This window comes from Dendrobates tinctorius, unplaced genomic scaffold (genome assembly GCF_039654945.1).
Source record: "Dendrobates tinctorius isolate UK_male_01 unplaced genomic scaffold, ASM3965494v1 ptg000056l, whole genome shotgun sequence".
NCBI lineage: Eukaryota > Metazoa > Chordata > Amphibia > Anura > Dendrobatidae > Dendrobates > Dendrobates tinctorius.
This window is the reverse complement of record NW_027361724.1, coordinates 3,448,644-3,520,732: the sequence shown is the minus strand read 5'-3', so window position 1 is coordinate 3,520,732 and position 72,089 is coordinate 3,448,644. Positions and strand designations below refer to the sequence as shown.

The 72,089-nt window shown below is 43.1% G+C and overlaps 2 protein-coding genes across 6 annotated transcripts in view; one reads left to right on the top strand and one right to left on the bottom strand.

The window, feature by feature from the left end:
- Positions 1-21,099, top strand: part of NFE2L2 (NFE2 like bZIP transcription factor 2) — a 24,742-nt gene extending 3,643 nt beyond the window's left edge. Inside the window, exons 2-5 of one of the 2 annotated variants that reach the window (XM_073577432.1) lie at positions 16,127-16,399; positions 16,487-16,561; positions 17,077-17,256; positions 18,935-21,099. In XM_073577432.1, the coding sequence (XP_073433533.1) occupies positions 16,127-16,399; positions 16,487-16,561; positions 17,077-17,256; positions 18,935-20,119 (1,713 nt within the window). In that variant the 3' untranslated portion in view covers positions 20,120-21,099. Of the gene's footprint in view, positions 1-16,126; positions 16,400-16,486; positions 16,562-17,076; positions 17,257-18,931 lie in introns of both variants that reach the window. The other variant, XM_073577431.1, reaches the window with a different exon arrangement.
- Positions 21,100-34,657: 13,558 nt separating this feature from the next.
- HNRNPA3 (heterogeneous nuclear ribonucleoprotein A3) lies at positions 34,658-62,201 on the bottom strand. Of its 4 annotated transcripts, XR_012232567.1 has the most exons (14): positions 62,046-62,201; positions 60,461-60,487; positions 58,968-59,090; positions 58,224-58,370; positions 57,906-58,116; positions 57,604-57,693; positions 57,403-57,525; positions 57,248-57,319; positions 54,913-55,068; positions 53,598-53,726; positions 53,428-53,515; positions 44,808-44,865; positions 38,071-38,142; positions 34,658-34,802 (listed from the first exon to the last, which is right to left on the bottom strand). XR_012232567.1 is itself a non-coding variant. In XM_073577428.1 (12 exons), the coding sequence occupies exons 1-11, from the start codon at positions 62,064-62,066 to the stop codon at positions 53,445-53,447; spliced, it is 1,170 nt and encodes a 389-aa protein (XP_073433529.1). In that variant the 5' UTR covers positions 62,067-62,201; the 3' UTR covers positions 52,889-53,336; positions 53,428-53,444. The 4 variants fall into 4 exon arrangements, 3 of the variants coding, with proteins under 3 accessions (XP_073433529.1, XP_073433531.1, XP_073433530.1); XM_073577428.1 differs by lacking the exons at positions 34,658-34,802; positions 38,071-38,142; positions 44,808-44,865 and adding an exon at positions 52,889-53,336; XM_073577430.1 differs by lacking the exons at positions 34,658-34,802; positions 38,071-38,142; positions 44,808-44,865; positions 54,913-55,068 and adding an exon at positions 52,889-53,336.
- Between the last annotated feature and the right edge of the window lie 9,888 nt (positions 62,202-72,089).

Sequence of the window (72,089 nt, the reverse complement as noted above, 5' to 3'; positions counted from 1 at the left end):
CTCGGCGCTCAATGAGGAACGCCCTCCGGGGAGTACACTCATGTGCAGATTGATAATCTGGAGACCTTGTTGGTAATGTTAAACGCAGCTGCAAAAATTACCTAGTGTGAACTTAGCCTTATGGGAAAATGATCAATTATTACCAGGGCAGAGGAAAAGTGCGGCATCTACGCTTTGCATCCCAACATACCCGTCTACGGCTTCATTTATAAGAACGTATTCAGTGAAAAAACGATAATTTTTATATTAGACTTGAATCAGTTTTGTGTGCTCTGTCCTTTTTCTTTGATTCATTGAATGGGCGCTGGGGAGACTCATCAGAGAATGGGACCATAGTAGTCGGTGCAGCAATGGTCTGCTTCTTATTGCTGACCATTTTCAATTCAGTGAGCAAAATTTTTGCAGTATGTGAACAGGTCTTGCAAAAAATGTAAAGAAAATAGACAAAAATGGAGGTGAAGCAAAAAATGTACAGAAGTAACTCATTTCCCAGATTGGCAATTCTTTTCTGCCTCCCCTCTCGGACTCTTGATATTAAAATCTGGGAGGTCACGTGAGCGCTGCTGCCAGTTAGCGGCCACAGCGTTCACATTCCATCCGAGTGGAAGATGCTGGCTTGGACAGGATGCTAATGCTTCAGCTGATTGCCTGCAGCGCTCACGTGACACCCCCACAGCATGTTAATGCTAGGAGTCCTATGGGGGGACGATATTGTGTGCGGAGCATCAGTGCCAGTCTTGGAGGTAAAAAAAAAAAATTTTTTTTTTTTTTTTTTTTACTTTTCTGGAACCATTCCGAAGATGATGTACAGCAATGAAATACCCCTTTTAAGCTGCAGGCTTTCTGTTTGATCTTGAACTTTCAAATGATCAATGGAGTAATCCTGTGTAGGAATAAGGTTCTCACTTATCCATAGGCTTTGATAACTGTTTGGTTGGGACCCACACTGATGGACAGAACGGGGTAATCTCATCCCCATAAGAATGGCTTGGCAAGTGGGCATGCCCAACCTGTTCTGCATTCATTCTCTAGGGAGCTTCGGATCTCTGCACTTGGCTTTTTCTGACATCTCCATAACGAATGAATGGTGCTGCTGTTGGGCCTCTGACCTACTGCCCCATTATATAAAAGGGATAACCCACCACCATTCTGCCGATCGCTGCCGGTCCCAGTCCTAGGACACACACTGATCAGCAAGTTATCACCTAATCCTGTGGCCAATGCCTTTAAATACAATAAATCGTTGGAATAGAGAGAATATCACTCATGGATCAGATTATTACAGCTGTATCACTGTCATGTTTGGGTTCTACGCCTCTAGGATCATATATTGTGAATTGATATCTGGGTGTCTATAAGACCTCTCTAGTTACCGGTGATCCCACTAATAATGTTCGGTAGTTTTCTATCTAGGAAAGCTGTGCCAATGCTCGTCGGCCGTCCGCAGTCCCCTTGAAGGATCCCCGTTCCTGTGCGTGTGAGCGCTGCACAGCAGGGAGTTGTTGGGACTGCTGAGGCTGTTGCGCAAGCAGCACTTCCCCTCCACTCCCTCTGCCAAGGGCGGCCTTTTATTACTTTTTTTTTTTCCAACTACATCTGGATTTAGCAGCCACATAATGTAACGTTACAGGCAGATTGCACAATACTGCACATGTTCGCAGATTGAGCAGAGACGCATTGTGACATCTGAGCTTTCCTAGAGGACGCACCAAAGTTATTGGTCTTCTATATAGAACATTTATTATAGGACTTCATCCATATTCTGCAAACTGCTGATCCTTTGTGTATTTACAGTGCTTCTCAGGATGACCATTCATCTCATTTCAGGATAGAAAAATTATTGACGTATCGTAAATAAGCAATCAGATTTCTCAGATCTGATCTGTGGCCATGATCAGATCTAGTAGATACAATCTAGGAAACTACTAATTGCTATGTGCACACAGCTTTTTGGTCAGAAACTGAAACTCTTCAAATGCTCCTCAAAAACTGAGATTGTGCTCAGTTTCCTCTCAAGACTCCTTGTGCTCATAGTCATAGGTTGCATTCACACATTGCAGTCGCGCTTTTTTATTATTATTTACACAGTAGTGGTAGAATCACGAAGTTTTGTAATTGCAACAAAAAACAGTCACAAAGTGTGAACAAGGCCATAAATATGTCATTGGAGCATATAGAGCAGAATTTTCAAATCTGCTGTCATCACGGCCCCCATCATGTCATGTCTTCAGGATTTCCTTAGTATGGCACACATGAGAGAACTTGTGGCAATTTACGATGCCTTACTACTTCTATTATCTGTGCAAGACTAAGGAAATCCTGAAAACCTGACATGTTGGGGGCTGTGAGGACAGGAGTTTGTGAAACTCTGTTATAGATCTTCCATATTTGCAAATGACCTCTTTCTCAGATGGCAGAGGTGTCTTGACTCTTGACTCTCAGGATTCAATACGCATGCACGCTCAGGAGACGTGAGCATACACTTGTTGGCCTCGTCCGCTATCTGATGTGTATTCCTTCCTTTTAGTGCCTTATCTTAAATCCAAGGAACCATACTTGCACCTCCTGGTTTTTACAAGCTTTGGACGTATCGTAGGAAATTCAAGCTTGGGCTACATGAACCTGCAATCGGCCAGCACAGATGTAAGGTGCAGAGTGATGAGACATGGGTAGGACAGGGTGGAGGTGAGATTCGTGCAACCAAGCCAGGTCTTATATGCACTTTGGTTATGTGACTTAAGCCTCCTTGACAAAATTTGGTTTTGAGATGATCACTAGGAAAACATTCATCTGGTTAGGGTGGAATTACATGTCCAAATTTGAGCCCAAACAAATAAGGTGTTCTTGGAAGATGGTGTTTAAAGGGAACCTGTTATCAGGTTGATGTTCCATGAATGAGACACTGACTACACCCAGGTATGTTTTACTCTGAGACGCTGCGGTGAAAGGCGCTCTCTGATGTCTTCTTCCCGCTCCCTATGACCGATGGGTCACTCCCTCTGTACACACTAACAGAGAAACCTGTGTCAACGGGGCAGAGGGAAGTCAGCCGGGAACTTGCCTTGTACTGGTCAGCCGCACCGTGCCTAGCTGACTTCTCAAAGTATATGTCTTGTGAAATGCCGCAGTGTCTCAGAGTATAAGATACCTACCTGAAGGGCCCCGTCACACATAGCGACTCGCCAGCGATCCCGACAATGATATCACTAGTGAATCGCTACATGATCGCTGGTGAGTTGTCAAACAGGCAGCTTCACCAGCGATCAGCACCAGCGACACCGAGCAAGCGGCATCGCTGTGTTCGTTAGTTACCAGCACGCTGATGCAGGGAGCTGGTAACTAACATACACATCGGGTATCTAAGGGACGCCCGTCCCTTGGATACCCAATGTGTATGAAGGGACGCCCGTCCCTTGGATACCCGATGTGTACGTTAGTTACCAGCAGATCGCTGGTCTCCCGCCTGTCACACGCAGCGATGCATGCTGGCCAGCGGGAGACCAGCGACCAAAGAAAAGTCCAGAGGTTTCCCAGAGCGATCAGCGATACCAGCAGGGGGGCTGATCGCTGTATCACACAGCGATCTCGCTGATGAGATTGCTGTTGTGTCACAAAACTTGTGACTCAGCAGCGATCTCGCTAGCGAGATCGCTATGTGTGACGGGGCCTGAAATCTCACAGCCGGTATCAGTCTGATGGAAGGTCCATTAGGCCTTCATTAGCTGTAGGCCAAAGACTTATTTAGCTGACAGCAGTTAGTCCCCTGCATGTATGTTTTGGCTGAGATTGAGTTTATTCCCAATAGGGGAGGGGAAGAAATCACAAGGAATTCATGGTCAATGACTAGAAATACATGACATCAGGCACTGGTCGGAGTTGGTACTTTGACATGCAAACTTATTGATTCGGGTGCTGTTTTCAGGCTCTGTGGAAGAGAAGTTCTGTTCAGTTTAGGTCCCAAGAATTAATACTATGAGGCACACGTGACAATTGGAGGACTTGCCATAGAAGGAGGGCCAGGGTATTTCTAAGGAACGGTACAATGGCTTGTGGTAATGCCTAGAGGCCCATGTGCAGTCTGTGGACATTTGCTCTTTGTTGTCCTCTGCTTTATCCCATCGTTTTACAGTAACATTGAGACCTCCTATTATCCGGAAGTTTTATTCATTTAATGTACTTATTTGTTTACAATTGTGAAATCCATAAGAAAAGGGAATAGAAAGGATTTTGCCCAATGGCGTCATGAAAATCCCCTTCTAACTGGGTAACCTTTGCAGTCATCGTCTCGGTTCCTTATTTTAAACCCACCATACTTATATGTTGTAAACGCCAAATAGGAACTTTTTTTTTCTGTCAATATTTTAGATGTTGTTCTTGGGCTCGGTGAATGGAAATGTAGACTTAAGGAGTTACATCATGTATGTAAAGTTTTGGTGACTTGTTGCCAGTAAAGTGGCAGCCAGGAGGGGCCAGTAAGGCCATAAATGGTCTGATCGGGTTTGGCATGGGACGCGTGGAACAAAATCTGATTCATATGGAGGTAGGGGTAGAGGACATTGAAAGTCTGTAGATGCCTATTCCAACCAGACAACTCTGAGGTTTCATGGAGGTGTCCATATCGGGCTTGTATAGTAACACTTTTAGGCTTTAGTAACCAGTAGATTTGAAGGTAGACTTGGGCTACATTCACGCTTCCATGTCCTTTTTTTTTTTTTTTTTTTTTTTTCTTTAACTGAAGCAGGTCGACTGTCTGGGCTTTTATTTATCCATTTACTTTTACCAATGGATCAAGAGAAAAATGGTTGGAACTCTGAAGTGCAAAGTCTGTCCTCAATGTTCTATCTGTTTTCTACAGGTCTCCATAGACTTTACTGGCCGAATAAGATCATTAATACCTAATAAGAATGGGATATAATCCTGGTCAAACAGACCAGACCCATGGATTTGTTTTTAAGATTTGAGTGTATTAATCAATGAAAGTCTATGGATCAGTATGTGTGGTCTGCATTAGGACGAGTGAGTCCTTAGACTGCAGATCCCACAAGTTTCACTGGCTGTAGCAACAATCTTTCTAGAATCTAGAGGCTTCTCGGCAGTCCATAGGATTTCCACTTGCGAGACATAAGGAGCCCACAAATTGGGCTACCTTTTCTATCTCTATAGGGGGTGGCAGTAGTGTCTGAGAGCTGCCTATCCTATACTATTAGATTATTACAATATGTTTTGAATACAGATCATATCTTTTTATAATGATGTATTTTGCATATTAAACTAATATGATTCCAGATCTGCCCAGATAATTTGTTTCCGCCACTCCATCCCTGCCCGGATAGAGCTTAGTATGTAATTTTATGAGCAGCAGGTATGCGCCGGAGCCAGGGCACACCAGCTTCCTGCCAGTTTGTTGTTCTACACGTGAGAACGCTTTCATTTAAATGTTCACGCTGTGCATTGCTAGGACTTGAACACAGTTCCCTGATTTAGGCTTGGGGGCTACATAGCAATATTGGCTGCAGCTCAAAAAAAAAAAAAAAAAAAATATGCAGGAAAAAATAGCTCTGTGTAGCTGCCACATAGTGTAGTGCTTGTCATGGGTGCAGTATCTTTCAGATCACTGTGCCATTGTACTTTTATAATGACTCCCATTTCTTTTTCCTTTTTTTTTTCTTATCCTACTGCCAATCTTGTCAATATTTTATAGGGACACAAGATTCTGACCCGTTAGTTTATCCATGTACTGGTACTTTATGATGCATCGCTGTACTATCACAAACTACTGCCACAGCTTAATATACTGAAAAGGTCTTAAATGGATATGGGCCTGTGAACTCTGGGACCATTGGATTAGTATGAACCCATCCCCTCCCTCATCAGGCATGTGAATCCGTGCGGGTGGAAAAACTTCAACTGACAGCGACACTGTCAGTTTGACTCTGTGTTCTGCACAGAACTATCTGCATGATCACAAATGACTGAGGGATAATTTTTGGACCGTTTTATTTTTGAATATGAAATATTGTAATGTGTTTATATTAAATGATCTTATATGGACCTCTGAGTGTTAAACATATTTTCAGGGCAATTGAACTACTTGTGACCCGTAGCTAATTTATTAACTGTAAATTTTGGAAAAATTTGCTTAACCTGGCAAGTTTGAATTTGAAAACTTTTTTGATTCATTAATTAATTGGTACCCATTACCCAGGGATGGTTGTGTAAACCAGGTCAATAACCAAATGTTAATCTGCAATAGCAAGTAGTGGGAATCAGAGCCGACAGGTGGATCCCAGTACGTTCCCCCAAATCTTATATGGCATCTTATACAGCAGTAATATCTTAATTTGTAGACGGTCATGCATTTTATCAGGTCACATCTTTCCATTAGAAGTCAAAAGAAATTATGTTCCTAGATTTTATTTTACACTGATGGTGAACTGTCTTTAAAGGACAGAACTACGTGTGAAATGTTCAGTATTTTCCCTTCACCTCTACTTGAATGCATGCATATGGCGACTATTTTGCTGCGCGTATGGCCCTAAGTGCTAATGTAGAGTGTTCCCCCTTTCCTCGCTGACACTGTATAGCGGAGGTTACTAGGCAGCTCTGTCCACACGGTTGGATCTGCTTACAATGCCAGACGTTCTGTTGAAGTACACGGAGATGTAAAACATCTGTTAAGTTATAGCTGATGCCTTTTGAAGTTGCTTACTTTTATTAATGGTAATATTCTTCAATGACGAAGTTTACTTCACATACCAGAGAAGTCATCAGCTGTTATCTGACATACATAGTCCATGGGCGTACAGAGCCTAACCTTGTTATAGGCTTAGTGTAGCTGCAGGCTCTTGGGAAGCTTATACCCTTGTGACTAATGCACTCTTTTTCATATACGACTTATGGTTTACTCTTGAAAACTTCATTAAAGTTAGTTGCACATATACTGTTAACTTGATGCTATAAGCAGCTGTCGGTCGCATACTGTCATGCATATGTCTCCAGATTTAGGAATGCAAACAGCATAAATAAAATGGATATTTTGAACCTTGTGAGGCTGGTGTACTTGCTTTGGAAATCCATGTTTAGGCCTTATTCACACATCAGAATTTTTGATCAGTATCTGTGTGCCAAAACCAAAAGTGTTTCCAAAACACAGAACAGGTGTCAATCTTATAATTATAGTTTTACTCTAAGTCCCGCTCCTCCTGGTTTTGGCATCCAAATACTGATGCAAAATACTGACCAAATATTGATGTGTGAATGAGGCCTAAGAATAATTATAAAAGTGAACACTGAATCTTGGCCTACTTGGCCACATTAACCGCTCCTCAGTGTCCCTCCTCCTCTGCTGCTGCTGCTGACTCTCCGCCTGTCTGGTCTGACTGACAAGCTCCTTCTGTATCTTACAAAACAAAGTTTTCCAGTAAATAGTTCTAGGAGTTCCAATACCAGAAGATGCAACTATTGTCATGGTGTGGTGGGGCCCTCCCGAATACAGAGAATGTGTCTTTCCTTGGCCTTGCTTTTAGTTGAGAGTGGTGGCTACATATGGTTGGTTGGACATTATTAGTGTATTGAACTATGTGAACCTTTATTTTAGCTGGTTTCTTCTAAAGACTTTATGGTCTGTAATTTTCATCACATACAGTGTCTAGTTTTTTTGGGCAACAATGTAGTACTTTTAAATTTTTTTTTTTTTTTTTTTTTTTTTTTTTTTTGTATAGAAATTAGCATTCTTCTAGAAAGAGTTTTCTTCATTCTAGAGGAGAGCTACTTTGCATACATTTCTTGGACAAATTCCCTACACCATCTGAATCTTTACAAGGTGAACCAAAACCTCACAAAAATGGTTTCTTTCTATAAATGTCTCACTGACTTTCATTTATTGCTTGATTTACTCTCTCATTGTGGTGATCTGTTAAAGGGAATGTGTTACTGCTTGTTTGTTCCTCCTTCTTTTGAGAGCAACCAGTGATGTATCACTTACTAAGCTGCTTGCTGTAGTTTTGATAATATCCCAGTTTTATTTGCTGCAGATCTACCAGTTCTCTGAATGCTGAGCTCCGTATAACCCCGACCACACCACTGATTGGCTGCTCTGTGTACATTGTGCATAGACAGCTGCCAATCAGTGGTAGGGGCGGGGTTATACAAAGCTCATAAATATGGAGGACTACATGGCATCAGGTTTACTAGTCCGCTACTGATAATCTCCTGCTGATAAAACAGTGATTTTTTTTTTTAATCAAATCTACAGCAAGCAGCTCAGTAAGTTATACATCCCTGGAATCGGGGGTGGAGGGGGGGGACCTAATGGAAATTATGTAGAATTAGATTCCCTTTAGAGGTGCAACTTTACACACTTGGGTGAAGGTGAGGCTGGTAGTTTTGTGCAGGATTTATCACGTCTTTCTGAGAGGATTGTTTCAACAAGCATTCCTGGCTTTGGCGTGATGATGTCTCTCTGCGCCTTAATAATGAGCAAGGCTTGTAAAAACATCAGCGTGCAAAGAGCTCGTTACTTAATTATTGGGTTGTCATAACATAACATGTCTCTGAAGGTTTACTTATGTATGTGACGATTTAAGCTTGTAGTTGGAACTTTATATCGGGTAGATTGTCAGTCGGGTCATTTTAGAGGCCGTTCTCATGTATTTTGTTCAGTTCTGGAAAGGGTTATGTAGCTAAATACAAGCGTTGCCCTACAAGTCCAGTCTCTTTTCCCTTTCATAAAACAACTTAAAATATCTTGATGCAGGACAGAGACCAACTAATGGCTAAAGCACATGACTGTAGCAGTGTTTTTATCCTTTAGGCCGGGATCACACATGCGAGAAACTCGGATGAGTCTCGCATGTTAATACCCGGCACTGCCACCAGCACTCGGAAGCGGAGCGTGCGGCTGTATAGAAATACATGCAGATGCACGCTCCGCTCCCGAGTGCCGGCGGCATTGCCGGGTATTAACATGCGAGACTCATCCGATTTTCTCGCAAGTGTGATCCCGGCCTTATACATAGTGGTAAGGATAGCGTCTGATCCTAAAGGCTTTCCTCGAAAATGGACTTTCCAGATTTTTGATGATTGCAGTACATCCAAACCCATCCTTAAAGGGAATCTGTCACCCTTTTTTCAACTGTGAGCTGCTGCCAATGACATCAGGGGCTTATCTACAGCATTCTGTAATGCTGTAGATAAGCCCCCGATGTAACCTAAAAGAGAAGAAAAACGAGTTATGTTATACTCACGCCGGCGTCCAGTCCGGCGCCTCCCATCTTCATACGATGCCGTCCTCTTCTTCCCGGCGTGGCTCCTGCGCAGGTGCACTGCTCTGCCCTTTGAGGGCATAGCAGAGTCCTGCAGTGCGCAGGTGCCGGGAGAGGTCCAGCACCTGTGCACTGCAGTATTCTGCTCTGCCCTCAACAGGGCAGTGCGCCTGCACCATGACAGGAAGGAAAAAGAGGACGTCACCGTTAGAAGATGGAAGGCGCCGGACCGCAAAACCCATCGGACCAAGACCGGACAGTTCCCCCCGATGAGTATAATCTAATTCTTTTTTTCTTATCTTTCAGGTTACATCGAGGACTTATCTACAGCATTACAGAATGCTGTAGATAAGCCCCTGATGTCAGTGGCGGCAGCTCATAGTCGAAAAAAAGGGTGACAGATTCCCTTAAAAGCAACCTTCCATCCTAAGTACCTAACTTTTTTGTTTAAAAAAAAAACAAAACAAAAACACAACACTGCAATTGCATAGAAAATGTGGTGGAAAGTCATAGCCATGGTGTACACTGCACATCCATTGCCATGAGGTTGGAGCTGCATCCATCGCTGTGGTCAGTCAGCTTGCATGGGCAGTTGTGGGAGGGAGACATTCACAGTTTTCGTAGTTTGCATTCTGATATGGCAGCGAGGAGAAGGAGAATATCAGGTATGGACTCTATGCATTAGCTGTGTTTAGGCTAATTTGTACCTTGACCGGAAGGTGACTTATAATTTTAAAGGAACTGTATAATCAGAAAATTACCTAATTTTAAATTCGGATTGTGTGGCTCTCGTTTTTTTTTTTGTTTTTTTTTTTTATAAATTTTGGCATTTTGTTGTTTGTTACAAATCATGATTGGTAAAAAAAAAAAACCCACAAAACACAGAAACCTTGCCATTTTCTTACTGGCCAATGGAGCTATTTTAGATTCAAATTTTCTATCCTTTCAGTGGGAGTTTTCAGCAGTTTCCTGTATCATACCAGGCAGGATTCTAATGATAGGTAATGCTTCTATAAACAGCTGATAATGCATTCAATCACAAATGGGCGGCACGTTGGCTCAGTGGTTAGCCCTGCAACATTGCAGCTCTGGGGTCCTGGGTTCAAATCCCACCAAGGACAACATCTGCAGGGAGTTTGTATGTTCTCCCCATGTTTGCGTCGGTTTCCTCCGGGTTCTCTGGTTTCCTCCCACATTCCAAAGACATACTGATTCTAGATTGTGAGCCCCAACGGGGACAGTGCCAATAAAGTCTGTAAAGTGCTGTGCAATTAATGGTGCTATGTAAATGAGTAAAATTAATAAATAAACAAGAAATTTCCCAGCTCACTCTCCTTTCACAGTGACCCTTGCACACGCTAATTAGAGGCTTCAATTCAAAAGATAGTCAGTTCATTGCTGCTAATATACGTGTAATTTTTTTTATTTTCCCCCAAAACAGTAAGTTAAAACTAAATTGGCTAGTGACCAGTGTGAACACTGCAAGATTTCTCCTTTTTAATGGGGTTGTATCCCATCAACTGGCAGGATGTGGAACTTAATTCGCTATGGGGCTTTCAGAAAAAGGCAAGTGCAGCACTCTGCAGCCCCGCATGGAATGGCGAGGCAGTCGAGCTGTTTCATTCTCATGGGGTAAAAGTGCCCCATTCTGTCAATGATCGATTAAAGGTCCCACCATTGGAACTCCCTTGATCATTAGAACAAGGCACTTGGTAATAACTTATCACTGGAGAACCCTGTTAAGGACTGTGCAGTAATATGGCCATGAGCCTTGAAAAAATTCTAAATACTTGCAGGAAAGGTTGCAGCCTTTACTGTGTCCAGGTTTATAAGGACGAGGTGGAGACTAATTTGGGTAAAGTCTGTGGAGGTGGCCATTTGAGGAAGCAGATGTCTGAACAGTAAAGTGAAGTAGTCGGCTACATTCCCTTTCTGTAAGAGACCTCACCACCATGGATATCTGGAATACACCCACATGTCTATGTTCTCAGTGCCAAAACTCAAGGATGCTACGTGGAAGTTGCATCTCACTTCATTCTCGAAAGGTGCTTAGATTGTATTTTGAAAGTAGATTTCTCATAATTCTGCCCATAAAGTCTGTGGGATCTTCTGGCATCTGTTTCTTCTAATTCCCCAAAATTCCATTTCCTCTTTTCTGTGAAAAAGTGCATAAGCGAGAGACAAGTCACTGCTCCAAGTAGTGGGGGATTTCTAAGAATTTTTCATTACTCCTCAATTCAGTATTTTGTGCATAAAGCAAAGGATCATGTATGGGGAGTTTGTGCTGAGGGAATTTTGACTTCAGACCAAGTTGTGTTTTTTTTTTTTTTTTTTTTTTTTAATTTGTAGGATAAACCTTTTGTAATGCTCTCTAGCTCAGTATCCTTTATGTTGACATCCAAGTTCACATGTTTGTTTATTTTCCCTATGGGATCCATTGGGCAGATTTGGCCAAAAATAACAGACAAAACGGCACGGCATGCACGACCGTAACGCAGTGGGCCCTTTTATAGGTCAATGGAAATTACTAGTAGAGATGTGATACAGGAAAGATATATATCTTTGTACTATGCTGGCCAGTAGAGAGAAGAATATTCAGAATTGAGAGTCCTCAGTGGTTGATACCTTTTAATGGCTAACTGAAAGGATGGTAACACATTGCAAGCTTTCCAGACTACTCAGGTCTCTTCATCAGGCTAGACTGATACAACATCTGAAGAGTCACATATTTATACACAAAACAGCACAGAAATAACGCAATGGATAAGACAAGTGACGTGAAGCAGAATTGTCATTATGGGGGAGGGAGGAACATAAATATTGGAGCAGTTCACATAGATAAGGAGTGTGAAGGTTTTATTGCCCTCTGATGGGGGTCTAGTTCTGTGTTGTGTGATGACCCCAGAAGGTCTGAAGAGCAAATTCCTTAATTGATGTAAAAAGACATAAATCCATGAGACACATTCATTCCTGCAATGAGAGTGTCAAAAGTTTTCATAAATTTGTACTCAGAGACTCATCTATAGTATCTAAAGACATACTGCTAGTGAATTTAGATTTTGAGCCCCATCGGGGACAGTGATGAAAATATGTGCAAAAAAACTGTAAAGCGCTGCGGAATATGTTAGCGCTATATAAAAATAAAGATTATTATTAAGATTATTATAGTAGAGATGTGAAGCAGAGTTAAAAAAAGGAAAAAAAAAGAAAAGAAAAAAAAAGCTACTATATGTACAGTATATACTATAGGTATGTTGTCACCGGTGATGAGATATGCACCTGTGGAATCTAGATGGGAATGTACACGGTCTTGTTCTACAGATTGGGGCCCAGCCCGTTCACACTGTGTGTGTTTTCCACAATGACTCTGAACACTGAAGAGCCTATCTCAATAATTGCTTGCTATCAGTCTAGGGAAATGGTGTCTTTTGACTTTTTATTAAAGTTAAAGACTTTAACACCTTTGCTCTGATTGTGGCTTTTTTTTTGTTTCTTATAAAGTGTTAATTTGCTTCCAAACTGCAACATTAAATAAATGTCTATAAAAAAAAAAAAATCCCTATAGTACTACATAGCTGGCCTAATGCTTTGAATATAGATATCCCCTTTTCTTTTCTCATTGTTGAGGGCCCTCGTACACAAGCCAGCCAAAATGTCCGATTTTCATGCATGGCAAACAATTGTTAGCTATTTTGGTGAAACAAACGACTGTTTTGACTGGTGTCTGAACAATCGGCCTTGTTGGATTTTTTTTTTTTGTGTTCAATCTAGGAACATGTTCATAAAAATCATATTTCTGAATTGGGTCTGACACCAGGGCCGTGCAGTGGGTAGGCGAAACGTCCGACTCCCAACTTCACAGTCCTGTCTCACACTGTATTCATTTATATCTAACAGCTAATTGCTGCATTCATCAAGAATAGTCCAGGACCCGGTCCTGCCCAAGAACTGATGCGGGATCAACTTCAGCGGATATATGTGATAAGAGAAAACAGCATGGAGGGAGGAAAGTATGCAAATGAAAGAATAGAGTGGAGAAAGCAGCCAGGTCTGCAGGGAGGGCAGACAACAAGGGTGGACAGGTTGTATCATATCAGAGTAAAGATGGAGGCAGACACCAGTCGGAATGAGTGAATCACACAGAATGTGTATCGGTGTACAGGGAGAGATGAGAAATGCCCATTGTGTGCTCCAATGGGATGGAAGTTAGGATGTTGGGTCTCTGTATTACTGCGAGGGACACATCCACATGAGAAAACCCTGAAACTGAATAAGTTTGTGTAAACTAATTCAGGGGTCTGAAAAATGGTTTAAGGACTGAAGATTGCAGCCTGAAACATAGTGTAACTTTTTTTTTTTTTTTTTGAGGTAACCGCTGGCCTATGAAAAAATGTATTTTCCTATGTCAAGTGTTCATGTTCTTAAGTAGAATCTGTCAGCAAGATTTCACACCGAAACTATTTGTCTGTGGATGTAGCTCCTTCAAAGACAAGTCTGTTCCTCCCGTTACTGAGAAATCAGTGTTTGAACTGATATGCAAATGAGGCTGAAGGTCTGAAGCCTCGGTCACTCCAGCTCTATTCCCCTCTCAGTGCCGACTCATCCTACTTGATGAATGGCCTCGATGCTACATGACTTCAGGCAAAGGAGTCATCAGTCATGTAGGAAGAGGTGGGGCTGAGTGGGGAATAGAGCTGGAGTGGCAGAGGCTCCAGATCTTCAGCCTCATTTGCAAAAGAGATCAAACGCTAATGTCTTTGTAAAGACTGGCCATGTATTGCATAACTTGTCTTTTGAAAGAGCTACATGCACGTACAACTAGTTTGGTGTGTGAAATCCTGCTGATAGATTCCCTTTTACCATAAAAGTAAAATTACACAATGTTTTCTAGGCTTAGATAAAATCCTTATCCAACAGAGTTAATATGTAACTGTAGGTAAAAATATCAAGAATTTTTTTTTCCACTGCTCGTTAGACTTGGAACTTGACGTGAGCTATTTGTTAATAGAAGGCTTGTTGTTTTGCGGGGTCAGGTTCGGCACATTGTGTGTGCCAGAGAATATTACATTGACAGGAAATGAAACGAGCAGCTCCTCTGATAGTTCCTTATTGTTGTCTGTTCCTCATGTGACAATGCATGTGATTGCAAAAGAAAGGCAAAATAAGACCCTTTTTATTAGCCGAAAGACAAAGGACTTGTGAATTAAATAATGGGGAAGCACAGAAAATCTGAGCCCTTTTACTTCTTGTTTTTCTTAGACGTTGACACCACTTCTTCATCTATTATTATATATGACCTTTTGGAAGTAAAATAATGCAGAGAAGGCTTCAAGGCATGACCACTCCAGCTGGCTAAAAAAATAAATATTATTTATTTTAGGCATGACAACTCAATTGTTGTCATTTTCAGGAGGCTAAAACAGCGGTAAAGGGGGAACAGGGGTTTTCCTGTCTGAGGAAGTGATTTGGATATGGAATAAAAAGTATCATCGTTGTTATTGGGTTAATCCAGTCCTCCAATCAATGGAGCCGTGCTTGCAGTACAAGGCCTGAGTTCACCAGCCTTGATGAAGGGGGGGGGGGGGAGCAGAAAGGAACCACAGGACACAATGTAAAAGATAGGTAATAAAGAGGACGTTCCTTTGAAACTAACATAAAAATGCAACGTTTCCACTTACATTGGAGTCTCTATCAAGCTTGAAAAAGGGTTGAATTTGAGTCATGGTTTTTTTTCCTATTTGTTCTAGGGAATAAAGAGGTTTGTAGGAACCTCTTATCTTTTGCATTGGGAGTCCTGCAGTTCGTTCATCTATCTATAAATTTAGATATACCACTAGGTCTGATCGGTGAATTGTAATGAATTCTGTATACATTACCTGGATGGGAGTGGGTCAGTGTGGACAAAATTCCAAAGAGATCCCTACAATCATTGCTCTACCAATCAGCAAGTGGGTGAGAATCCTAGCCGTAATCCATCACTTGTCAGGACTGGAAAACTCCCTTTCTTAGCTTTGGTTGTCTTTATTTTATTTGAAGAAGGAACACATACTAAATGTTCTTTGCATTGGAAGAAAAACTTTTATGGCTCATCGCACAGCCGCAGATGACTCAATGTGTTGGCGTAAACCCAAGGGTGCATAACTCTGCCCTTCGTACATGACTTTAGGTGGGCATTTACAAAGAATTCTTGGGAGACCTGTTGCATAATACCCTTATGGGCGTAATGTGACAGTAAAACTATTGTGCTTCTAGGACAAACTTATGTCCTCTCATTGTGTAAGCAGATGTAACCTAATCCAGCTTCTACCTTTTCAGGTTACCGTCCAGCCTAAACAATGGTGGGCAGCAGTGCATTTTTGTATCCTCTTACCCTTGAGTGTAATGGAGATGGGAATGCGCTGTGTGTGTGTGTGTGTGTGTGTGTGTGTGTGTGTGTGTGTTGGGGGGGGGGGGGGGGGGTTGTACAACATGTTAATTCTAGGTGTGGGCTAGGACTCCAGAGCCACCTATTGAGGAGGGTAGCATTTCTAAATGTCAATATCTACTCTTTAAAGAGCCGTGCCACATGACTTAGGATAAAAAATAAGTCTTGTGGCAAGGATCTTAAAGGGTAGATATTGACTTTTAGGATTGCTACATCCAATAGCTGGCACTAGAGTTCCTGTTCTCTTCGACACTCCATATTTAATTTCAAAGAGGAGCATTGCATGGCCTATATGTCTCCTTACGCTGGCTTGGCACGCTTCACAAGGATAAACATTCCCCCTTGCACCCTATGAGATCTACGTAATGGATAGAAAATGTATATAATGGAGCGTGTTTGGTTCTAGATCCAGATATTTAATAGACTATGTTCTTTTTAGGATATGGATCTCATTGACATCCTGTGGAAGCAAGACATTGATCTAGGTGTTGGTCGTGAAGTTTTTGACTACAACCAAAGACAGAAAGAATATGAACTGGAAAAGAAGAAGAAGCTCGAAAAGGAGCATCAAGAACAGCTACTCAAGGAACAAGAAAAAGCATATTACGCCCATCTGGCTCTAGATGAGGAGACTGGGGAGTTCATTCCCGTTCAGCAGCCGGCGCCCATGGAGTCTGTGGTAGATACACAAACAGTCACAGGTTCCTTGCAGGTAATTAGCCGGATTATTAAAGCAAGACGACGCAAGACTTGTCATAAGCGGCAACCTAACGATAATGAAATGGTTCTGTCTTTTCAGGGTAAAGCTAATCTGGAGCAAGAACTCTCTTTTGATGAGTGCTTGAAGATGTTAACTGATACATTCCAGTTTGAGGTAAATATTAAGATGGTGGATAACAAATCTTGTCGTTATTAAATTACACTTTTTTTTTTTTTTTTATTCTAAGCGTTAGAGAAATCCTATATATCGAAATATACCTGTCATGTTGAACATCCTGCCTAGGCTGTAGCCAATATAGTAAAAAGTATAAGAAGCCAATAGAAGATTAATATATAATTTTGTAGCAAATTATGGTCTTCGGAGTCGAGTGGACGTTTCAATTGAATGATTGTCAGCCTTCTCTGTATAACTGGGTCAGTGGGTAAGACCACCCACTGGACTCTTAAGAATAAAAAGAGCAGGGATGTAAATAAATAAATCAAGTTATAATAACTATTCCTACAATATATTCAATATGACCGGTTCCTTATAAATAAGAATAAATAAGATTATAAGCAACCTTTGCCGTCTCGGAGCTTTAATTCTCACTTATAAAATTGTTGGTAGATCATAATCTCTGGTCGTCCAACGGCTTTTAGTAAATTTATGATTTATTACTCATTTTCCAGGCACCAGAAATGACTTTCCAAACGACGATGGTTCCGAATTCTCAGATCAATAACAGCCAGATCTTTAACACACAGCAGCCCACTATACCGGACAGTTTGCAGAACACTACCTCCATTACAGAACTGGTGCAAGAAATTGACCAAGCGTGGGAAGAATTGCTGTCTATCCCCGAGCTGCAGGTTAGCTTTTCGTCATTGTGTCTGTGAAGTTCATTTATTGGGTGTATTTCATATTCACATAAAGATAGAACATTAATTGGTCTTTTACCGCATTTTTCGGACTATAAGACTCACCGGACCATAAGACACACCTCAATTTTCAGAAGGAAAAAAAATAATGTGTCAAATGGGGGTCCGTCTTACAGTCCGAATTCAACTTACCTGGGAAGGGATCCGGCACAGGTGGAGGAGTGGTCACAGGGGTCATTCAGTGGTGCAGGCTAGTGCGGTGGCGGCTCTGTGCTAGGGCAGGTGGGCCGTGCTGTGCTGGGGCAGCTGGGCTGTGCTAGGGCAGCTGGGTTCTGTGGGGTGAGGGTGGCGGCGGCTCCGCCGGCATTTCCTCGAAGCCCGGAGGCCCCCGCACATCCATTGCTGGCAGCTGCCACGTTGCGGTGGCCTCTGGGAAGATAGCCGCCGGTCCGGGGACGGCGCATGCGCAGGTTCAGATCTCGTCCCGAGATCTCAGGCGACTAGATTCTAATCTCTGCAACGAGATCTCGTCCCCGGAGATCTCGGGACGAGATCTGAACCTGCGCATGCACCGTCCCCTGACCGGTGGCCATCTTCCCGACGTCCCATGTTCCCGGAGGCCACCGCAACATGGCGCAGCCAGCAACGGATGTGCGGGGACCTCCAGGCTTCGAGGAAATGCTGGCGGAGCACAGAGAGCCGCTACCCCTGCACCGCAGCACAGCCTGCTGCCACCACAGAGCCCCGCGGCACTATCCATGGACGGATGTAAGTATATTGCGACCATAAGACGCACCCCCCACTCTCCCCCAAAATTTGGGGGGGAAAAAGTGCGTCTTATGGTCCGAAAAATGCGGTATATTTGTAATTGTTTTTGCTCTTTGAAGTTTGGTCCTGTGGATCTTGTAATGGGAATCCCTATATCTTTCTACATAATACATGTTCTTGTTCATGGACGCTGTGAGATGAAAGAACATAACTACTTTTCCATGTACTGAAACTTGTAGGATTTTCACACCAACACTTTTTGGTGCACTTGAAGGCTATACTTGACTCTAAGGGAGTTGGATCCCATTCATTCAGGGTTCTGACAAAGGCGCATATCCCTAATAATTTTCGTAGCAAAATCGGCCTCATAAATTTGCCTTCCTCTTGGACCACGCATGAGGCCACCAGTTGGCTAATCAAAACATCTATGCTGGAGCAGAAAGTTGCTTCCTATAACAATGCATTTGGCATCACAATGGATCCAACTCATCTAAACCGTTCCACCCACAAAGCATCACCAATACTCGCCTTGTTGGTCCCTTGGAGCTTTCGTTCTGATGATACAAGGGTCCCCCTCCAATTTTGTGCTTCTCTCTCTGGATAGACATCTGAATGCTGCAGCCAGTTTCTGGTCACAGCAGTGATATGTTGACCATATCTCTGGCCATTGATTGGCTGCAGCAGTGACATGTTCCCTGCCAGTCTTTAGAGCACCTGTCCATGACCAAGAATCGGCCTGGACTGTGGTTGTGCGGGGTGATCCGCTCATTTCTAATCGGGACATTTCAATGCTTATTACATTTAATAACAAAAAAAACCCCTGAATTGTAGGTACCCGTTAATGTTGGAAAGATTTAAATACATTGCCATGTGTAACACTCCCTCCTTCTTCTTTCAGCAGTGTCTGAACAATCACATCGACAGCTTTGTTGACTTGAGCTTGTATTCAAATTCAGACGCCATGACGGAACCCTCAAACGACTACATATTTCACAATCCATTGCTGAACCTAGAAAAACCAGCAGAGGATGTCGCTCCCGTTTTCCCTAATGACTTTGTAGGTTCTTTTGCCTCTAATGTACCCACAGTGAACACAAGTTCAACAATCAATATAGAATCATTTTGTGATGATCTTTTTAACCTTGTTGATCCCAAAGTGACCAACGTGCCTTTGACGGACAATTCGGGCCAATCGTTCACTAAACTTCTAAATGAACCCATAGATATCACAGACTTTTCATCGTGTAAAGCATTTAATATGAACAGTCCAACAGAATGCAACGATTCCGATTCGGGGATCTCCATTAACACAAGCCCTTGTGCTACGTCACCTGGCCAGTCCATGAGTTCCTCTGTATATGAAGACCCACATTACGGATACAGCGACTCCGAGGTGGAAGATATGGACAGCACAATTGAAACTGTGCAACAAAATCCAGCAGAGCAATTTTCTGTGTCCTTAGCAGATGACAACTTCTACGCGCTCTCGCCTCTTGTACCCCTGGACACATGCTTTGACATAGAAGCTCAGAATCCACCAGAAAACGAATTACCGGTTAAACCGGATCAAAGTAAAGCTCCATTTACAAAAGACAAGTCAATAAGTCGCCAGGAAGCTCGTCTCAGTAGAGACGAGCAAAGAGCGAAAGCTCTCAAAGTACCGTTCTCTGTGGATAAAATTGTTAATCTTCCTGTGGATGACTTCAATGCCTTAATGTCCAAGCATCAGTTCAATGAAGCTCAGCTTGCTCTCATTCGAGATATACGCCGGCGCGGCAAAAATAAAGTAGCGGCTCAGAACTGCCGGAAGAGGAAAATGGAGAACATTGTGGAGTTGGAAAGTGATCTAGACAAGCTGAAGTATGAGAAAGAGAAGTTACTTGCAGAAAAGGGGGAATATAACAGCAGCCTTCACCTTCTGAAAAAGCAGCTCGGAACCTTATACATGGATGTGTTCCGCAAACTACGTGACGAGGACGGCAATCCGTACTCTCCTCAGGAGTACTCCCTTCAGCAGACAAAAGATGGCAATGTCTTCCTCGTCCCAAAAGCGAAGAAGATTGAGATTAAGGAAGAGCAGATTTAGAATAGAGAGATATATATTTTTCTTGCTTCTATAGACTTGAGGGAAGGGGGTTGTAACAGAGTAGCACTATAGAAGTAACTTTGTTTTTTGGTCTGTAGCACTTACATGTAATAACAATATTGAAATATTGTAAATATGGAAAAAAAAACACTGCTATAAAATTGGTTGTTTCAAGATTGAGGAAATATAAACCAGTTACCAGTTGACTAAATGTGCTATTGGCAGAAGGATTAGGAGAGAAAACTTTTACGTTTTACCGTAAATCAAAGATGGGCATTTTAAGTACCATAAACTGTTTTTAACTGTTTCATCTATCCATTTGTTTGTGTGCACTGCACAGTGTGTAACTCTTCTTTAATCGAAAATACCTGATTTTTTACAAGATTTCTAGGTCCGCAGGCTTGCTTTACTATCTTGTATAATAAGTAGCATTTATAAAAATGCAGTGATAGGTGACAACATCTATCCATGTTCTAGTTGTAAGGTAGACAGTACGACTATGCTTACCGTAGAAAGGCGGGCCTTTCAACACTCATGAAGGCAACTAGATACAGTTTCAATAAAGGCTAGGGTGATGCAATGTTGCCTACAAATTTATGGTAACAACAAAGGATTAAAATGACTGCAAATTGTGGCTAATCTGCTAACACAGTGGAGCCCTAGCACAAATACTAGAAAACCTTTTATGTTCTAAGGTTTAATTCACTAGTATCAATGTTTACCTGAGTGAATGCACCCATCTTGTCTGTAAATATTACAATACATCCTATTTATATAAATATATAAAATTTTATTTGTTAACAGATATATACCAAAAATAAATGTACTGCACACAGCATCATTTGTTTCAAGCCACGTGTATTGCAGGGTCTTATTTTATAGACGGTGCTTAATTTCTTTAACTAGGGAAAAAAAATAATTTGCAAGTTGTGGTTTTTTTATTTTTTATTTCCTTCATGCAATAAAACATCACAACTCTTGAGTGTTGCCTGTGGTTAATGATATTTAATGTGTAAGGTTCATGAAGGATGGACCACGTTCGCTATTCCTTGCCTATATTTGCCCTTAAAATTGGGTAAAAGACATTTAGAGATTATTGCATATAGACATTTGGGGAGATAGTACTCCGAAAACTCGGTGTACAAATACTCTAAATCACATTTATTGCACAAAGTTCTCGGACAAAAAAGCCCAAAACAGTTCATCTATACTGGATTGTCCCTGCGCTCATCTGCAAGCTCTATTCAGATGACTGGGACAGTCAGATTTCTGCCACAAATCTGCTGTGCATATGTTCCCTTTTTATAATATGGAGTACATATATTAAACACCTATAGTGGAAAGCGTTTACCATCAGAACGTTCCTACCTGACTGCAATTTCCATCTTGAGTTTTATATTTCACTTGTTTCCCTGTATGTGATAGGAGAAATCATGAGTTCAATAATGTAACACTATCATGTGCCCAGCAAGAGCCAGTACAATCTTATCAATGCTGGAAAGATATGAATAAAACCAAGAAGGAAGAACCGTAGTGATGAGTGAATGTGCTCGGATAAGGTGTTGTCATGCCTGTGTACTACCCGGGTGTCTTAGATTTCGAGCACACCGATGTTTGAGACATGCAGCTGCGCGGACTTGAACATGTTTTTCGAGCACGCTGAAGATGCTCAGTTAGCACGCCTTATCAAAGCACAAATGTTCTCATCGCGAACTGTCATTTTTAGGCTACGGTCACACTATAAAGTTAGTTTCTGTAAGCCAAAACCAGGAGTGGGTGATAAATCCAGAAGTGGTGACGTGTCTCTATTATACTTTTCCTCTGATTTGTTCCTCACCTGGTTTTGGCTTATAAATACTGATGTAAAATACTGACAGTGTGACCACAGCCTTAGACAGATTCTCATCAGTTATAATCGGCCTCTGTGGAACAGTGCATACAGTTTCCTTAGGCCACAGGTTGTTACCTGTATAAGAGAACTGGTTAGGTAGAGACTCCAACACCGATGTGAGTTCCATCTGTAGCTTACATTGCAGATTCTGTCATTTCATTTCAAATGACACTCTATGATGGAAATCCTATTCACCTCATTAGGCTGTTAGGTAAGGACACCATATCTGGCCATATCTGTCTTATATTTTAGATTATTAACCCTGTTCATTTGGATGAGTAGCAATGCCAAACACAGTCCATGATAGTTTGTGTTCTGCCCACTGGCTGGTCTTGACAACCTGTGGAAGACTTTCCCAGAAAACGTAGAAGAGAAACTTTACGTCTTAATGAAATGTGAACGTGGCATGATTAGTGTTGAGCATTCCGATACCGCAAGTATCGGAATTCCGATACCGACTTCCGATATTTTTTCAATATCGGAATTCGGCATCGGAATCGGAAGTTCAAAGTTGATTGACAGCCTGACGTCATCATGATGCGCGGTGTGTGCGCATCATGATGCGCCGTCATTTCGGGCCTTCCGGGGGTCTCTGCCGGCCTGCCGGGGGGCTGTGTGGACTGCCCGGGGTCGGTACCGGCCTGCCGGGGGGGCTGTGCCGGCCTGCCGGTGGTCTGTGCACCCTGTGGGGGTCTGTACCGGCCTGCCGGGGGGGCTGTGCCGGCCTGCCGGTGGTCTGTGCACCCTGTGGGGGTCTGTACCGGCCTGCCGGGGGGCTGTGCCGGCCTGCCGGTGGTCTGTGCTGATGTCCGGGGGTCTGTGCAAGCATCGTCCGATGGGACTACAAGTCCCATCTGGCGATGCCTGCTACCATGACAGTGATTGACACATTAGCCAATGATGGGACAGTAGTAGTCCCATCATCCGGCTAATGTGTTAAATGTTAAAAAAAAAAAAAAAAATACTACATACATACTACATGCCACATACATACTACATATATACTACATGCATGCTACATACATACTACATGCTACATACATACTACATATATACTACATGCATGCTACATACATACTACATGCTACATACATACTACATATATACTACATACATACTACATACATACTACATGCTACATACATACTACATATATGCTACATGCATGCTACATGCATGCTACATGCATGCTACATGCATGCTACATGCATGCTACATGCATGCTACATGCATGCTACATGCATGCTACATACATACATACTACATGCATGCTACATACATACATACTACATGCATGCTACATACATACTACATGCATGCTACATACATACTACATGCCACATACCACATACATACCACATACATACCACATACATACCACATACATACTACATACATACTACATATATACTACATGCATGCTACATGCATGCTACATACATACTACATGCTACATACTACATACATGCTACATACATGCTACATACATGCTACATACATGCTACATACATGCTACATACATACTACATGCTACATGCATGCTACATGCTACATGCATGCTACATGCATGCTACCTACATGCCACATACATGCTACATACATACTACATACATGCTACCTACATGCCACATACATGCCACATACATGCTACATACATGCTACATACATGCTACATGCATGCTACATGCATGCTACATGCATGCTACATGCATGCTACATGCATGCTACATGCATGCTACATGCTACATACATACCACATACATACTACATATATACTACATGCATGCTACATACATACTGCATGCTACATGCATGCTACATACATACCACATATATACTACATACATACAATACATTCATACAATACATACATAGACATACAGTACATATAACATAGAGTAACATACTTACCAATACTTGTCACATTGTTCCCCGAAGCCATTGTCTTTTCCGGAATAAATATTAACATAACAAACCACAAAAATACTCACCCACGATCCGAAGCAGTCCACGAGTGTGTCCCACGACGATCTTGGGTAGAGAACTGCAGCATCAGATGATGCTGCCGTTCTCTACGGGCTGCAGGAATCCAATGACGGAAGGTAGGTATCCTTCCGCACTGTATTCCTCCGCCACTTAAAAAAAAAGTCCCTAGTCTCACTTTATGCCATTGCTGCGTGGGAAATTCCCACACAGCAATGGCATAAAGTGAGACTAGGGACTTTTTTTTTAAGTGGCGGAGGAATACAGTGCGGAAGGATACCTACCTCCCGTCATTGGATTCCTGCAGCCCGTAGAGAACGGCAGCATCATCTGATGCTGCAGTTCTCTACCCAAGATCGTCGTGGGACACACTCGTGGACTGCTTCGGATCGTGGGTGAGTATTTTTGTGGTTTATGTTAATATTTATTCCGGAAAAGACAATGGCTTCGGGGAACTATGTGGCATGTATGTGGCATGTATGTGGCATGTATGTGGCATGTATGTGGCATGTATGTGGCATTTTTTTTTTTTTTTTTTTTTTAACATTTAACACATTAGCCGGATGATGGGACTACTACTGTCCCATCATTGGCTAATGTGTCAATCACTGTCATGGTAGCAGGCATCGCCCGATGGGACTTGTAGTCCCATCCGACGATGCCTGCACAGCCCCCCGGCAGGCCGGCACAGACCACCGGCAGGCCGGCACAGCCCCCCGAAAGGCCCGTACAGACCCCAGAGAGGCTGTACAAGGCAAAAACAGGGTTTTTCTTATTCCGATACCGGAAGTCCCATAGACTTGAATGGGACTTCCGGTATCCGAATCGGCGATACCGATACTTTTTTTAAAGATCGGCCGATCCATTCCGATCCGATACTTTGAAGTATTGGACGGTATCGCTCAACTCTAGGCATGATGTCTCCGTCCGAGTACTGTATTGCACAGACTGTCCTTGGGTCTCCAGCCCCAAGCCTGCCAATCTTGCATATGAGACTGTCAAGTTTGGGTTGAGACCCATGGACAGTCTATGGGTCATCATGACCATGACAAGCAGACCATGGTCATCAGACCCTGACAAGCAGATGTGTGAATGTGTCATAAGGCCAGTGTTATGGTCTGAGATGTCTGGATTGGCTGTGCGTGGCCTGAGTTTCACGTATGAAGCTATCAAATTTGTGTCAGAACACTATTCCATCCAAGAAACCACAACTGTCAGACATGTGAATTAAGCCTTAAGTCATTATTATTTTAAGGTTGAAAGAAGACAAAGGTCCTACCTAATGTTTTGAGCCAGATTAAAGTACCCCCCCCCCCCCCCCTACAGAAGATGCTAATTGTTCCATGTTAGGGGAAAAAAAATCCTTCTTATTCAAATATGGCCATCAGACAAGCTTGCAGGGCTTCCCATCACAGAATCTAGTACCCATAAACTTGTTTTATATGTGTTATACACTGCTCAAAAAAAAATAAAGGGAACACTTAACCCCTTCATGACCCAGCCTATTTTGACCTTAATGACCTGGCCATTTTTTGCAATTCTGACCAGTGTCCCTTTATGAGGTAATAACTCAGGAACGCTTCAACGCATCTTAGCGATTCCGAGACTGTTTTTTCGTGACATATTGGGCTTCATGATAGTGGTAAATTTAGGTCGATAATTTTTGCGTTTATTTGTGAAAAAAATGGAAATTTGGCGAAAATTTAGCAATTTTCAAATTTTGAATTTTTATTCTGTTAAACCAGAGTTATGTGACACAAAATAGTTAATAAATAACATTTCTCACATGTCTACTTTACATGAGCACAATTTTGGAAACAACATTTTTTTTCGTTAGGAAGTTATAAGGGTTAAAAGTTGACCAGCAATTTCTCATTTTTACAACAAAATTTACAAAACCATTTTTTTTAGGGACCACCTCACATTTGAAGTCACTTTGAGGGGTCTATATGGCAGAAAATACCCAAAAGTGTCACCATTCTAAAAACTGCACCCCTCAAGCTACTCAAAACTACATTCAAGAAGATTATTAACCCTTCAGGTGCTTCACAGGAACTAAAGCAACATGGAACGAAAAAATGGACATTAATTTTTCCAACCAAAATTTTCTTTTAGCATCAGTTTTTTCATTTTCACATGGGTAACAGGATAAAATGTATCCTAAAATTTGTTGGGCAATTTCTCCTGAGTACACAGATACCTCATATGTGGTCATAAACCACTGTTTGGTCGCACGGCAGTGCTCAGAAGGCAAGGAGCGCCATTTTACTTTTTGAATGTAAAATATGCTTGAATATTTAGCGGTTGCCATGTCTTGTTTTAAGAGTACCTGTGTGCCTAAACATTGGAGCTCCCCCACAAGTGACCCCATTTTGGAAACTAGACCCTCCATGGAACTTATCTAGATGCATAGTATGCACTTTGAACCCCCAGGTGCTTCACAAATTGATCTGTAAAAAAAAAAAAAAAAGTACTTTTTTTTTTTTCACAAAAATTTTATTTAGCCTGTTTTTTTCATTTTCACATGGGCAACAGGATAAAATGGATCCTAAAATTTGTTGGGCAATTTCTCCTGAGTACATCAATATCTCATATGTGGTCATAAACCACTGTTTGGGCGCACCGCAGGGCCCGGAAGGGAAGGAGCGCCATGTGACTTTTTGATTGGAAAATTAGCTCCAATCGTTAGCAGACACCATGTCGCATTTGGAGAGCCCCTGTGTGCCTAAACATTGGAGCTCCCCCACAAGTGACCCCATTTTTGGAAACTAGACCCCCGAAGGAACTTATCTAGATGTGTGGTGAGCACTTTGAACCCCCAAGTGCTTCACAGAAGTTTATAACGCAGAGCAGTGAAAATAAAAAATAATTTTTTTTTACTCAATGATTTTTTAGCCCGCTATTTTTTATTTTCACAAGGCTAACAGGAGAAATTGAACCACAAAAGTTGTTGTGCAATTTGTCCTGAGTACACTGATACTCCATATGTGGAGGGAACCACTGTTTGGGAGCACGGGAGAGCTCAGAAGGGAAGGAGCGCCATTTTGGAATGCAGACTTTGATGGAATGTTCTGCGGACGTCATGTTGCGTTTGCAGAGCCTCTGTGTGTCTAAACAGTAGAAACCCCCACAAGTCACCCCATTTTGGAAACTAGAACCCCAAGGAGCTGATCTAGATGTGTAGTGAGCACTCTGAATCCCCATGTGCTTCACAGAAGTTTATAAATGTAGAGCCATGAAAATAAAAAATTTTTTTCCTCAAAAATGATTTTTTAGCCCGCTATTTTTTATTTTCCCAAGGGTAACAGGATAAATTGGACCCCAAAAGTTGTTGTCCTGTTTGTCCTGAGTACACTGGTACCCCACATGTGGGGGGAAACCACTGTTTGAGCGCACGGCCTGGCTCAGAAGGGAAGGAGCGTCATTTGACTTTTTGAATGGAAAATTAGCTCCAATCGTTAGCGGACACCGTCGTGTTTGCAGAGCCCCTGTGTGCGTAAGCTTTGGAGCTCCCCCACAAATGACCCCCATTTTGGAAACTAGACCCCCTAAGGAACTTATCTAGATGCATAGTGAGCACTTTGAACCCCCAGGTGCTACACAGAAGTTTATAACGCTGAGCCGTTAAAATAAAAATATTTTTTTTTCCTCAAAAAAATAAATTTTTAGCCTGCTATTTTTTATTTTCACAAAGGTAACAGGATAAATTGGACCCCAAAAGTTGTTGTCCAGTTTGTCCTGAGTACGCTGGTACCCCATAAGTGGGGGGGGGACCACTGTTTGGGCACACGTTGGGGCTTGGAAGGGAAGTCGTGACGCTTTGAAATGAAGACTTGATGGAATGGTCTGTGGGCGTCATGTTACGTTTGCAGATCCCCTGATGTACCTAAACAGTGCAAACCCCCCACAAATGACCCCATTTTGGAAACTATATTACCTAAGGAACTAATCTAGATGTGAGGTGAGCACTTTGAACCCCCAAGTGCTTCACAGAAGTTTATAACGCAGAGCTGTGAAAATAAAAAATTTTTTTTTCCTCAAAAAATGATTTTTAGCCCACTATTTTTTATTTTCACAAGGGTAACAGGATAAATTGGACCCCAAAAGTTGTTGTCCAGTTTGTCCTGAGTACGCTGGTACCCCATATATGGGGGGGACCACTGTTCGGGGACACGTTGGGGTTCGGAATGGAAGTAGTGACGTTTTGAAATGCCGACTTGATGGAATGGTCTGTGGGCGTCATGTTACGTTTGCAGAGCCCCTGATGTACCTAAACAGTGGAAACCCCCCACAAGTGACCCCATTTTGGAAACTAGACCCCCCAAGGAACTTATCTAGATGTGTGGTGAGCACGTTGAACCCCCCAAGTGCTTCACAGAAGTTTATAACGCAGAACCGTGAAAATAAAAAATCTTTTTTTCCACAAAAATATTTATTTTAGCCCCCATTTTTTTTATTTTCCCAAGGGTAACAGGAAAAATTGCACAACTTTGGGGGTCTAATTTCTCCTGAGTACCCTGATACCTCATAAGTGGGGGTACACCACTGTTTGGGCACACGTTGGGGCTCGAAATGGAGGGAGCACCGTTTGACTTTTTGAACGCAAAATTGGCTGGAATAAATGGCTCCATGTCGCGTTTGGAGACCCCGTGATGTGCCTAAACAGTGGAAACCCCTCAATTCTCTCTTCAACCCTAACCCCAACACACCCCTAACCACAACCCTAATCCCAACACACCCCTAACGAAATCCCAACTCTAACCCTAACCACAAGCCTAACCGTAATCCCAACCCCAACCCAACCCAACCCTAATTCCAGCCCTAGCCCTGGCCCTAACCCTAATGGGAAAAAAATATATATTTTTTTTATTTTATTATTTGTCCCTACCTATGGGGGGTGATAAGGGGGGCGGTGATTTACTTTTTTTTATTTTGATCACTATGAAAGTTTATCATAGTGATCAAAATAAATGAATCTGCAGCATTGCAGATTCGATTCGGCGCACTGCACATGCGCCCGCCATCTTCAAGATGGCGGCGCCCATGACGCTGGACAGCGGGACACCGGGACGGAGAGCGGGAGGTCGGAGGCACAAAGGAGGGTGAGAGTGGGTGATCGGAGGGCTGGGGGGGCGGAGGGAAGGCGGGGGGCAGATTATGACGGCGGCAGCCGATCGGTGCTGTCAGTCGGTGGGGGGGGTCGGGTCTCGGTGTCCAGCCATGTCCGATGCTATTTCAGCATCGGCCATGGCTGGATTGTAATATCTCACCAATTTTCATTGGTGAAATATTACAATCGTTCTGATTGGCAGTTTCACTATTAACAGCCAATCAGCGATCGTAGGCACGTGGGGGCTAAGCCACACCCCCAGGTGTTAACTCTGAAGGGTCCTTTGTGTGCGGGTCGGGTGACCTTTCAGTGACCCCGGTCACCCGACCCACAGGGGGGCTATTTATAGCATGACGCCTATGTAGGCGTCATAGGTCGTTTGGGCATGGCTTTTCATGACGCCTACGTAGGCGTCATGGGTCGTGAAGGGGTTAAACACAATGTAGCTCCAAGTCAATGACACTTCTGTGAAATCAACCTGTCCAGTTATGAAGGAACACTGATTGTGAATCAGTTTCTCCTGCCGATATGGAACAGACAACAGGTAAAAATGATAGGCAATGAGCAAGACACCCCCTATAAAGGAGTGGTTCCGTAAGGGTGACCACAGACCATTTCTTTGTTCTCATCCTTTTTGGCTGTTGTTTTGGTCACTTTTGCATTTTGTCATTGCTCTCACTCCTAGAGGTACAGTAACAACCCACAGAAGTTGCTCAGGTAGTGCAGCTCATACAGGATGGCACATCAATGTGAGCTATGGTAAGAAGGGTGGCTTTGTCAGCAGTGTCCAGATCATTGAGCAAATACGAGACAGGTCAGTACACCAGGAGACATAGAGGGGGCTGTATGAGTGCAACAACCCAGCAGCTGGACTACCTCCTTTGTGCAAAGAGCAGGGCTGGAGCTCTGCAAAATGATCTCCAGCAAGCCACTAACATCCATGTGTCTGCTCAAACTGTCAGAAAGATTCCATGAGGGCCTGACATCCACAAGTGGGTGTTGTGCTTATAGCCCAACACCATGCAGGGCATTTGATATTTGCCAAAGACCAAGATTGGCAAATTAGACATTGGTACTCTTGTGATCTTCATGGATGAGAGCAGGTTCACACTGAGCATGTGAGTCTGGAGGCCATGGAGAATGTTCTGTCTGCACCATCCAACAAGACTGGTTTGGCAGTGGGTCAGTAATGGTGTGTGGAATTTCTTTGGAGTGCCACACAGCCCTCCATGTGCTCGCCAGATGTACCCAGACTGCCATTAGATACTGGGATGAGATCCTTAGACCTAGGGCTCATACTTCTCGTGCGAGTCTCTTGCTTGAAAACCTGGCACTGCCGCCGGCACTCAGACTGGAGTGTGCGGCTACATGTATTTCTATGCTGCCGCACGCTCCGGTCCGAGCGCCGGCAGCAGTGCCAGGTTTTCATGCCAGAGACTCGCACAAGAATCGTGTCTCTCGCAAGTGAGTATGAGCCCCTATTGTGAGAATATATGCAGGTGCAATGGGTCCTGGGTTACCTCAGATGCATGACAATGCTAGGCCTCATGTGGCTGAAGTGTGGCAGCAGTTCCTGCATGAAGTCATTGATGCAATGGACTGGTCTGCCGCTCTAGACCTGAATCCAATCGAGCACATCTGAGACATCATGTCTCTTCCCTCCCACCACCACGATGTTGCACCAGATACTGTCCAGGAGTTGACTGATGCTTTAATCCTGGTCTGTGAGGAGATCCCTCAGGAGAACACCTGCCACCTCATCTGGACCATGCCCAGGCATTGTAGGTAGGTCATATAGGCATGTGGATGCCACACACACCACTGAGCATCATTTCCACTCTTCTCCAGGTCCACAATCCTGCCTTGATTTAAGGCCCCCGTTACACACGATGTCCCAGCGATCCCACCTGTCCGACAATGACGGGATCGCCAGCGAACAAGCTGGTATCTAGGGTAAACAGCGGGTATCAAAGAGCCGCGCGGCTCTTGGATACCCAGTTTACCCTAGATACCAGCGTGCAGCGTCGCTGATCGTTGGTCTCCCGCTGCCACACACTGGCCAGCGGGAGACCAACGATCAAAAAATGGCCCAGGACGATCCTGCACGATCAGCGATACCCGGCTGGGGGGCCAGTCACTGATGGATGTCACACACAGCGAGATCGCTGATGCGTCACAAAATCAGCGATCTCACTGTGACGGGGCCCTTACACTCACTTTCTACATCCCTCCTCCCTATTACAGACATAAGTTCCTTACACAATGCGGACGCTGCTGCTTTATATAACACCACAATAGCTGTAGCTCTGGAATCGGTTGCCCCTCACACATACCAAAGCTCGCAAAATCGACAGCCCTGGCAAACCAGCCTGACCAAAGAACTAAGACGGGCTTCCAGGGTTGCTGAGCGATGTTAAAGATTCCACTCCGAGGACTTCATTGCATTCAAATAGTCCCTCATTACTTTCAAGGCCACACGCTACAGCAAAACAAACCCACTTCTCATATCCTCCGTCTCACAACCCTAAACAGCTATTTAACACTTTTAAATTCTCTTCTTCGTACCCCAGCATCTCCCTCGCCACTTATCTCAGCTGAAGACTTTGCCTCATTCTTCAAGATTGATAACATCAGAAAGCTTTAGCCCACAACCTCTTCCCAATTGCTCAGCCCTCCTCCTCCAAAACCAACTTCTCTACCATCACAGACTGAATCTCCACTCTACTCTCAAGATCACATGATCACCACCTGTGCACTCGATCGATTCCATCCCAACACTAACCCATTTCTTCACCCTAACAACTGGTGTTTTCCCCTCATGCTTCAAACACGCCTCAATCACACCCATCCTCAAAAAGCCCTCTTGACTCATACTCTGTATCTAGCCATTGCCCCGTATCACATCTCTCCTATGCCGCAAAACTACTGGAACATGTACATCTTGAATTGTCCTCCCACCTCTCTTCCCTCTTTGACCGCTTACAATCTGGCTTCCGGCAGCATTACTCCACTGAAACTGCCCTGACTTAAGTCACCAATGACCTACTAACCTCCAAAGCCAAGTGACACTACTCTGTCCTCTGCCTTTGACACAGTAGACCACTCCCTATTACTACAGGCCCTCTCATCTCTTGGCCCTATCTTGGATCTCATCATACCTAACAGATCAGACTTTGTGTCTCCCACTCGCACACCACCTCCTCACCTCGTCGGGAGTCCCGCAAGGTTCAATCCAAGGGCCCCTGCTCTTCTCTATTTACACCTTCGGCCTCATACAGCTCAGAGTCCCATGGCTTTCAGTATCATCTCTATGCCGACACAGACCTACATCTCTGGACCAGACACCACCCTACTAACCAGAATCCTACAATGTCTGTCCACTATTTCATCCTTCTCTGCTAGATTTCTAAAACTTAATATAGACAAAACAGAATCAATCATCTTTTCCCCCCCATCTCACTTGACCCCTCCCAATAGACCTATCCATTAAAGTATAAAGTCCCACAAGGTCCCTGCCTTGGGATAATCCTTGACTCTGATCTCTCCTTCCAACCACATATCCATGCCCTCTCCACATCCTGCCAACTTCAACTCAAAAGTATGTCCCGGATCCATACATTCCTCAACCAAGAATCTGCAAAAACCCTAATTCATGCCCTCATAATCTTCCACCTTGACTACTGCAACCTCCTGCTCTTTGGCCTCCCCTCCAACACACACCCATCCAATCTATTCTAAACTCTGCTGCCCAACTTAATCCACCTGTCCCCCCACTATTCCCCAGCCTCCCCTCTGTCAATCCCTGCACCGACTCCCCATTACCCAAAGACTCCAGTTCAAAACCCTAACCATGACATATAAAGCAATCCACAACCTGTGCCCTCCATACATCTGACTTCGTCTCCCGGTACTTACCTGCACGCAACCTCTGATCCTCACAAGATCTTCTCGACTCCCCTCTTCCCACAATCACATACAAGATTTCTCCCACGCATCCTCCCCTACTCTGGAACGCTCTACCCCAACATATCAAACTCTCACCAACCATGGAAACCTTCAAAAGGAACCTGAAGACCTACCTCTTCCAACAAACATACAACCTGCAGTAACCACCGATCCACTGCACGACCAGCTCAGCCCTCACCTATCCCTTGTAGATTGTGAGCCCTCACAGGCAGGGTCCTCTCTCCTCCTGTACCAGTAGTGACCTGTGTTAAGATTACCGTACTTGTTTTTTCATTATGTACACCCCTCCACCTGTAAAGTACCATGGGCTAAATGGTGCTATAATAATTTCCTTGTCTTGAGGCATTTCCACTGAAGTTGGATCAGCCTGTAATACAATTTTCCACTTTGACTTACGAGTCCAATCCTGACCACCATATTCACTTTATTGACATTGCTCATTTTTGTTTTCTTGTCCTCAACACATACCACTGTGTAATGAATAAAGATTTGCAAGTGGAATATTTAATTCAGCAATATCTAGGATGTGATATTTTAAGTTCTGTTTTTTTAGTGTCATCCAGTCCCTTCTAGAACTTTAGTGAAGTGAGTATAACAGCATTGTGTCACTGAGTTCCATAATCTCACTACTTGTAAATAATCACCATCTGTGCTTATGAAACATACCTTCCTCTAGATGTGGAAAATGCCTCCTGGTCATCACTGCACAATGGTCATTAGAAAGGAGTCCATACTGTCCATTAACAGTTATACAACAAATTCCAAACGTGGTCTGACTTGCATAAGAGGCAAAACGAAGTTCTCATCATGATCATTTATGCCTTTTAATGCATCACACGATTTTACTCACCTTGGTAGCAGCTGCTTTAGTCACTAAATCTGTTTGCTGTGCACCAGTACACCAAAAGAATTATTCAGAAATCCATTTTTTCCCCTCCTACTGTTTTTCATGGCTGGAACATGCTTTTTAATTAGTCTATAGTGCTGTTCACACACATCCTTGCTTTTTCTAGTGCGTCTTGCACAACCCCCTTCTTCCTGGCTCAGGTGACCGACAGGTCGCGTAGCAAAAAAAAAAAACCTATCAATCAGCAAGAGCGAAGAAGCCATCCCGAGGCAACACCAGGTTAGTCAGGTTGATTACTGATCTCAAGCTCTTTTCAAACTATGTTTATGCACAAATTGATGCCAGATGTCTTTCTCTAAAAGGCTGTGGTGTGTCAGGGGAATATACCTGGCTGTAGTCCTGTTCTGATTCATGATGCCTGAATCAATTTCCTTTTAAAAGCCAATGTCACCAAAGCATAATAGAGATTTCTGCATCCATGTCACACCTGCAGTTCTCCCAACCTAACCAATTTGTGTGATCATTACAACTAAATAAACATTCCTTCAATGTTTTCATTCAGGCAATCTAGCCCACAATAAGGCTAGGTAGGATTTGTGACTAATAGGTTTGCAAAAATGTGCCACTGTTACATGTAGGTTTGGTGTATTATCATCCAGAGGGACTGCACACATTCAAAGTGTGGGGCTGAAGAAAGACAATGAAAGGCACATGCATTTATCAATTCACTAGACAAATTAATAAAGAAACATAACAAAAAACACTTTATTTAAAAAAAAAAAACTACTTATTTCTCATTTAACTGTTGGAGAAAAGGGATAAATACATAACCAGCTTCCAAGTACAGAGATGTTTCGTCACTCATATGTAAAATCCAGTCTTTAACCTATAGATAAGATAATAAATTAGAAAGTTAAATACATATGTTATGGTCGTGTCCACAGCTGGGGGCATACTGGCTGGTCGTTATCAACAAACTTGAGAGAGCTTATGCATGTACGCTCGACAGGAATCCAGTGCTGTGTTTTGGGGGAGGTGGATGGGATACCTGTCTCAGAACATTACAAGTATGTGGCACGCAAACTAATAGCACGAAAATGGAAGGATTCGGAACCCCCCACTAGGAGGGAATTTATTGCTCAGACATGTACGGTAATGCATTTAGAGGAAAGCATTTACAGGCGAAGGCATGGTGAAAGAACTTTCGAAAAAAATATGGTCCGCCTGGATGGTGGTGATATGATTGCTAAGACTCTCAATTATACTCAGCATAAGGAGTATTGGGGGAGGGGGGGATGGCTTTGATTGTATTACTACAAGATATGTGAATTGTTACATGTATATTGATATCCACTGTTTGTTTAAAATCTTTTGAAACCCAAATAAAAATAACTGGCTTAAAAAGAAAGTTAAAAAGAGTAATTTCATCTTTTGCTGCACAGTGCATCTCATTTTTGACAATGTTAGGTTGGATATATAATTTTATCAACATTAGATCTGACAAGAGCTCTAAATAAACAGCTGTATTTATATTCGGCAACTCCTTGTTCACAAAGTGAAGTTTGAGTCCCCCAATTCCATACCAGGAGAGGATCCCAAGTAAAAATAAAGGCAGCATCTTTAGACTTGATCCAATATTTGGCTGAATTATAAAGTCTTTGTTTTCTTATGACTTGTTCTATGTTCCCCTTGTCTTTTCAGCAGTGCACTTTAATAATCTACATGAGCAGCATTTTGGCTAATGACCCTGCCTTAAAGCAGTGTACACACTTTTCTAGCAAGGCCTTCTATAAAAGAAAATTAGTACTCTACCCTGTAAAAATCCTTACGCTCCTCCCTTGATTCTGCCAATTTTTTCGTTTCTACGCTGCGTAGTGCCATTGCAGAGATGTTCACACTTGTTGCTTTTGGAAGCGCAATATAAAAGCACAGTTGGACTGTAAGCAGAGATTTCACATACTGCGTTCCAAAAGTCAGATTTGGGAGAGCTCAGGTAACAAGATATTTAACTCCACTTTTTGGTGCAATTGACAGGTTCTTTAAACAAGCACTTTATTCAAAACTTTTAGCCTCTTAATATGTTGCAATTTTATTACGCAGCACTGCGTACTTGCAATTGCTAATTTTGCCTTTCTACACACAATTCCTTGCTTTTCTCTGTTCTATATAGAAACAGGAAGTCACTTTTCCCTGCACTAGTCATCACCCTTTTCACCTATTTACCCAGCTGCTTCCCCCTCCCCTCTGCCAGGGACTTATGACTTGTACAGGAAAATTTACCTCCTGTTTCAACATAGAAGTTAGTATTCAGCTAGTCTGTTTTAATCACGTGAGGTCATAGAGACCCAACAGAAAACAAAAATGATCTGGGTAGAAAGGAAAAATTAATAAATTTTATTTCTATAGCGCCGACATATTCAGCAGCACTTTACATTTCAGAGGGGATTTGTACAGACAATAGACATTACAGCATAACAATAATCACAGATTATAACAAATACCAAGAGGAATGAGGGCCCTGCTCGCAAGCTTACAATCTATGAGGAAAAAAAAAGGAGACACGAAAGGTGGGTGGTAACAGTTGCCCTGATTGTTTGGACCAGCCATAATGTTAAGTGTGTAACAGTACAGACACAGAGGGCTAATGGATGCATAAAGCATGTGGGAACATGATGCGGGGAACCTGGTTATGGTAAAACTTTTGACTGTGCCACCCAGGGATAGATTAGGTTAATGTGTTGAGGTGGTAGGCCAGTCTGAATAAATGCGTTTTCAGGGCACACTTAAAATTGTGGGGATTAGGGACTAATATTGACCTGGGAAGTGCATTCCAAAGAATTGGCACAGCACATGTATAGTCTTGAAGATGGAAGTGGGAGGTTTTGATTGAGGATGCTAACCTCAGGTCATCAGCAGAACGGAGGGCGTGGGTAGGGTGGTAGACTGAGACGAGGGAGGAGATGTAGGGTGGTGCTGAGCCATGGAGAGCTTTGTGGGTGAGGGTAATAAGTTTGTACTGGATTCTGGAGTGGATGGTTAGCCAGTGTAATGACTTGCACAAGGTAGAGGCATCGGTGTAACGATTGGAGAGGAATATGATCCTGGCTGCAGCATTCAAGACAGATTGGAGAGGGGAGAGTTTGGTAAGAGGGAGACCGATTAGAAGAGAGTTACAACAGTCAAGACGAGAATGAATAAGAGAAACAGTAAGAGTTTTTGCAGCGTCAAAAGAAAAGGTCGAATTCTAGAAATGATTTTGAGGTGCAGATGACAAGAGCGAGACAGTGATCGAATGTGGGGGGCAAAGGAAAGCTCGCAGTCAAGTATGACCCCAAGACAGCGGGCATGTTGCCGGGGAGTAATAGTGGAAACATGAGCAATTGTAAGTACACAGTGCTATATAATACAATGACTGCAATATATTAAAGAGGATAAGAATGGTGATGGTAATGCTACTTTAACTGCAGCAGCCCTGTGCACCCATTGCATTTTTACCAATTCCATGCATTCACTTAATCTTGCAAGGAAACTGCCATTTCATCTGCAATTGTGGCAAACGGCTGCTGTGGTAAAAAGCCACAGCCTAACCACTGCATATGAGCACAGTAATGCACACTTCTGGTTTTTGAAGCGTTAGTTTAGGAGTACAGTGGCCTTAACATAGTACCAGAAGACCTTCAGACATCAATAACTACAGTTAAATTCTAGGATTGACTAGAAAGCCGACCCAAAAACCATTGCTTTTTAAAATGAGCATGCGGGGGGGAAAAAAAAAAAAAAAAGTAGTTGTAAGACTATGTGAAACTAGGGATTAGCCTATTCTAAAGGCCACAATACATAGACTAATGTCAGATGAACCATCCGTTAGACAGGTTTGGCTGACAGTATTGTGTATGGGGGCGCTGACTGATGTCCCCATTCACACATGTCCGATTTCATACTGCTGATCACAAATGTTCTTCGGATATAAGCTGCTGCAGATGTCAACTGGCGGTTCTCTCAGAGAGCACAGGAGTGCTTGGTCAACTGAGCATGCATGTGTACATACGCAAGTGCCAGTTGAAGTGCCTGTTAGCGAAATGATCGACCCAAGCATCAATCGGCCGACAGCCACGTAATCTTATGTGTATAGCCAGTTTTAGACTTACACTCACCATAGTCTTTGGCTGTAGAGATCCAGAACGTCCACTAGAGATCCATTCCAGGAGTAACGAATCCTTAAAATTCTAGAAATAGGAAAATACTTACTGTAAAGCTGAGCAAATTGGTACTAGGATGGGCTGAACGTAACCACATCACCGGCTTATAACACAAAGATCACTATTCGAGCACACTGCAGTTATTCTACACAATTCATTTCCACCTATAAAGTGGTCATCTTAATATGTCAGAAACCAGACAACTACGTCAAAAACAGCAACAGCAGCAAACTTGTCACGTTGGCTACCTGGAACTTCACAAGTCAGACCTTGACCCCATAGGCATTGTACTAGCTTTGTCTGGTGGTTTACTTTAATCCCTTCACGGCATACGTTTATGTAGTATGTCGTGTCTCCGTTTGATGCAGACTCCGGCACCGAGCATGCATCTTTTCCAGCACATGACAGCTCATTTGATTAACTGTCATGTGCCGTTAACAGTCACGGGAGGAATCGCAATCCACCCATGGCTGTTAACATGTTAAATACTGCTGTCAATCTCCAACATCGGTATTTAACATGCTCGCACTGGAAGCGCGTCACTAAGCACACGCATCAGCGCCCATCACATGATTGCAGGGCACCAATGGGTTGGCATAACTGGGGATCTGCAGGAGACCCACGTGGCTGTCATTGCTGACCTGTTATCAGCACCGCCATGGCTGGAGTTCACCACAGACGAGCATTTCTGCTACACAGAGCTGAAGCCCAGCTATGTAGTAGAAGTTTTAAGTCTCAAAAAAAAAAAAAAAAAAAAAAAAAAAAAAAAAAATAATATATATATACACATTAATTAGAAGTTCAAGTCACCCCCTTTTGCCCCATTCATAGTAAAACCTGCAAAAATACACATTTGGTATAGCCGAGGTTGTAAACGCCTGAATATAAAAATTAACCTAATTGCTAAAAGGAGTAACCACAAAATTTTTTTTAAATTTTTTTGGTAGCTGCAAAATTGCAAACAGGTGATAAAAACCTTGCTTTTATTTATAATATTTTGGGGTAGAGAATCTAGGCATGCAAAAAAATAAGCACTCATTCAGTGCCAGAAAATTTTTTTTTTTTTTTTTAAAAACAAACTTTGGATTTCTTTCACCACTTAAAGAACCTAGACATGTTTGGCATCTGCAAACTCAATGACCTAGAGACTCATAATGACAGGTCAGTTTTAGTATTTAGTGAACATGGTAAAAAATAAATGTGGAATTGCACTTTTTTGCAGATTCACCAAACCTTGAATTTTTTCCGCTTTTCAATACACTATGGTAAAAACCTAGTTCAAAACACAACTAGTCCAGCAAAAGAAAAAAAAGCCCTCACAGCCATATTAAATGGAAAAAGTGAAGCAGCAAAAAAAAAAAAAAAAAAAATTGCCCTGGGGTTAGTGTCTATTAACCCCTTAATGACGGAGTTTTTTTCAGCTTTGCGTTTTTCGATCCCCTTCTTCTCAGAGTCTTAACTTTTATATTTTTCCATCAATATAACCATGGGAGGGCTTATTGTTTGAGAGAGGAGTTGTACTTTTGAAAGACATTGTTGGTTTTAGCATGTCGTGTACTTGAAAACAGGGAAAAAGATTCCAAGTGTGGTGAAATTGCAAAAAGTGCACTCTCATTTTTTTGGGCCTTTTTGCTAGGTTCACTAAATAAATAATAAGTAAAATTTCTATAGCGCCGACATATTCCGCAGCACTTTACATTTCAGAGGGGATTTGTACAGACAATAGACATTACAGCATAACAATAATCACATAGATCATAACAGATACCAAGAGGAATGAGGGCCCTGCTCGCAAGCTAACAATCTATGAGGAAAAAAGGGAGACACGAAAGGTGGGTGGTAACAATTGCCCTGATTGTTTTTTGGACCAGCCATAATGTTAAGTGTGTAACAGTACAGACACAGAGGGCTAATGGATGCATAAAGCATGTGGGAACATGATGCGGGGAACCTGGTTATGGTAAAACTTTTGGCTGTGCCACACAGGGATAGATTAGGTTAATGTGTTGAGGCGATAGGCCAGTCTGAATAAATGCGTTTTCAGGGCACGCTTAAAATTGTGGGGATTGGGGACTAATCGTATTGACCTGGTAAGTGCATTCCAAAGAATTGCCGCAGCACGTGTAAAGTCTTGGAGACAGGAGTGGGAGGTTCTGATTATTGAGGATGCTAACCTCAGGTCATCAGCAGAACGGAGGGTGCGGGTAGGGTGGTATACTGAAACAAGGGAGATGTAGGGTGGTGCTGAGCCATGGAGGGCTTTGTGGGTGAGGGTAATAAGTTTATACTGAATACTGGAGTGGAAGGGTAGCCAGTGTAATGACTGGCACAAGGTAGAGGCATCAGTGTAACGATTGGTGAGGAATATGATCCTGGCTGCAGCATTCAAGACAGATTGGAGAGGGGAGAGTTTGGTAAGAGGGAGACCGATTAGAAGAGTTACAGTAGTCAAGACGAGAATGAATAAGAGAAACTAAGTTTTTGCAGAGTCAAAAGAAAAGGTCGAATTCTAGAAATGTTTTTGAGGTGCAGATGACAAGAGCGAGCCAGTGATCGAATGTGGGGGGCAAAAGAAAGCTCAGAGTCAAGTATGACCCCAAGACAGCAGGCATGTTGCTGGGGAGTAATAGTGGAACCACACAAAAAAGGCAGTTTCGGGTATAGGTACATTAGTAGAGGGAGGAAACACAAGGAGTTCAGTCTTTGACAGGTTCAGTTTCAGATATAGTGAGGACATGATGATACACACAGCGTTTAGACAAATCGCCGGTGTTTTCTAGAAAGGCTGGCATGATGTCAGGAGAAGAAGCATATAATTGGGTGTCATCAGCATAGAGATGGTACTGGAAACCAAATCTGATTGTTTGACCAATAGGGGCAGTGTACAAGGAGAAGAGGAGGGGGCCTAGAACCGATCCTTGAGGAACCCCAACAGTAAGAGGAAGGGTGAGAGGAGGAGGAACCAGCAAAAGATACAGTAAAGGAGCGGTCAGAGAGATAGGAGGAGAACCAGGAGAGAATGGTGTCCTTGAGGCCAATGGAACGGAGCATAGTGAGGAGGAGCTGATGATCCACAGTGTCAAATGCTGCAGAGAGATCCAAGAGAATTAGCATGGAGTAATGACCATTTGATTTAGCTGTTAGTAGATCATTAGAGACTTTAGTGAGGGCAGTATCAGTAGAGTGTAAAGAGCGGAAACCGGATTGGAGAGGGTCAAGAAGAGAGTTATTAAAGAGATAGCGGATAAGACAGGAGTGGACCAGGCGTTCCAGGAGTTTAGAGATGAAGGGAAGATTAGAGACAGGTCTATAGTTAGCAGCACAGTTTTGGTCAAGGGATGGTTTTTTAAGTAGTGGATGTATGATGGCATGCCATTATGATTCTCCAGGTCATTACAAGTTCATAGACACCAAAAATGTCTAGGTTCTTTATCTACGGTAAATGGTAAAAATAATTCCAAAAGTATACCCGTAGTGTCTCCATTTCCCCCCCCATGATCTCGGGTTGGGTGAGGGCTTATTTTTTGCACGCCAAGCTGACATTTAAGGATACCATGTGCAGATATGATCTTTTGATCGCCTGTTATTTCATTTTAATGCAATGTCGCGGTGACCAAAGAAAAAACGTAATTCTTGGGTTTTGATTTTTGGTTCGCTACGCCGTTTAGCAATCAGGCTAATCCTTTTTTTCAATAGATTGGGAGATTCTGAACGCAGCGATACCAAATGTGTATGTGATTTTTTTTTATTTAATTTTGAATGGGGAGAAAGGGGGGGGGGGGTGATTTAAACTTTTTTTTTTTTTTTTTAAGTTTTTTCATTTAAATTTGGCATGCTTCAATAGCCTCTATGGGAGGCTAGAAGCTGCCATAGCCTGATCAGCTCTGCTACATATAGGTGATGAGCAGATGACCTATATGTAGCAGAATTACAGCATCGCTATGAGCACCAACCACCGGGTGGCGCTCATAGCAATCCAGCATCAACCACCATAGAAGTCTCCAGGAAACCAATGGTTGTTATGCCAATGCATCGCTGACCCCCGATCACGTGACAGGGGTTGGCGATGTGCGTATATCCGGCGGCGCTCGTTAAATGCTGCTGTCAGCATTTGGCAGCGGCATTTAACTAGTTAATAGGCGCAGGTGGATTGTGATTCCACCTGTGCCTATTGCAGGCACATGTCAGCTGTTCCAAACAGCTGACATGTCCTGGCTTTGATGCAGGATCACTGCTGGAGCCCTCAAAGCAGGGGATCTGACCTTGAACATACTACAGTCATGGCCAAAAGTTTAGAGAATGACACAAATATTAATTTTTACAAAGTCTACTGCTTCATTTTTTCTAATGGCAATTTGCATATACTCCAGAATGTTATAAAGAGTGATCAGCTTAACAGCAATTACTTGCAAAGTCAATATTTGCCTAGAAAATGAACTTTATCCCCCCAAAACACATTTCATCATTGCAGCCCTGCCTTAAAAGGACCAGCTAACATCGTTTCAGTGATTGCTCCATTAACACAGGTGTGGGTGTTGATGAGGACAGGGCTGGAGATCAATGTGTCATGATTAAGTAAGAATGACACCACTGGACACTTTAAAAGGAGGCTGGTGCTTGGCATCATTGTTTCTCTTCTGTTAACCATGGTTATCTCTAAAGAAACACGTGCAGTCATCATTGCACTGCACAAAAATGGCCTAACAGGGAAGAGTATCGCAGCTAGAAAGATTGCACCTCAGTCAACAATCTATCGCATCATCAAGAACTTCAAGGAGAGGTTCCCTTGTTGCCAAAAAGGCTCCAGGGCGCCCAAGACAGACCAGCAAGCGCCAGGACCGTCTTAAAAGTGTTTCAGCTGCGGATCGGGCTACCAGCAGTGCAGAGCTTGCTCAGGAATGGCAGCAGGCAGGTGTGAGTGCATCTGCACGCACTGTGAGGCGGAGACTCTTGGAGCAAGGCCTGGTCTCAAGGAGGGCAGCAAAGAAGCCACTTCTCTCCAGGAAAACCATCATGGACAGACTGATATTCTGCAAGAGGTACAGGGAGTGGACTGCTAAGGACTGGGGTAAAGTCATTTTCTCTGATGAATCCCTTTTTCGATTGTTTGGGACATCTGGAAAATGGCTTATTCGGAGAAGACCAGGTGAGCGCTACCACCAGTCTTGTCTCATGCCAACTGTCAAGCATCCTGAAACCATTCATGTGTGGGGTGGCTTCTCAGCCAAGGGAATGGGCTCTCAGTCTTGCCTAAAAACACAGCCATGAATAAAGAATGGTACCAGAATGTCCTCCATGAGCAACTTCTCCCAACCATCCAAGAGCAGTTTGGCGATCAACAATGCCTTTTTCAACATGGAGCACCTTGCCATAAAGCAAAGGTGATAACTAAATGGCTCAGGGAACAAAACAGATTTTGGGACCATGGCCTGGAAACTCCCCAGATCTTAATCCCATTGAGAACTTGTGGTCAATCATCAAGAGACGGGTGGACAAACAAAAACCTTCAAATTCAGACAAAATAAAAGCATTGATTTTGAAAGAATGGACTGCTATCAGTCAGGATTTGATCCAGAAGTTGATTGAGAGCATGCCAGGGAGAATTGCTGAGGTCCTGAAGGGTCAACACTGCAAATATTGACTTGCTGCATTAACTCATTCTAACTGTCAATATAACCTTTTGTTACTCATATGATTGCAATTATATTTCTGTATGTGATAAAAACATCTGACAAACACAAAAACCAGAGGGCAGCAGATCATGTGAAAATATAATATTTGTGTCATTCTCAAAACTTTTGGCCATGACTGTACTGCAAAAATTGTAGTGCGCTTGTAGAAACAAGAGATTTTGAAATTTCACCCTTCTTAAAACTCAGAGTGGAGAGGTTTTTAATTTTATAAGTTACTACTCATTGCCTAGGTTACTGGTCATCTCTGCTGTCCATCAGTGTGGCTGGTCTCATAGGCAAGGAGCCTGGCTCTCATCAACTCTTTGCTGTAAACTGAAGCTGACAGGATACATGGATGCAGCAAGCTTCAGTGCCCCGATGCTACAGAGGATAACATGTCTCTGCTGTCAGCATCAGGCTGTGTGCACACGATGCAGATATGCAGCGTTTCCGCAGCGGATTTTACCGCGCAGAAACGTTGCATATCCGCATTGTGATGTACAGTACCTTTAAAATGAATGGAAAAAAAAAAACAAAAAAAACGCTGTGCAGACGCTGCGGATTTTTCCGCGCGGTTTTCCTGCGGTACAAAATCCGCAGCATGTTACTTCTTTTGTGCGGTTTTCTATCTCCCGTCTCCAAATCCGCAGGGGGAAAACCGCAATGGAAAACCGCACAAAAACCGCGTGAAAAATGGAAGAAATCCGCAGGAAAAATGCAGGTCATTTGACCTGCGGTTTTCTTCCATTCTGCACGGAAAAATCCGCAGGGCTCAAAACTCCGTCTGCACTCAGCCTTAGAGAACACAGTTCTAGTCAGTGTAGCCATATCGCTCATACACAACACAGTCATCAGGAGCACACCACTCCCCCAGAAAGTAGGAAACCAAGTGCTACTTCAGACTAAAAGTTTGGCCCACCATATTCAGATGCTTTACATGTTTGCTGTTGCACAAAAGGTAAGATAAATATATATATATATATTTTATATACACACAGGTTTACAAGACTAAATACTTACTCATTTATGATGGGGTTGAGTCCAGAGAAACCATTTCTTTTCTGTTACTCCATACCTCCTGCAAAGCAAATTTAAAGTGATTACAATCCAATAACTCAAGCTGCGGTCTATAGGGTAGAGAATGAAAGCACACCTTACCTATTCTTATGGCCCTTGCTTTCAGGTCTCACTGCTAGACCTATTGGCTTTTTGTCACACCTGTCGTACTGTAGCTATCATTCTAGTAGGCTCCAAATGATGTTGAACTCTTCCTAGACTGTCTTCGTTATTTCAGCTGTAACTAGTCTTGGGGGAAGCTCCTCACTATCAGCACAGTAAATCCTGCATTCACTTCTTGGAAACTTGCAGCTCTTGTTTCTGCTGTAACTCCTTTAATAATGCTGACTGAGTCCATACCGTAATGGCGATAGAGGTGCTGTGCTAGAAAGGTCTCAAGTAATCCACTGGTCTATAAGGCAGGACAGCTTAACATTTTCTAGTACAGAATATAATGCTTAACTGCAAACAGTGATCTAATTAATATTGCGGCCTTGTTAAGGCGTAAGCTAGTTAAAACACCGTTGTATAAAGAAGGGTTTTCCACGGCTTAAATTCTGATTATCCTCATGATATAGAAAATTAGTGGCCAACTGTTAAGAGGCAAGTAACTCAAATGGAACCAAGTAACTGGCACAGATATCAAAATTAAAGCATAGGAAAACCTTTGTCAAGTGTCCATTTGGCCCCAAATTCTGGACTGTTGACCTAGATTTACTAAAGTGCAATTTGTTTTATGAGGTTTGTAGTAAAAGCCTTCAAATGATGCCCTGTAACTTAAATCATGTTTAAAGTTCTATTTATGTTTAGCAATAGAACAAGTTTGTTATATATTTTTTTTTTTTTTAATTACAAATGTATAGAACCCTGCACTTTTGTAAGTCAAGGATCTCTATATATTGAACTAGCATTAGTGTACCATTTGATGCAGTCCAAACACTATAAACCACATACATGTCCTGTGAAAAATTAAACACTCACATTTGTTATGAAAGGGGCTTTCCTTTATGACAATTAAATCTTATAGATAACGCCATCAATAGCCGCTTGGTGGGGGACACTACTCCGCTACAAAAGGCCCCGTTACACAACGCTGTCCCACCAACGATCCGACATGGATGGGATCACTGGGACATAGACAGCCTCTCCAGTGATCAGGACCAGCGAGCAAGCTGGTTTCCAATGTAAACAGCGGGTAACTAAGCTGCGCGGCTCTTGGATACCTGCTGTTTACATTGGAAACCAGCATCGCTGATCTCTCGCTGCCACACGCAGCGATGCTCGCTGGCCAGCGGGAGACCAACAATCAAAAAACGGCCCAGGACGATGGAGCGCGATCAGCGATACCCGGCAGGGGGGGCGGTCGCTGATCCATGTCACACAGCAATAACGCTGGCGAGATCGCTGTGGCGTCACAAAATCAGCGATCTCGCTGGTGATATCGCTGTGAGTGACGGGGCCTTAAGGCCCTTTTACATTTAGCGATGCACCTGCGATCCGACCAGCGATATGACGCGGTCAGGATCGCTGGTGCATCGCTAAATGATCGCTAGTGAGCTTTCATACAGAAAGATCTCACAGCGATGCAGCAGCGAAGCAGCGCACGATACTTACCTTTCCCACACAGCGATCCTGGCGTCCTCCCACCCGCCTCCACGCGTCGCTCGTCTCACACAGCAGGAAGCCCAGCAGGAAGCGCCCGACGACAAATGGAGCCGCGCGATCAGCGATGGACAGCGGGGGAGCCGGTCGGAGGTAAGTATCACACATAGCGATATCGCTAGCAATATCGCTATAACGTCACAAAACCAGTGACGTTTTAGCGATATCGCTATGTGTAAAACCCCCTTTAAGCCAACTGTTTGTTGAGGTCACCACTTGTGCAAACTATGTGGCCTGGTCAATGCTTACCCTACACACAGGGGGGGGGGGTACACAGTACCATGAACAGCTGCTTGCAAGTAGCCAAGATGCAGATAATGGCACAAATTAAGCACTAACTAGTCCCCAGTGCTTGGAGGAATGTGTGGCCCCCTTCAAAACAGACGATAAGCAGGGGGTGCAGACCTTGGAGCGCACATCGATCTAAAATGGATGAGCAATACAAGGACATGCTACGAATGTGATCCTATAAAGCCTTTTATACAATTCTATAAGTTTTTTGTGATAAAGATCTTTTAGACATGTCACAACAGATGGGTGCAAAAATACAACCATTGAAACTGATGCCTAGCTACACAGATATTCCATTCTGACATCAGCCTTACTTAAGAAAAAAACCCTGATGGTACAAAAGTTAAAATCCACTATAAACATCAGAAAATAGTGCACACTAAAAGGGTTTGCACTAAGTGAATGTTTCACCATATCCATAAACATACCCATATCCCCTATCAGCAATCTATATATGTGTGTGTAAAATTGTCTGGTGGTAACTTGTTAGGTGGGGTCTGACTGCTAGGACCCACTCAGATCAGCAAAATAAGTGGACTTAAAATGGAGCTCAATCTGTGCTCCTTTAGTTTCCTATAGAGATGCTGAGCAGAGCTCAACTTTTTCCACCACGCCCATAAGGAATAAATGGAGTATGGAGTCCCGGCAGTCAGATCCTTACTGATCACCAATCTAGTGGTTAAAAAGCCCCCATCACACACAGTGATCTCACCAGCGAGATCGCTGCTGAGTCACAAGTTTTATGACGCAACAGTGATCTCACCAGCGAGATCGCTGTTTGACACTTGCCAGCGACCACCCCCCTGCCGGGTATCGCTGATTGTCCTGAAATGGCCAGGACTTTTTTTTTTTTTATCATCGCTGGTCTCCACTGGCCAGCACGCATCGCTGCGTGTGGCAGGCTAGTGATCAGGTAAACATCGGGTTTCTGAGCGCCGTGCAGCGCTTAGAAACCCGATATGTACCTTAGTTACCACAGCTACCAGCACGCTGATAACTAAGCGACATGTCGCTTGTTACCAGCGTGTCGCTGTCCTGATCGCTGGTGAAGCTGCCCGTTTGGCAGCTCACCAGCGATTATGTAGCGACACCAGCGATCCTGACAAGTTCACATCGTTGTTGGGATCGGAGGTGAGTTGCTATGTGTGATGGGGCCCCAAGTCATAACTTGTTTTACCTAGACAATTCCTTTAATGAATTAATGTTTCACCTTTGTTCCAATCACAGCTTTTAAGAGTCCTTCTTTGAGGTTGCTTGGGGTCTCGGCAGTCAGTCAATATGGGAAAACTTATTAGATTGGATGAAAAAGGTTCGTACCATCGTTCAGTATGTGGGATTGGGAGGGATGCCCGATTTTTCTTTTAAACTTTTCCCCTCTGGCTTGGGCCATACAGTTTAATGAAAGTTGTACAAGTCATGTCTTATTGTAGATTAATGCCTTATTGTAGATTACAATAGGCATTAATTGTATAGGACAATGCAGTAACACTTCCTTACCCTCGTGATTTGCTCTTTTTTGTCATTAATGTAGGCTCTCATAGAACTGTAAAACAGTCATCCAAGATTAACAAACTGCTTATGTTGTAATTCAAAAGCATCTAGCAAATCTTACCAGATTTTTCTATATCGCCAACTGTGACACTTCTGGTTTAATTAGTTTGGCCTTTCCAGTGACAAAAATAGGAACTTTGCAATTTTCTCCAAGCACAACACTGAACATACTTCAGTCTTAACTAGAGTTGAGCGAATTTGTTCGGCTTCGGTTCCAAATACGATCGGCATTGAATATTGCTTTTGCAGTATTTGTTGAACACAGCCGATCATTAGAGTCCATGGGAGTAGAATTTACCGAATATGTTCGGAACCGATCAAACATACATTTGCCACAAACAGGGTACCAATATGACAATTCAGATTCAGAGACCAAATCCGAAAAAATTCGCTCAAGTTTTAACCAAACAAGACTTATGGCCCCCATACTCAGACTATCAGCTGACCCCAACGATAGACAGCTGTCAATATTAAATCAAGATTTAAAATAGATGAAGACAAGCTGTCAGTCATTATGTTTGTGACTTTTAGAACATAGGAGAGCAGGTTTGGATATTCAGCCAAGATGGCTTTTGGGAAAGGAGTGATTCGACAGCCATCTAATGTGTATGGCTGGCTATAGCCTCCGACCAGAAATAAGGAGTGATTTTATGGGCGGGCAATATAATCATGAAGGGGAAGCTGTGAAATCACTTATTGGAAATGGTGGATCCTGCATTATCTACTGTATAGCGATGTTAACAGTCACTGCAAATCAGGCAGACTGCTGAAGTCTTCTGTACAAAGTAGGAATAATCTAGTCTAAAGGTTTTTAAAGCCTGTGAGAATCAAGAATGAAGAAAAAAATGCATAAAAAACCTGGTTTAACAGTAAACTATTCTGTCTATGCATTCCTTTTAAGTAAAAATAATAAAATTTCTATAGCGCCGACATATTCCGCAGCACTTTACATTTCAGTTAAGTAAAAAGGGTGTCCCTAATAGGAAGAGAATGGCAGTAAGTGCTACAACTAAAAATTTTCAGTGTTTCTAGATCACGTGCCAGTGTGATCTAACACTGAAAACACCATGTTATCAGTTTACCAGATTAGCAGCAAGCCCTGAAAAATATTTCAATGGGAACGTGCAAAACGTTTCTACTTCATGGTTCAAGTTACTCAAAATGTAGGCAATCACAAGGTGTCCTCCAACGTTATCTGTGATATTCACAGATGAAGATTACAAGCTGCAAACCGGGGGGGGGGGGAGAGAGGCGACTAAGCCACGCCCATCATAACCGGACTGCGGCGATTTGCATACATCCCCAACAAGATAAAAAAAAAAAAAAGTATTTATGCCTCAAAGGTGCGGGGGTCAGGGGGAATAAAAAAAAAAAAATCCTAATAGAATCCTTATGGGACACACAATTGGGTGATATCTTTACATGATTATCACCAAATATGGGTGACAGATTTCCTTTAATAAATGTAGTTTTCTGGAATGGATTCCAAGTGTCAATACGGATTAAGGATAGCTAAAAACCAATAGATAGCACTAAAGACCATGTTCAGTTCCTCGGAAGAGCTTGTTTATATGGGAGTTTATACTCTGGCAATCATAGTACTTGAAGGGAACATTTGCCTTCTCTGCTTTAGACAAAATGCACCAATAGGGTATTTAAAATAAGTCATTTCTAACTAGACATCTTTGAAAAACTACACACCACTTCACTATCCATAATCTAGGAGAATGGAAGGCTAGGTTCTTTTTCTCGCCGTTTTGTTTTTTGCAGTGTGACCTGCAAGAGAATTTAGTGAAGCAGTTATACAGAAAGACACTGTATATACTCGTTTAAAAGCAGAGTTTTTCAACACTTTTTGTGCTGAAGACACCCCCTCCCCAGCTTATACACAAGTCAATTGTCCCAGAAAGCTGGCGGGGAGGGGGAGCGGTGGGTCACAGAGGCAGGAGCTGGCTGCTGTGGCTAAAGCCTGTGCCACTGCTAAAGAGAAAAGAATATTCATTTCTTTTATAGCGTGCACAGTTACAGCTGCCAACTTCCAGCACAGTCGCACACATCCTATTCCCCTTCCTGAGCGCCCTTGCTGCATTTTGTTCCAGAACCATCAGCATTTCTGGCCAAGTGATCACATGGCCCTGCTCATTAAGGTAACGAATATGCACACCACTCCCATAAGTGTTGTAGTGAATATTCGTTAACTTAATGAGCGGGGGCCACATGATCGCCCAGCTGCAGGAACTAGATGCCACGCAGGAAGGAGTGTAGGATGTTTACCTTTTTAATGGGATCCACGCATACCCGGCTTATACTCGAGTCAATAAGTTTACCAGTAATTCGTGACAGTGTGGTGCCTCGGCTTATACTCAAGTATATACAGTAATCATAAACAGGCGTTCAAACTCGTTTCATGAATATGTTGTGCTGTAAACAGCTTGCCAATCACTTAAGAAAATGATCTTTTGCACAGGACAAAAGAATTTTCGGTAGGGCATCATTTTGTGTGAACAGGACACAGTCCTTGAACTTCAATTTGGCCATTACCATTTTGCATATTTAAAGCAATTGTCAGCACAGAATGACTGTTCAAACCAAGTACAGGTGTGCTGTGCACCGTGGCATATAGGGGGGGGGGGGGGGGTATAGACTGAGGGGAAAATAAAGCAGGTGGGAGAGGTGTATTTAGATTGACCCCACCATGAGGCACTAAACAGAAGGACTTAGTTTGGTCATTCTGTGCTGACAGAGTTCCTCTAAATCCATTAAACAGCAAACTTCAAGATAAAATAAACCCTAGACATGCCAGGTGTAGTCAAACCTGAGCCTAGTGACTGGGAAACTAAACAAGAGTGTTGTATTTCAAATCACTTTCTGCCATCTAACCAGGTTGATGTTGGCTCCTTTGAAAACTCATCTATAAGCTTTCCACAATATGCTGATTTAATGCTTCCACTTTGGAGTCTTAAATGCAGTACCACCAAAAATAAGAGCAAACAAGCCAGCAGTAAGGCTGGTTTCACACTAGCGGTTGTGTGCGCAGCGTAGGGCTGCGTACTTTAAGATCTGCATGCATCTTGCGTACCTATATTTAACATCGTGTAAGCAGGTACATGCATTGTATGCAGATGCATCCCCATGTGTCGTTTTGACGTGTACGCTGAACGTTCGGCGGGCATGTGAAAACGACGCATACGCGTGTCCCTGTGTGCACAACGTTAAATATAGGTATGCAAGCAGATCTTAAGTACGCAGCCCTATGCTGCGCACACAACTGCTAGTGTGAAACCAACCTAAGCTGGCACTCCATACAAATAGCAACAATGCATACTAAGGCCCTAATAGTGCTAAAATGTTGTGCCATGTTTTAAAAGTTTGCCATCTAGATTTAGTCTCAAAGTTTAAAACCTGTAGTTATAGAATATAACCTAAACCTTGACCAGGATACAATCAAACCCTTGAAATTAGCACAATTTATCCTAACGATCAGTCAAACGTCACAATATAAACTACCATTCACTGTTAAAAAGATCAAGACCTGATGAGGCTGGTACAACTGATTTGAAAATCAAAATATGCTAAAAAGCATTCCAGCTTATTAGACTGGGGGTTGGGCGGTGGAAACATTATAGCACCATATTGACTTTTAAAGCAAGCATACCAGCTTTATCAGGTTGAAGTTAATGATTTTTTTTTTTTTTTAAGCACAAAAGTCTAGCGGCAGATCTTCATTCCAGTTGTAGCTTAAGGAATTCTTTTTCTCCAGGGGGCTAAATCTGGTACACTCATTGAATTAGTGTTCACTATTGTGATATGGGAACAAAAACAAAATCAAAAACCAGTTACTATTACAGTCACAGTCCTCAATAGCCATTATTTGTGGTGGCACATACCCTTAAAAACAACCATTTGGCAGCAAGAGCTGGCCTGCCATGGAAGAATGCTATGCTAAATAATTGAGGCAAGCTTACAGATACAAGCTGGTTTTTATTAGAAAACATACATGGGAGAAGTTTTGAGCTGGTATGAAAATTGACATACAATTGAGCTTATTTATACAAATAAAGTACCTGTCCAGCACTATGTTTTATATAGCTTTAGAAAGTAAAGTTTAAAGAAAAAAAAAAAGTTTAACGAACAAAAGTTTGCAAAAAAAGGCCAATACTGAGCCCAGTTCACATTATAGGTTTGTTAGCAAGTCTACTGTAGTGTCACATAAGGTACACTGTCAAAATTACTTTATGCATGGTTACCAGCAGTAGTCATCTATAAAAGAAAAAAAAAAAAAAAAAAATATGAGGCTACAAGTCAGTGCCAATAGGACAAGTGGTATTTGTTATGTTAAAAACAAAGAAAAGGTTTGCCATTTATTTCATCAGCCAATCTTAAGAAAAGTAAACTTTGCAATGTACTGAAAACAAAAACCACTAACCATTTTAACACTTCAAATACCACTGCCTGTGGATGATGGATTTTAGTTAGGCTTGCACCATTGAAAATTTTCAGGTACACAGCTCTGATTTAATAATCTGACATTAACTCGTGAATAAAAAAAAAAGCATGTTTATTTAGGTTGAGCAATACTTTTTGCTCTGTTAGGCGAGGAAACACTGAACTACATAATTTTTTTTTTTAAGGTTAAAATCTTCTCAAATCTTTATTCCTGCTATAATAACTAGCACAATTTACAGGGCAGCATACCTGATGTAATGGGGTAATGAGAGACAAACTACAACAGATAAAAAGACCTCAGGAATGTACATCTAATCAACACTACATTGCATTAATCATCAGCTGCACTGCTTACAAACTGAGGCTATTACAGTCCTGAACAAGAAAATGCCTCCTGTATAAGCTGCAGTAACTTTTCTGACTACGGATCATCGGCTGCTCCTGTAGTAGGTTTTATAGTTCCTCTAATGCACATGGACGACTGTCTCAAAGTAACCTGCAGCTTTCCTGACAACTCCTCGCTCTCTTGCTAAGAACTGTAGCCTGTTGAATGATATAGGACAAGAAGATTATTATTCAAGTGCTTCTTCAGCCACTGAGATTCAGCAAAGACAACACAACCATTTTAAGTTACCTTTTCCTGTTGTAGACTCAAAACCTCCGGTTTCCGTAGCCTCCACCGCCACTTCCTCCTCCTCCACCACCACCTGATCCATAGCCACCTATAGAAATAAAAAAAAGTTTACTTATGTGCAACAAACCAAAACCCTACAAACAGCAAGGAAAGAGGTTCCGACTACTCACCGCCATAGGGGCCACTGCTACTTCCAGAGCTTCTTCCACTGAAGCTGCCACCACCTCCTCCTCCCCCCTTCATGGGACCATAGCTTGACTGTTGTTGGCCTCCATAGTTGCCAAAGTCATTGTAGTTGCCTAGAATAGAGTGTGTTAAGACATTAACACTTTAATGTAAACTGCATTACAAGTTTCTTTTATAAGCTCTTGTAGAGGTGTTAAAAAAACATCCGGAAAGTTAAAAAAAAAAAAAAAAAAAAAAAGTTAAAAATGTATCCAAGCACCAACAAGCAGGTAGGCTGCAATTATCTGTTTATCTAAGCATTAACAAAGGAGAAAAAAAAAAAAAAAAAAAAATCCTGGATACCCCTTTAAGGCCATGTGCACACGATGCAGATTTGCAGCGTTTCCGCAGCGGATTTTACCGCGCAGAAACGTTGCATATCCGCATTGTGATGTACAGTACCTTTAAAATGAATGAAAAAAAAAAAAACGCTGTGCAGACGCTGCGGATTTTTCAGCGCGGTTTTCCTGCGGCACAAAATCCGCAGCATGTTACTTCTTTTGTGCGGTTTTCTATCTCCCCTGTTACCAAATCCGCAGGGGGAAGACCGCAATGGAAAACCGCATGAAAAATGGAAGAAATCCGCAGGAAAAATGCAGGTCATTTGACCTGCGGTTTTCTTCCATTCTGCACGGAAAAATCCGCAGGGCTCAAAACTCCGTCTGCACTCAGCCTAAAGCAGCAACTAGCACATTTGTACAAAGAATACAAAAAGTTGTGGAAATACACACTTCGTGTTTTGTTTTCATTTAAGGGCCCAGTCACAGATAGTGACTCACCAGCGATACCGACAATATGAACTTGTCAGGATCACTGGTGTGTTGCTACATGATCGCTGGTGAGCTGCCAAACAGGCAGCTTCACCAGCGACGAGCGGATGAGTCGCTGTGTACCTTAGTTAACAGCATGCTGCTGCAGGGAGCTGGTAACCAAGGTAAACAGTTGGTTTCTAAGCGCCGTGCGGCACTTAGAAACCCACTGTTTACCTTGGTTACCAGCTCCTGCTCACTGCTCTCCCACAGCGATGCATGCTGGCCAGCAGGAGACCAACGACCCAAAAAAAGTCCAGAGCTTTCAAGAACGATCAGCGATACCTGGCAGGGGGACCGGTCGCTGATAAGTGTCACACACAGCGATCTCGCTGGTGTGTCACAAAACTTGTGACTCAGCACAAAACTTGTGACGGGGGCTTAAAGCAATACAAAAATGTTTAGATATATATATATATATATATATATATATATATATAATACTACTTACCGCCTCCACCACCACCAAAGTTTCCGCCTTCATTGTAGTTATCATATCCACCACCACTGCCCCCACCATATCCACCACCTTGGTTTCCATAACCTGGGCTTCCACCATAATTTCTGTTGCCATAACCAGGGCCACCACCACCGTAATTGCTACCACCTGGTTTACCAAAGCAGGAGACATGACAGTCTGGTTATTCAACAGTACAATCTGGAACGGCTTAAGTGGCATCATGGCTGGCATTGTGCGCACCAATCTTTAGTTACTTGGCATAAGATGCGCCAATTACAAGGCATGTGTACAGACATTTAGCCACCCAAACTAAGCTGTTTTTCTGCCTAAATCTTTACATGAATTTTATTGTCAAGTTACACATGCATGGTTTTAATAAAACAATTACGGTAATTTTATAAACAAATGTTTTACAGTAGAATATATACAGCTTTACATGAAGGGGTATAGTAAGGAACGGAAAACAAGGAAAGGGTACACTATATGGCCATAAATGTGTAATGTGACCAAGGAGTGTCATCACAAGAAAAATGACATACTTCTTGATTCGTGTGTATGACACATTCCGTGACACCCACACAAACCAAGGAGGACAGCTTTATCAGATGATTTGAGTTGCCAGAACAAGATCAACACCTCTTGGACAGGACCAACCTGCAGGTGAGTATAAGGCTGAGTTCACACGTGGCGTTTTTCGCGTTTCCGCGGCGGTTTTAACCGCACGATTTTGCCGCGAAAACGCGAATAAGCATCCCATGCATTCCTATGGGATTCCGCAATGCTGTACTAATGCTGCGTTTTTTACCGCGGCGGAATCGCTTCGCGGTAAAAACCGCAGCATGCTCATTAATTTGCGGAATCGCGGCGATCCCGCACCCATAGGAATGCATTGTTCCGCTTAATTTCCGCATGTGGCTGTGCCCACCATGCGGAAAGTAAGCAGAACATTTGCGGATGGTACCCACGGTCCGGAGAGGAGACTGTCCTCCGGGCTTTGGGTACCATATCCCTGCAAAAAATAGAATTTAAAAATAATATTGTTATTCTCACCCTCAGACGTCCCGCGCAGTCTTCCTGCTTCTCTTCACGCTCTCGTTCCCAGTAGTCCTTTGCGAAAATGCCCACGATGGAGTCCGTTCTCGCGGGATCGCGAAGTCTCGCGGTCATTTGCGCGACGTCATCGCGAATTACCGCGAGACGTCACGATCCCGCGAGAACTGACGTCATCGCGGGCATTTTCGCAAAGGATTACTGGGAACGGATGCTCGGGACGCCGGAGGGTGAGAACAACACTATTTTTTTTTTTTACATTCTTTTACTATTGATGCCGCATAGGCGGCCTCAGTAGTAAAAAGTTGGTCACACTTGTCAAACACTATGTTTGACAAGTGTGACCAACCTGTCAATCAGTTCTCCAAGCGATGCTACAGATCGCTTGGAGAACGCTAGCATTTTGCAAGCTAAATACGCTTGCAAAATGCTAGTTTTTCCGCGGGAAAATCGCGGGAATTTAAAATGAGATTTTCCCGCGGACTGGAATTCCGGAATTCTCTCGGTAATTTCCGCGAGAGTTCCGGTACGTGTGCACTTAGCCTAAAAGTTATATTTATTCTTACAGGTCGATTTGGGCCAGATACACAGCATTATAGAATGCTGTATATCAGCTCTGAAAGGTGGTGGCCGTATCTCATATCGGCCAAACCTAGTAACAGGTTTGCTTAAAAAAAAACAAAAAAAAAAAACCAACCAAGACTACAGGGCAGAATACAGAACAGACCCTTTTCAGAAGGTTGTGGAAAGAAAACAGAACGTTAAGTAAATACAATATCTGGAGATTCCATAGTGTGAGCATAGAAACAAGCAGATTCCCAGATGTATTATGTAGTTGAGAGCAGGCTACATCTTATTAAAAGGCCGATACTCTGAATCAAGTCTGACTCTTACCATTGGGATGCATTTGTGAATTGATTCACTGTGCATGTTATTCTCTAGGAGTCAATTTGTGAAGACAGGTAAATGATTCTCCCAGTTTATTCAGTATCCAGCGAGATCATAAAATGGTGATATATGTCAAATCCTGACCTGATGACAAGGCACCATTTACCATTCTGCATAAGACCAGACAGCATCATCCCACACAAATTTCCTAGAGTTTCACCAGAATGTGTTGAAATAAAACATGCAGCTCTGTAATACTGAAGGAACTATAAGAAACCTGGCCTAGCGAAGGGGGCAGAAACTTCTATGAGTGATCTGTGTTTAGAAGACTGAGACCTAGGCCTCCAAACTACATATTTCACTGTGTGCAGTGTAAGGTCAAACATACCATCACCACCAAATCCATTGTATCCATCTCCTCCACCACCACCATAACCACCTCTGCCACCACTGTAGCCACCTGCAAGGATAAAATAGTAAAAAATCCATAGAAGAGTCAGATCTGATCATTTTTATAAAAATTAATCAGAAGGTCCAACTTACCTCTGTTTCCAAAGCCACCGCCGCCGCCACCACCACCACCTCCTCCTCCTCTTCCAAAGTTCCCTCCACCGCTTCCATAATTTCCACCTCTGCCCATGAAATTGCTTCCTCCACCACCACGGCCTAATATGAAAATAAAATGGTGTTTAACTACTTTTCCCACAAAGTCCTTTCCATAAAACAAGTAAATATATTACAAACCTCTCTGGGAACTGGCTGATAGCATCTCCTGCTTTGAAAGAGCTTTTTTCACTTCACAGTTGTGGTCATTGATAGTGTGGTATTTCTGGACTAAAAACACAAAAAGTATTAGTACCTTACCTACTGTTAAAAAACAGTTCCCTATGAAGTTGGCAGATAATTGCCACTGTATACAGGGCTCCAGAAGAAAGCACTAAAGTCATCCTCAGATCCTTTAAAAAAGTTTTGCCAAAAGCAAAGGCACATTGAAAATATTTGGAAGCTAATAAACTACGAGTGAAAAATACATCTAATCCACTTACCGACAATTTTATCAACTGTGTCGTGGTCATCAAATGTGACAAAAGCAAAACCACGTTTCTTTCCATTCTGGCGATCTTCCATAACTTCAATTGATTCAATCTTGCCATAGGTCTCAAAATAGTCTCGTAAATGGTATTCTTCAGTATCTTCTTTTATTCCGCCCACAAATATTTTCTTCACTGTGAGATGTGCTCCAGGTCTAACAGAGTCCTAGAAGGAGAATTGGTGGGGAGAGTGAAGTTGTTGCAAAACAGGAAAAGGTTTACGTTAAAAAAAAAAAAAAAAAAAAAAAAAAAAGGGGAAAAAATAACCCATACCTCTCTGGAGACTGCTCTTTTGGGTTCAACAACACGGCCATCAACCTTGTGTGGTCTGGCAGACATTGCAGCATCGACTTCATCCACGCATGAGTATGTGACGAAACCAAAGCCTCTGGAACGCTTTGTCTGTGGGTCTCTCATAACCTAAATATTAATATAATTTAGCTGCTTCAGAATTCAATAAAGGTGGTATACAATTCCCATCAAAAACATTAAAAGGTAAGAAACACTTTAAAGTATATATCTGGTTTAGATATATACAGTGATTGTTAACTTAATTACATACAATTTCCTAAAGCCTTAGCCAAACAAAGCATGGCAACTACAGGAAACTTTGGTTGAATTTGAGACTCAATAGACTGACACCTAATAGACTGATGATCAGTATAGCACTATGTTCATATGATACATTCTTGCTGCTTTTTTCCCCCCACAGGCAAAACCTGCTCTTAGCAGTATAGAAGCTGGTAAAAAGGGACATTCTGCAGCTTTCTAATTTAGTCAGGGAAAAAAAAAAAAAAAAAAAATAAGCATGAGACTTCTGAAATCTCAGCTTTTGCTGGTACTGTAAAATGCAGCTTTACGTTGCATTTTTAATGCAACATGTGAACATAGCCCAAGGACTATGGCTGTAATTATCCAGCGACACGTGTTCTTGATTGACTCATTTATGTGAGTAAACGTGATCTTTGCTTGCTTGTAGTACAAATCCCTTATTTTAGAAATAGTAATACAACTTACCACACAGTCTGTGAGCTTCCCCCACTGTTCGAAGTGCTCCCTGAGGCTGTCATCGGTGGTCTCAAAACTCAAGCCTCCAATAAAGAGTTTTCTCAATTGTTCAGGTTCTTTTGGGTCATGTCCCTGTTTGTGAAAAAAAAAATGTAAAAAATAATCAGATCACCCCATGATACAGGTGCCCATAAAATGGTTCACTATGGAACAACTCGACACATGTAATAACCAGAGATGTCAGCACAATTATTTCTGCAGGCAAGTTTATAGTGAATTTAGGAAAGCCAAATTAGTAGTGCAAATCCTTCCTTGTCCAGACTGGAGGGATTGACATAGCATGGTAAGAGGGAATGGGGTATGGGTGCAATGGGTGCATGATCCAGTCAGCCCTAATGAGAAAGTTTCATCATCCTTAGGGCTCTCACTCACACCTTTATTGATTGGAATAGTGCTAATAGATTTTTTTTTTTATCAGGCAACACTCGGACTAATTATGTGATGGGACAATTGCTGATCGGCTTTTCACATACCAATTCAGCATGAGGGAATGACAAAAAAAAACAAAAAAAAAAAACCCACAACCAAACCAGATTTTGCTTAGTTTTTGTTGCTTTTTCCTACGCTTTTGTCAGGGTACATTTGTCTCTTGGGCATGCTGATAAAGTTTTGTGCACGAATAAAAAAATCTGATTCTACTTCAAGTAATAGCACCAAAAAAATGGTAAGTTTTTTCAGTGTCTTTTGCGCCACCTATTGCTTTCAATGGATGAAAAAATGTTGTAAGTGACATACTGCATTTTGCAAAAAAAACAAGATTTTGCACAAAATACTGAGGACTAAAAAAAACCAAGCTGTGTGCATGAGATTTCTGAAATCTCAGTCTTTGCAGGCATTGTAAAAATGCAGCTGAAAATTCACATAAAAACGTGTGAACATAGCCTAAATCAGACAAGACTTGCCCATTCAAGTCAATGGTTGTGAAAATCAGACTGCACTCGGATAACAACAGAGTTTAGTCAGATTTCCAGGGATTCAGGAGTCCTGTCCTCCAGTGTGCTCAGATTCTCACATGCCGAGAGAACTGGATCACAACCTGTTCAGTGTCATTAGTATAGTCTACCAGATTGTCTCTGATGACAGTATGTAGTCATGTGACCCTTGCTTTTAAAAAGCACAAGTCTTGATAGATTGGTTCAATATTCACAAGAAAAAATCCCTGCAGAAATGGGGTTAATTTGCAGGTTAATAGTATTAATTTTCCCTGGCGGGGTGTCAGTGCCAGAGGCGCAGTTAAAGCCACCGTTCTCTATCTACAGTATTGACCCCATGACTGAAACCCAAAAGCTGCCTGGAGGAATAAAGTTTAGTTTCTCCTGGCAGTGGGGCTTTAGGTGCAGGTCAATAGCATTTTGATGATGTCCAAGTGTTGTGGAATTAATGGTGCTCTATAAGCAAAGCATGAAATAAAATACACCCTCTTTAAGCATTTGTATACTTACAGCATCATCTGATGACCCCCAGTGATCCTAAAAATACAAAAAAAAACAAACATTGTTTATAAACTATGAGACATGACCAATTAACATTCACCCCAAATAAAAGCAAATCAAAGTATCTACAAATCAATGACTGCCAGCTCCCCTCTGCACAAAGCAGTTTCTCTCAATCCCAGAAAATCAGATTGGCTATGCTAGTAACACACTGATTCGATTTTCTCAGATGGGGAGAAAAAAATAAATAAATTCTCTATTCCAACAGTTTGTGAAAGCCTGGACCGTACTCTGTCAGCCACGTACGGTCCGATTTTCACCGGACACGAATGGCCGAGCACGATCCGAAACTTGGATGCAAATCGTGCAGGCTGCCCTTACTGCTCCTCAAGGCTACTTCTCATGGCCACCACCGTTAAAGCTTCATAAGCCACTGTGATTCAGTCTTAAAAATACTGTAAGGCTATGTGCACACGTAGTTTTAAGTGCTGCGGATTTGTAAAAATCCACAGGTCAAAAGCCCTGCGGTTTCACACCTCTACAATGAAGGTGTGAAACCGCTGCGGATTCTGCACAAAGAATTGACATGCTGCGGATTTGAACCCGTGGAAAAATGGACCCGCAGAGGCCGAAACGCTGCGGCTCCGCAACGTGTGCACATAGCCGTAGAGCGCAGTTTACGGATCAATACAAGACATTTGTAGCTTTTTTTTGGCCGTTGCATCTGGGCTTTAAAAAAAAAAAAAAAAAAGCCATGCACAACAGAAGTTGAACAGCCTGTAAAATAGTGATTTTTTTTTAAAACTATGTATACTAAACTGGCAAATCATTTTGCTATATTATTTTTACAGCAAAAAGGATGTAAAAAAAATAAATAAAATAAAATTCCAAAAAAGAAATGGCAGAATTGAATCCATCCGGTTTCACCCCACATTATTAACAATCCCATTTTTCAGGTACTTGTATGGTGAAGTGAACATGGTCTCACGTGCATATATCAAGAGGGAAAAAATGTGTGGAGCAGGAATGGGTTAATCCGCCATCCCAGCATTTATAACATCCGAATACATCCATTTTGTGCAGCTCGGCCAAATAGGAACCTCTCCTTTAATTCCCTGTCCCCCCTCCCGGCTTTGTCTCGGCACATGACGCCTGACGTAGGCACGGCTCCCATTTTACCTTCTCCTCGCCTCATGATGGCCGCCATTTGCAGGCCGCAGCATGGAAACGGGAGGAGAGCGGCGAGACATCACCAGCGCCTCACACTGCCCAGGAGGCTAGAACAGGCGGGGGTCGCGGGGCAAGCTGGGACTTGTAGTTCGGTCGGACGCACTGTCTTGCGTTTCTGCCGCTCAGCGAACTATCAATCCCAGCAAGCCCCTAGTCTTCAATAATAGGAGCTAAACGAGCCGCGGAGCTACGATACTCCGCATGTAAAATGGCGGCACAAGACGGTCCCGATCCCCGCGCTGTAGCTGCCGACAGGCCTCAGCAACCCTTCAGCCGTATGTGACGCAGCTGAGGCCGCGCTGCTTGCGCCATAACTACAGTAAAATAAAGCGGACACATTTACACGGCCATTCAGACCACTTACGTCCATTCCTGGTCGGGGCATGGTGCCAGACGTGCAGCAGCTCTACCAGCGCAGCCGAAAGGAGAAGAACAAGAGGGAGAAAGAACCTTCGCTGCGTGACGTTCAAGGCGCCAAACCCGCCCCCCGAGCCTCGCTTCCGCTCTAGCCACGCCCACTCACTGTGTGGTACGTCATTGCCTCATGACTGACTGAGGCGGCAGCCGCCATTTTGTGCACATAAAATGGGCGGGAAAAAAAACGTCTTTGTTAAAGCAGCCGAACCCCGAGCGAGCGAATGATAATAAATAATAATAAAGATGATTATATTGTTACTGATGTAGAAACGTAGTGTAATGAGCACTAGGACGGAAATATCGAGTAACTGTACACACAGGCATGTTATAGGTGCAGTCTGTCTCAGAGTTCACGTGAGCATAGACAGAGAGCACACATCTATTATAGCATTGTGCTGCTACACATGGGTGACTTTCCTCACAGACCAATATTTAATTGTCCAATTTACAGCCCAGTGTGAGCAACCATGGCCGAACAAAGACTTGGTACAGACGTGACTGCCCGTCCACATGGCGGACATGTTCACCGAGCAGGTTGCTTTCCCAATTTGCAGGTGTGATGACTGTGCCAAGTGCTAGTACAGCCGTCTAAATCTGGCTGCCGTCTCACATCCGTGTGAAGCGTTAGTGTGCCGTACGATTTTTTTTGTCGGACAGTACACGGACCCATAGAATTTTGTGTATGTATTCACACAGTGGCAGATGAACGTGTGAGATCCTTGGCGCTCACAGCGGATCCTGTTCGGATGCAAATTTGAGGATAAGAATAGGATACGCTCAATGGCTTTGTGTAAAAAAAAACAAAACAGCAAACCGACACTTTACACATGTAGGAGTTGGAAGTGTATTGTCATTCTAACCTCTTCCCGACATATCGCGTACAGTCAGGGCTGCCAATAGGAATTTCAGGGCCCCATACTGGTAAAACCTTTGGGGCCCCTTGAGATTCCACTTAATCTCCACCCCAAGTTCCGTCTCCACCACGTGAACCTTACACAGTCCCTCCGCCCTTTCTTGCAAAAACTCTACTTCTGCACCACACCCTCACCAATCACACACCAACACCATATCACATACATAGCCATCAGCTTTTGTTTTTCTTAAGCGATGAGGCATCAGCTCCTTTCTCAGATACGCTGAGGGGTTATGGTGACCTGGGAGGTAATCTGTGACTCTGTATTACAGATCTAAGGCTACACGCTGCCTTTATTGCCAGAAGTTATACCCTCAACAGTGGCCACAGTCAGGATAGACGCCTAGATTTCCATCCACAGCGTGTTACAGACATTATCGGCACTGTCCCCATTGGGACTCATTATCTAAATTCCCTATCAGTATGTCTTTGAGGTGTGGGAGGAAATTGGAGAACCCGGAGGAAACACGGGGAGAACATACAAACTCCTTGCAGATGTTGTCTTGTCCCCAACCGTGGCCACAGCAGTGCTCTCCACTGAGCCACCATGCTACCCCTATACAGTATATATAGTAGATTACACAGGATTCACTACACTTCCTGACAGAAGTTATGTCGCTGATCCATGTTATGTAAATAAAAGCTTATAACCTGACGTTAAATTCATTGATTGGTTGTATAAATTATTCTTTTGAAAGCTGAAACCTTCCAAAATGTGGTTTAGGTAAAGAAAATAAATTGGCATCAATGCAGAAATATTGATCATTGAATGGACACAGAATGGTCAGATTTTGGCAAGACAAAAGTTTTGTCGCCTGGTCATTGAATGCACCCAATCCTAGTTTACATCCTCACCTGTGCTCAGTAAATGTTCGATTAATTAGTGGGTGTGTATAAAAAGAAACCCAGCACCCCAGACCTTCACTTGAGCTGCAACTTGAGCTCTGACAACATGCCAAAAATCCACCCTGCGACAAAAGCCTGGATTATCAAGAGGCTGAAGACCAGATCCGCTGCAGAGGTGGCTGGCACCTTTAATGTGTCTCAGCGTCAAGTGCAAAGAATTAAAAAAATTCAAAGAGACTGGAGATGTGTTTGACAAGCCCAGGTCCGGCAGACCCCGCAAGACAACTGCTCAGGAGGAACGTTTGTTGGTTAGAAAATCCAAAGCAAGCCCCTCTTCCACTGCAGCAAAGTTCCAACAGGCCTGGTCACCTCAAGTCCCTGTGTCAACTAGAACAGTTTGTAGAATTCTGTCTCGAAATGGCCTCCATGGTTGAATCAGTGCCCAGAAGCCAGCACTAAACAAAAGGCAAATAAAAAACCGTGTGGCATTAGCAAAGTCCCACAGCCTGCTAAACAGATGGACGCTGGAAAAGTGGCAGAAGGTGGATTTCTCTGATGAATCTTCAGTAGAATCATAGAATCGTAGAGTTGGAAGGGACCTCCTGGGCCATCTGGTCCAACCTCCTGCTCAAAGCAGGATTCGCTAAATCATCCCAGTCAGATGTCTGTCCAGCCTCTGTTTGAAGACTTCCATTGAAGGAGAACTCACCACTTCTCGTGGCAGCTTGTTCCACTCATTGATCACTCTAACTGTCAAAAAGTTTTTTCTAATATCTAATCTGTTTCTCCTCCCATTCAGTTTCATCCCATTGCTTCTAGTCTTTCCTTGTGCAAATGAGAATAAAGTTGATCCTTCTACAATGTGACAGCCCTTTAGATATTTGTAGACAGCTATTAAGTCTCCTCTCAGTCTTCTCTTTTGCAAACTAAACATTCCCAAATCCTGCAACCTTTCCTCATAAGACAGGGTTTGCAGACCGGTCACCATTCTGGTCGCTCTTTTCTGAACTTGCTCCAGTTTGTTGATGTCTTTTTTAAAATGTGGTGCCCAAAACTGGACACAATATTCCAGATGAGGTCTGACCAAAGAGGAGTAGAGGGAAATAATGACTTCACGTGATCTAGACTGTATGCTTCTGTTAATACATCCTAGAATTGCATTTGCCTTTTTGCTGCTGCATCACACTGTTGACTCATATTCAGTCTGTGATCTATTAGTATGCCCAAGTCTTTTTCACATGTGCTGTTGCTTAGCCCTATTCCTCCCATTCTGTATATGCTTTTTTCATTTTTATTGCCCAGATGTAGTACTTTGCATTTTTCCCTGTTAAAAACCATTCTGTTTGTTGCTGCCCACTTCTCCAGTTTATTTATATCTTTTTGAATCCTCTCTCTCTCTTCTCTAGAAATAGCTATCCCTCCTAGCTTTGTGTCATCAGCAAATTTAATCAGTTTACCCTCAATTCCTTCATCTAAATCGTTGATAAAGATGTTGAACAATACAGGGCGCAGGACAGACCCCTGTGGTACCCCACTTGAGACATTCTTCCAACTGGATGTGCAGCCATTTACGACCACTCTTTGGGTCCGATCACTAAGCCAGTTATGAATCCACCTAACAGTTGCCTTGTCCATTCCATACTTAGACATTTTTTCAATAAGGATTGTATGAGATACTTTGTCAAATGCTTTGCTGAAGTCAAGATATACTATATCTACAGCATTTCCTTGATCCACCCAATCAGTGATTCCATCATAGAAGGAAATTAAGTTAGTCTGACATGACTTATTAGTTACAAACCCATGCTGACTCTGTTTAATCACTTCATTCTTATCCAGGTACTGACATACATGTTGTTTAATAATTTGTTCAAAGATCTTTCCTGGTATAGAAGTCAGACTCACCGGCCTATAGTTGCCTGGGTCCACCTTCTTCCCCTTTTTGAAGATAGGAACAACATTTGCTCTTCTCCAGTCTTCTGGGACTTCTCCTGTTCTCCAAGAATTTTCAAAGATTATGGAGAGGGGTTCAGAAATTTCTTCTGCTATCTCCTTCAGTACTCTGGGGTGTAATTCATCTGGACCTGGTGACTTGAATTCATTTAGGTTAGCTAAGTGTTTCCTCACTATCTTTCTGTTTATAGATATCCTGGATTCTTCTATTCCCTTAATAGGACAGTGAAGAACAGTTGATGTTACATTTCCTTTCTGAGAGAAAACAGATGCAAAATAGGAATTTAAACGTTCGGCCTTCTCAACATCCTGGCTTACCATTTCATCATTTTCATCCTGTAAAAATCCTATAGCATCTTTGACTTTTCTTTTACTTTTGACATATCCCCAAAATCCTTTATTATTGCTTTTGACATCTCTTGCAAGCCTCAATTCATTGTCAGCTTTAGATAATCTGATTTGTTCCCTGCAGGTTCTGCAGACAGCATTATATTCTTCTTTAGATATGCCTCCCTCTTTCCATTTTATAAACATTGTTTTCTTCCTTTTTAGCATGTGCTTAAGTTCTGTGTTCCTCCATCCTGGCTTCCTTAAATGCTTCCTATTCTTCCCTCTTTTTGGAATTGTTAACAATTGTGCTTTGAGAATTTCATTTTTCAAGATTTCCCATCCTTCCTGGATATTTTTGTCTTTAAGGATATCCAGCCATTGGATCCCTCCAATTCTCTTTCTGAATCCCTTAAAATCTGCCTTTCTGAAATCTAACCTTGACGTCTGAGTCTTCACATGTCTTCCTCCTCTAGTTATCCAAAATTCTAAAATAGCATGGTCGCTACCTCCTAGGGTCCCAGACACTTTTACCTCCTCAACCATTTCCTCCCTGTTTGTAAGGATTAGATCCAAGGTAGCAGTTCCCCTTGTTTTCTCCCCTACCTTTTGGAAGATAAAGTTGTCAGCAAGAGAGGATAAGAATTTCCTTGACCTGTTAGTTTTGCCTGAGAGAGATTCCCAACAAATGTCTGGATAGTTGAAATCTCCCATAACAACTATGTCATATTTTTTGGAGAACTTGGCCATTTGATGCATAAAGAGTTCATCCATATCTTCAGCTTGCACAGGCGGCCTGTAGTAAATGCCTACAATGGTGTCCTTTCCATTGTTCTGTCCTTGTATTCTTACCCAAACAGTTTCCACAGAACTCCCAGTCTCTGAAGCTTCAATCTCTGTGCAGATATACGCATTTCTAACATACAATGCGACACCTCCTCCTCGTTTATCAAGTCTGTTTCTTGAAAATAAGTTGTATCCGTCTAGTCTTGTATTTCAATCATGTGTATTGTCCCACCAAGTTTCAGTGATTCCAATGACATCATATTTCTTTTCCTGTGTTAGTAGTTCCAATTCTCCTTGTTTGTTGCCCATGCTTTGTGCATTAGTATAGAAACATTTTAGTTTGTGATTGGTTTCTCTTTCTCCAATATTTTTATTATTTAGATTCTTTTGTCTTTGTTCTTCCTTTCCACTTCTAATAGCAGAGTTCTCAATAGCATTTGTCAGATGTATGGCTTTTTCTGGTCTTTTGCTTCCCTTCCCATGTTGTTCTAGTTTAAAGCTCTCCTTACAAGTGTAGCAAGCCGACTTCCAAATACATGTTTTCCAGTCTTCATAAGGTGCACCCCATCTCTAGCAAGTAGTCCATCGTAAAAGTAATTCACTCCGTGATCCATAAATCCAAATCGTTGCTGACGGCACCATCGACGTAGCCAGTTGTTCACATGCAGAATCTTATTCCACCTCCTTGTTCCATGGCCATCCACTGGGAGGATGGAAGAGAAGACCACCTGCGCTCCCAGTTCTTTCACTCTCTTGCCTAAGTCTTCAAAGTCTCTGCAGATGGCTTCCAGGTCGTTTTTTGCAGTGTCATTTGTCCCCACATGTAGTAGCAGGAATGGGTAGTCATCTGTAGGTCTGAAGAGTCCTGATATCCTGTCAGTCACATCTTTAATTTTTGCACCTGGAAGACAGCACATTTCTCTTGAAGTTATATCCGGTCTGCAGATAGCGGCCTCTGTTCCTCTCAACAGGGAATCCCCCATGACCACCACTCTCCGTTTCTTCTTCACAACATTTTTCTTTCTCCATCCAGGAGGACTCTGAAGGCGTACAAGGTTGCTGTTTGTGGGCAAAGTCTTATCCTGATGTATTTCTTCATCGCTCTCCTGTGTAAGAGCCTGGTACTGGTTACTGAGAAGTATGGGTGCTGACTGCCTCCTGATCCTCCTGCTTCTCTGGGTCACATGTCTCCATTCCTCTGTTTCTTCAGGTGTACTTCGAATTTCTTCTCTTCCTGTAACATGAAGAGATAATTCTGCTCTGTCTAAGAACTCTTCACCTTCCTTAATGGTCTTCAACGTAGCTAACCTCTCTTCGAGATTTTGCAACTTTTCCTCCAACAGGGACACAAGCTTGCATTTGTGGCATGTGAAGTTTGGCTTTTCCACTGGTAAGTCTGTGAACATGTAGCAAGAAATGCAGCTCACCAAATGGCTCCTGGCCTCTTCCATATTGAGATTTCTTAAAAACGATGAAAGATGAGCCTTTTCCGATGTCCTCTTTTCAGCTGCAACGGCCAAAACCCAGTGATCAAGGAGCTCGCGGAGACTCTTCACTTATCCCAGAAGGCACTGGGAATATGCAAATGATCTCCTCAAGACTCTTCCCCTGGTTTTCCGATGTCCTCTTTTCAGCTGCAACGGCCAAAACCCAGTGATCAAGGAGCTCACGGAGACTCTTCACTTATCCCAGAAGGCACTGGGAATATGCAAATGATCTCCTCAAGACTCTTCCCCTGGTTTTCCGATGTCCTCTTTTCAGCTGCAACGGCCAAAACCCAGTGATCAAGGAGCTCGCGGAGACTCTTCACTTATCCCAGAAGGCACTGGGAATATGCAAATGATCTCCTCAAGACTCTTCCCCTGGTTTTCCGATGTCCTCTTTTCAGCTGCAACGGCCAAAACCCAGTGATCAAGGAGCTCGCGGAGACTCTTCACTTATCCCAGAAGGCACTGGGAATATGCAAATGATCTCCTCAAGACTCTTCCCCACACCACAGCCGCCGCAAATACTGCAGGAGACCTACTGGAGCCCGTATAGATCCAAAATACACCCAGAAAACAGTTACATTTGGTGGTGGAAAGATCATGGTCTGGGGTTACATTCAGTATGGGGGTGTGCGAAACATTTGCAAGGTGGAAGGCGATATCAATAGCCTAAAATATCAAGAAGTATTAGCTACCTCTTATATTCCAAATCATAAATTCAAAAGAATAATTTATAAGACCAATGGATGAATTTAACCTCAGGTTATAAGCTTTTATTTACATAACATGGATAAGCGACATAACTTCTGTCAGGGAGTGTGTACATATATATATATATATATATATACTGTATATACAGGGTGGGCCATTTATATGGATACACCTAAATAAAATGGGAATGGTTGGTGATATCAACTTACTGTTTGTGGCACTTCCTGTTAGAAAATAAATCTAGAAAATCACCTTGTCTGATTTGGCAAGATTTATTTTGCAAATTATGGTGGGAATAAGTATTTGGTCATTAACAAAAGTTCATCTCAATATTTTGTTATATATCCTTTGTTGGCAATGACAGAGGTCAAACGTTTTCTGTAAGTCTTCACAAGGCTGGCACACACTGTTGGTGGTATGTTGGCCCATTCCTCCATGCAGATCTCCTCTAGAGCAGTGATGTTTTGGGCCTGTTGCTGGGCAACACAGGCTTTCAAATCTCTCCAAAGGTTTTCTATGGGGTTGACATCTGGAGACTGGCTAGGCCACTCCTGGACCTTCATATGCTTCTTACGAAGCCACTCCTTCGTTGCCCTGAAGATGTGCTTGGGATCATTATTGTGCTGATAGACCCATCCACGTTTCATCTTCAATGCCCTTACTGATGGAAGGAGGTTTGCACTCAAAATCTCACAATACATGGCCCCTGTTATGAGTGGCGGAAGGCACTAAAAAAAATAAATAATTAAAGTGCCTTCGCCACTCGGGGTCCACCGTGCGGCAGATAGCAAAACCGCTGCTAAGGGAGGCAGTGCACTACAGCGGTAGTGTGTACAGGGTTCTAAATCACCCAAGTGCAAAAGAGGCAGTCTCTGTTATGGGACACAGAGCTGCACAGAAAAATAATAAATAAAAGGTAACGCTGAGCCTGTTAAACGCACAGGGACACAGCGGCACACGTACGGTAGCCGAGCACAGGAGTAGTTAAAGTGGCACTACAACCAAACGGACTTACCGTGAATGAGCGTGTGCACGGCGTCGCAACTGCGAACGCCACAGAAGTCTGCAACCGCAATAACGCAAGCGCGATGCAGGACGCTTTGCTGCTGAGATGGCTGAAGCTTGAGCGCGCTGGCGCTAGCGCTGCTACTGGCTGACCTAATCACTCACACACTCGTAATAACCGAGGGAAGGGGTTTCATAATAAGTCATGCACCAGACCAAGCATCCATCAGCAAACATACAGCAGCAAGTATCAGAAAATACTAGCGCATGGCATAACGGCCATGCGCACTTTTTATAGTGACCAGGACCTTCCGGAAATCTCCAGAGACCTGAGCTGAACCAATGGAATCAGGAGCAGGAACTGAGCACCTGACTCCTGAACTCCAATGGGAGCTCATTCCAGGAGCATGCTCACAAGCTGGCAGAAAGGACTTAGCCTCTGGAGATGAATGTGAGGATCTGGATCTCTGCATTAGTATGGCAGGACACAGATTCCTAACATTACCCCCCCTCCTAAGGCCCCCTCCTCCCCGAGCCCTGGTACGAGTTACAGTAACCCGAGACACCTGGAAGTCATCAGAGGAACCGAGGTCACCAGGTTTCAAGAGGGACGCTTGGGAGATAGTAGGAGCGGGAGTGACAGAGGCACGCTGCCGCGTGTCGGCAGATGTCGCCACCCTCTGTCTAGGAGGGTTAGGCTGAGCACACAAGGTGCAATACTGAATAAATCTTTTCATGTCCCGAGCTCTATGGGGCCACCAATACGCACCAGCCAACAGTTTTGAGACCTGCATATAGCCCCGATGGTGGTGCGTGTTAGGTGCATGCGCCTAGGCGAGCACCTGAGCCCTAAGATGAGGAGGAACAAAGGTCTTGATAACCGGTTCAGACTCCAACCTTGCGGGGAGCCGGCTTCCGGAGAAACCGCACAGACATGATGACAACCGCAGATGGACTCCTGGTCGGAGTCTGAATTAAGGTTGGTACGAGATATCTCCATGGGCTCAGGAGGTAGAACCTCTGGCTCCGCCAACTCAAGAGATTCAAAAAATTTGGATTTGCGCTTGGAGTGCGCCCGCTCCATACCGCGCTCCGAAAAACGGAGGTCAATCCGTGAGGAGACGGAGATTAGCTCCTCTAAGCTGGTGGGGATCTCTCTAGTAGAGAGAGCATCCTTCACATGCTCCGCTAGACCTCGCCAAAAAACGGGGATTAGAGCCTTGTCGGACTATTCCAACTCGGACGCCAGTGTCCGAAAACGGACAGCATACTGGCTAACCGAGAGTGACCCCTGAGTAAGGGCGAGTAGCTGCAGGGGCAGGGACGTATCATGCGTGACCCGAGGACCGAGAAAAACCTGCCTGATGGCAGTCAGCAAGTTAGCCGCGGACCGAATCTCGGGGTCACCACGCTCCCACAGAGGCGTAGCCCATTCCAGCGCCTTGCCCGACAGTAGGGAGACGACAAAAGCCACCTTAGCCCGCTCCGTAGGGAATTGCGCAGCCAGCAGCTCTAGGTGTATCGAGCACTGGCTGATAAAACCCCTACAGGAGGCGCCATCCCCAGCATATTTATCGGGCAACGGGAGGCGGGTAACTGTCGGCGCAAGGGCGGACATGGACATACACCCTACCGCGTCCGTAAGTGCGTGGACGGCAGCATCTGTAGCCTGCGCAGCTGCGAGAGACCTCTCAATGGTGGCAAGACGAGCCTCGAGCTGACGCACAAGCTGTAACAGCTGCTGCTGATCCACCATCTCTAGCCAGACCTTGGTACTAGTATTATGTTATGAGTGGCGGAAGGCACTAAAAAAATAAATAATTAAAGTGCCTTCACCACTCGGGGTCCACCGTGCGGCAGATGGCAAAACCGCTGCTAAGGGAGGCAGTGCACTACAGCGGTAGTGTGCACAGGGTTCTAAATCACCCAAGTGCAAAAGAGGCAGTCTCTGTTATGGGACACA

What these genes read in the sequence shown, in the direction of transcription:
- HNRNPA3 (XM_073577428.1), bottom strand. Translation starts at nt 62,066, where the DNA reads ATGCCCCGACCAGGAATGGAC. An exon ending in CACAGTTGATAAAATTGTCG is followed by an intron (nt 57,694 to 57,905) that starts GTAAGTGGATTA and finishes TTGTGTTTTTAG; the next exon opens with TCCAGAAATACCACACTATC. An exon ending in CGGTGGCTTTGGAAACAGAG is followed by an intron (nt 57,320 to 57,402) that starts GTAAGTTGGACC and finishes TTATCCTTGCAG; the next exon opens with GTGGCTACAGTGGTGGCAGA.